The sequence below is a fragment of the Phoenix dactylifera genome, chromosome 9 (genome assembly GCF_009389715.1).
Source record: "Phoenix dactylifera cultivar Barhee BC4 chromosome 9, palm_55x_up_171113_PBpolish2nd_filt_p, whole genome shotgun sequence".
In the NCBI taxonomy this organism is placed as follows: domain Eukaryota; kingdom Viridiplantae; phylum Streptophyta; class Magnoliopsida; order Arecales; family Arecaceae; genus Phoenix; species Phoenix dactylifera.
The window spans coordinates 12634163-12706251 of record NC_052400.1 but is presented as its reverse complement, the minus strand read 5'-3'; the positions used below and the strand labels follow the sequence as shown (position 1 = coordinate 12706251).

At 41.4% G+C, this 72089-nt stretch overlaps 3 protein-coding genes across 4 annotated transcripts; 2 read left to right on the top strand and 1 right to left on the bottom strand.

The window, feature by feature from the left end:
- Nucleotides 1-17097: 17097 nt before the first annotated feature.
- LOC120103736 (transmembrane protein 184B-like) lies at nt 17098-27488 on the top strand. 2 transcript variants are annotated; one of them, XM_039130075.1, is made up of 7 exons: nt 17098-17246; nt 17382-17561; nt 19735-19808; nt 24997-25146; nt 25332-25617; nt 26524-26757; nt 26864-27488. In XM_039130075.1, the coding sequence occupies exons 2-7, from the start codon at nt 17415-17417 to the stop codon at nt 27209-27211; spliced, it is 1239 nt and encodes a 412-aa protein (XP_038986003.1). In that variant the 5' UTR covers nt 17098-17246; nt 17382-17414; the 3' UTR covers nt 27212-27488. The 2 variants fall into 2 exon arrangements, with proteins under 2 accessions (XP_038986003.1, XP_038986004.1); XM_039130076.1 differs by having other exon boundaries at nt 17098-17309.
- Nucleotides 27489-37232: 9744 nt separating this feature from the next.
- LOC120111898 (syntaxin-related protein KNOLLE-like) lies at nt 37233-46219 on the top strand. Its single transcript, XM_039130074.1, has 2 exons — nt 37233-37533; nt 39187-46219. The coding sequence occupies exon 2, from the start codon at nt 44977-44979 to the stop codon at nt 45910-45912; it is 936 nt and encodes a 311-aa protein (XP_038986002.1). The 5' UTR covers nt 37233-37533; nt 39187-44976; the 3' UTR covers nt 45913-46219.
- Nucleotides 46220-51089: 4870 nt separating this feature from the next.
- Nucleotides 51090-70505, bottom strand: LOC120111897 (GEM-like protein 1). The gene is made up of 4 exons (XM_039130073.1): nt 70082-70505; nt 69874-69975; nt 51968-52242; nt 51090-51587 (listed from the first exon to the last, which is right to left on the bottom strand). Exons 2-4 carry the CDS (start codon nt 69962-69964, stop codon nt 51411-51413), a joined length of 543 nt encoding a protein of 180 aa, XP_038986001.1. The 5' UTR covers nt 69965-69975; nt 70082-70505; the 3' UTR covers nt 51090-51410.
- Between the last annotated feature and the right edge of the window lie 1584 nt (nt 70506-72089).

Here is a 72089-nt window from a genome sequence, read left to right as displayed (position 1 = left end):
CATCTAACTACTCGAGCTCAAGATCTAACCTAGCTGCTAAGCCCAGAACAACTCTAATGAAGCTCATTTTCACAATTGGAGAGAAGATCCCATCAAAATTAGTCTTTTTCTTCCTAGTTGAAGACTTCCACTACTAAACGAGCTGTATTCCTCACTAACTTATCACCATCCTTCTTTAGCTTGAATATTCACTTGTTCTACAATTCTTTCCTAACTTTAGGAAGTTTAATCAACTCATAAGTGTGATTCTTCTGCAAGGAATTTATCTCATCCACATTGCTCTCATCCAACTATTTTTATCCTCATGAGATTGAACTTTCTGAAAACTTTCTGACTCCTTATCAATAAGCAAAACATACTTTGAACTGAGGTACCTTGTATGTGGCTTGTGCTCTCTAGTAGACCTCCTAACCTGAGGTTCTGCAATCTTTGGTGGAAGGGCAATCTTGGGTGGAGGGGGTTGCTCTCCCTACTCAACACTTTCAACTTCTAATAATCTTCTTCTTTTCCATATCCTATAACCTGCAACCAAACTTAGCATCTCCATAACCTAGAAATATACACGAAATAGTCTTGTCATTTTATCTTTGACCTTTGCTCCTTGGGTACAAGTGCGAATGCTTTACAAGCGAATACCTTCAAATGAGAGTGGGAGACCTTCTGTCCTATCTACACTCTATGAGGGATGTCAAAACTTAAAGGAATGGATGAAGACCTATTAATTAGATAGCAATCAATATGTACAACTTCACCTTAGAATGACTTTGGCAGTTTATCTATCCTTAGAATGCATCTAACTTCCATAGTAGTATGATTTATCCTCTCAGCCACACCATTGTACTGGAGGGTGCCAGGAACTATCTTCTTATGTCTAATGCCTTTTTATTACTAGTACTAGTCAAACTCTTTTGAAGAGTATTCATCTCCGTTATCAGTACAAAGATACTTCAAAGGTTTACCAAAATCTGCAACCCTTTCTTACTCATGTGTGCTAACCTCTTATGCCACAAGTTTAATGAGGTCTCATCCTCAACTACAAATAATCCATTTGTGCACTCCTTAACATGAGTCTTGTAAAGTGTACAGGAAGCACTTCTTTTTGCAACTACTAGCGAACCTTTAGTAAGTTTCTATTTTTCATCAACAAAATAATTCTCAAAGCCTACATGATCCATAGCAAGAGCAAAAATCAAATTAGGATGCAAATTAGAAACATATCTCACATCCTTCAAAGTCAGAGTGCACCTAACTTTAGGCTTTCTACACACATCACTAATTTGCATAATCTATGCAAGACCGCTATTACCCATACTCTCATAGCCAAAGTCTTCTGCTTTGTACGACGTGAAGAACTCCTTTGTGGGAGTGGAATGATGGAAAGCTGCAAAATCGACAACTGATTTAACATCGTGGTCAAAAATATGATTGCACTCTTCTCCTCCGAATGTGAGAACCACCACTTCTTCTACATACATATTCATTGTAATGCTTTATCATCTGGTTTCTTCTGACTCTTCTCTTATGTCTACTCTCGCTTCAAGAACCCATAGTTTCGTTTTAAATGCCCCTCTTTACCACAATGGTAGCATCTTTTACCTTCTTTTGGCTTTGACCTACCTTTGGATGTACCACAATCCTTAGATTTTTTGTTTTACTCCTACTCCTATTCTCTTTGACAAGAGCCTACGGTTTTGATTTTTTCATCTTCTCATTGAGCAATAGTGCAGATGTAACATCCTTCAACAAAGGGGTTTCCTTTCTATTAACATGGTTGTAACCAAATTATCGTGGGAACTAGATAACGAAGCCAAAAGAAGTAATGCTGTATCTTATTCTTTAATTTTCACATCTATATTCGCTAACTGCATGATCAGGCCATTAAACACATATAGATGCATAAAAAAGCTTATGTGCTTCTCCATCTAAAGTATATATAATTGCTTCTTTAAATATAGCTTATTTGCCATATTTTTCATCATGTACAAGCTCCCTAGCTTTTGCCAAATCTCCATTGCTGTCTACATCATTCACATTATTTAAAACTTTATCTGACAAATTAAGCTAGATAGCACCAACAGCCTTCTCGTCCATCTCTTCAAATTTCCCATCAAATTATTTTTCTGGCCTTTTCTTTTCACCCAATGATGCCTTGTGTACATCCTATTGCATTAGTGAATCTTTCATTCTCCTCTGCCAGAGAGAGAAACTATTTTTACCATTAAATTTCTCAATGTCAAATTTTATACTTACCACATTAACTGTAACAATAAAACCAACTCGGCTCTAATACATTTTAAAGGGCCCGGATTCATAAATATAAACGAATAAAAATTGCGCAAGAGAGCTGTTGGGGAAAAACCCCAAGTCATACCGCCACGGAGGCGCTCGGCCAAAAAGCGCCGATCGGAAAGGCGCTCGGCCAAAGAGTGCCGACCAAAGAGCACCAACTAGAGGGGTGCTCGGCTAGAGAGCGCCGATCTGAAAAGATGCTCGGCCCAAGAGTGCCGACCGGAGCGCCAAGAGGCGCTCGGACCAACCAACGACCAAGTAGGGATGCTCGGCTAGAAAGAGCCGATCAGAGGACGCCGACCAGAAAAGCGCTCGATTAGAAGGCGCTGACCAGAGAGGAAAGCGCGCGAAATAAAGGCGCTCGACCAAAGGGCGCCGACCAGGAGCATTAGAAGCGACCCCGCCATAGGGCGCCCCATTGGGCGACCAGCTCGGCTCGGCACTCCTGCCGAGCCGATTGCCTTGACCAGATGTTCAACTCCTACCTAACCCCCTGAGGGACTTGACAACTCCACTACAACCTGCCGCTATCTCCAAGCCGTCAAGGCATAAGATCTCCGCAGGTATTTGGCACGACCTGCCATTAATGCATGAGACTCCCTCGAGTCTCCGATGCGCTCAGTCATTTAATGAACACGGCTCAAGACGATCTCCGGATCACTGAACCATCAAAGCGTATGGCTCTCCCTGACCGCCGGTTCATTCGGTAATAAATGCGCTTACCATCTATGGACCCCGGGCCTACCACGGCCGGCGGTTCAAACCACTCCAACAGATCCGATCGACCGTGACAACTCCCTGGTTCCGGTTTGAGTCGGCCTTATTTTCCACTATGCCATTAATGGGCCAAATCGTGCCCAATTATTACAAAAGAGGACAAACTCCCTGTCACCTCCCGGGCAACATAAAATTCCTCTATAAAAGGGAGCCTGGGAGAAAAGAAAAGGGAGAGAAAAAGGACCGGAACACAAGTAAACAGCACAGACAATTAAGCCCAATATCCTCTTCATCTTCTTCACCCTCTGGCTTGCTCTCTCCACATATTTGCCCCCTCTGACTTAAGCATCGGAGGGCCGGCACCGGGGAGCCCGGCCACCGGCTTCTTTTTTGCAGGACGGGACAGGACAGGACGCACTCTCCTCTCCGCTCTCTCACACACCCCAGGAGGGCACAGGAGGACGCAGCCGGCCGGCGCACTGCCGTCCGCCCTCCCAGCGGCGGAGCTCCTCCTTCCCCAGCTTCGCGGCGGCCCCCGGGTCCAATTTCCAGCAACAGTTGGCGCTAGAGGAAGGGCCCGAGTTCGCTGCCATGAAGCTAAGAAGCAAAGGGGCTTCCAACGTCTCTCGACGTCCTCCACCCAGCCCTGAGCATTCCGTCCGAAACTCACCACCTCCGGCTGAGCTAGTTCATCAAGTTCGGCCGGAGCAGTTTGATGCCCTGGTGCAACAGGTGCAGGCCCTGGCTACCGCTGTCCAAAGCCTGCAGCCCAGGGGCATCCCGACGGCACCGCCGCCTCCGGCTCCAGTTCAACCGGAGCCCCCTACAAGCGGACTTCCCCTTCGAGGTCAGGACTCCCAAGTCCAGGCCTCCCTCTGGAGAGAGCACCCAGCCAGGGGCTACGGAGGCTGGCCACAGCCTTCAGAAGCTGAGTCGGTTCCAGGGCAACCTGCGCTCGAACGAACCGCTGCAGCGATCTTCCAGAATGACGAACTCGACAAGAAGGTCGAGAAGCTGGAGCGCCAAATCCAGGCACTCCACGGGAGAAAATTAGGACGTGACGACGACTTCGAGTTCACTACGAAGTCCCCCTTCTCCCCGGAGATCGAAGATGAACCGGTTCCGCTACGGTTCAAGATGCCCCAGGTGGAGCCCTATAACGGCAAGGCTGATCCCCTTGACCACCTGGAAAGCTACCGGATTTTAATGGCCCTACAAGGAGCCTCGGAGGCCATGATGTGCAAGGCTTTTCCGGCGACACTCCGAGGACCAGCCCGGCTGTGGTTTACCGGCTGAAGCCGAGTACTGTCTCCCTCCTTTGAGCAGCTCGGCAGACAGTTTGCCGGCAACTTTGCTGCCAGCCAGCCCCAGCGACGGACGTCCGACTCCCTCCTAGACATTAAGCAAAAGGAGGGAGAGTCCTTCAGGGAGTATTTGGACCGGTTCACCGCCGCAACATGGGAGGTCCGGGAGCTTGACCAGTCAATCGCAATGTCAGCACTGAAGACTGGATCCCGGTCTTACAGGTTCCTCTTCTCAATCGAGAAGAGTTTCCCCTCGGACCTCACCGAAATGTTCGCTCGGGCGCGAAGTACGCCAAGGCGGAAGAGGCCGTGGCAGTTAGGCGGGGCGGGACCGAGCAGAACCCCAAGAAGAGACGCCGCGAGGAGCGCGGCCAGCCCAGAAGTCCGTCTCCGCGACGAGTTAAGAATCCGCCCCACCCGAAGAGTCCACCCCGATTGAGGGGACCGCCACAGCAGAGGTCACCACTCCGCCTGAAGTTCCAACTGCGAGCCCATGCACCCGAGGAGAGGTATGAAAAATACACTCCCCTTAACGCTCCTCGGGCTGAAATCCTCATGGAGATTGAGAGCCGGGATTGCATCCGGCTCCCACCTCCGAAGCCAGACACCAGAATCCGGCGTGATCTCCGGAAGTATTTGCCGTTTCCACCGGGATCACGGCCATGATACCGAGGAGTGTTACCAGCTCCGAAATGAGATCGAAGCACTCATCCGCCGAGGGGTGCTCGATCGGTTTGTGCAAGGCTGGCGTGAAGGGAAGAAGCCCGCCGAAGGAGCAGCACAGCCTGAAGGTTCAAATGCCAACAGGCCCATCGCCGGCGTCATCAACACTATCCGAGGCGGGACCTCGGCTGGGGAGGCCTCAGGGGAAGAAGCCTCCTCGAAGCGCCCGCGCACCTCTGAAGCCGTCTCCTTCTCAGATGATGATCTAGAGGGAGTCGAAACTCCCCATGATGATGCCGTGGTCATTCTCCATGATCATAAACAAATTTGATGTAAAGTGCATCTTGGTCGATAATGGAAGGCTCGGCGAATGTTTTGTATTTTGGTGCTTATTATAAAATGGGGATGACAAAAGAGCAACTACGGAGGATGAATGCTCCGTTGATTGGATTCACTGGGATTCAGTCCCAGTAGAGGGCGAGATCGACCTTCTGGTCACAGCCGGGCTCGCCCCTGTGAAAGTACCATGGGTATGAGCTTCCTTGTAATTCGCCTGCCCTCGGTTTACAACGCCATCCTTGGAAGGCCAGGACTCAACGCCCTCCGAGCAGTGGTCTCGACTCACCACCTGCTGATGCGATTCCCCACCAGCCAGGGAATCGGTGAAGTTCGAGGGGACCAAATGGTGCAAGGCGATGCTACCTAGCGACCCACGAGGCAAGACGACCAGCCGAGGTACCTGCCCCAACAACTGACCAGCCCTCAACTGAAGTTATGGAGGCACGGGTCAACCCCCAGAAAGAGCGGGTAGAGCCTGGTGAGTTGTTAATTCAAGTTCCCTTACGAGAGAACTTTCCCGAGCTAACCGTGCAGGTCGGCTCTGGCCTTGGCGAACACGAGAGGAGTCGCCTCGTCAACTTCCTACGGGACAATATGGATGTCTTCGCATGGTCGCTGCAGACATGCCGGGGGATAGACCCGGAGATCATGGTCCACCGGCTCCAAGTGAAGCCAACCAGCAAGCCCGTGCGACAAAAGAAACGAGGCGCTGCCCCCTGAACGACAACGAGCAGCAGCCGAGGAGGTCGGCAAGCTCCTTGAAGCTGGCTTCATCCGGGAGATACCCTACCCGGAATGGCTCGCCAACGTGGTCCTCGTCAAGGAAAGCCAGCGGGAAGTGGCGTATGTGCGTGGACTACACCGACCTGAATAAAGCCTGCCCAAAGGACAGCTTTCCACTCTCCAGCATCGACCAGCTCGTGGACTCCACGTCGGGTCACGAGCTGCTGGCATTCATGGACGCCTTTTCCGGATACAACCAGATCCGCATGGCGCCAGAAGATGAGGAAAAGACAGCCTTCATCACCGACGGAGGAACTTACTGCTACAAAGTGATGCCGTTCGGTTTAAAAAATGCCGGGGCAACTTATCAAAGGGCTGGTCAGCCGAATCTTCAAAAGACCAAATAGGCCGAAACATGGAGGTCTACGTGGATGACATGCTGGAGAAAAGTAAGGTGGCGCAAGACCACATAGCCGACCTCAATGAAGCATTCTCCACACTCCGAAAGTACCAGATGAAGCTCAATCCAGCTAAATGTGCATTCGGGGTCACCTCCGGCAAATTCCTCGGCTTCATCATTACACAATGAGGAATTGAGGCCAATCCAGAGAAGATCCGAGCCCTCCAAGAGATGGCGCCTCCCAGGACGGTCAAGGAGGTACAACAGCTCACAGGCCGAGTCGCCGCCCTCGGGAGATTCATCTCCCGCTCGGCCGAGCGCTGCCTTCCATTCTTTGCAGCCTTCAAAAAGCCGAAGAACTTTTTGTGGTCGGACAAGTGCCAGCAATCTTTTGAGGAGCTCAAGCATCTACTGGCTTCCCCTCCCCTGCTCACAAAGCCTCAACAGGGAGAGCTTCTCTATCTATATCTAGCTGTCTCCCCTGTAGCGGTAAGCTCGGTCTTGGTCCGAGAGGAGGGTAAACTCCAAAAGCCAGTATATTACACCAGCCGGGTCTTGAGGGACGCCGAGACCCGATACTCCAAGCTGGAGAAGACTGTCTATGCTCTGGTCATCTCAGCTCGAAGGCTCTGACCCTACTTCCAAGCCCACACAGTGGCCGTACTGACCGATCAGCCGGTCAAGCAGATCTTGCAGAGATCAGACCGTGCGGGCCGAATCACTAAATGGGCCATCGAGCTCGGGGAATTCGACCTCGAGTACCGATCCAGACCGGCGATCAAAGCACAAGCGCTCGCAGACTTTATAGTCGAGTGCATCATACCGGACGAGGCCGAGCTCGAGCCTGAGCCACCAACGGAGCCAACCCCGAGTTTGACATGGACTCTGCATGTCGATGGCTCTTCAAACTCGGGGGGTAGTGGAGCGGGACTTATCCTCACCGGCCCGGAGGGGGTGGTCGCCGAGCAAGCCTTGCGCCTCGAGTTTCCCGCTTCCAATAATATGGCGGAGTACGAAGCGCTTGTCGCCGGGCTCAAGCTAACTAAAGAGCTAGGAGTGAAGGACTTAAAGGCCATCAGCGATTCTCAGCTCGTCGTCAACCAAATTATGGGCGACTTTGAAGCCAGAGACCCGACCATGCAGAAGTATCTTCAGAAGGTACGGGATCTCACCTCGATCCTGGATTCTTTTCACATTCAACATATTACCAGGTCGGAGAATCTCAGGGCCGACCAAGCTATCAAAGCTGGCGTCCTCTCGCATGAGCGAGCTTCCCAAAACGGTAGTACTGGAGTATCTCCAAAGGCCCAGTACAGACGAGCCTGAGCAGACCCTCTGCACTGAGTTCGAGCCAAGCTGGATGGATGAACTCACCAGCTACCTGCAAGACGAAGTCCTCCCCACCGATGAACGAGAGGCTCGCCGAATCAAGCGCTCCGCCACCCAATACATACTATATGAGGGAAGGCTCTATCGGAGATCTTTCACGTCTCCCCTCCTCAGATGCCTCCGCCCAACGGAGGCTGATTACGCCATGCGCGAAGTCCATGAAGGAATCTGTGGGAATCATCTGGGAGGGCGAGCATTGGCCCACAAAATTCTACGCCAAGGATACTATTGGCCGACACTCCAGAAGGATGCTATGGGCTTCGTCCAAAGATGTGACCGGTGCTAAAGGAACGCCAATGTTCAGCGCCGGCCCTCGGCTCCTTTGACTTCTATCAGCTCCCCTTGGCCTTTTGCCCAGTGGGGAATTGACATCCTCGGGCCATTTCCACTGGCCACCGGGCAAAGAAAGTTCCTGGTCGTCTCCATCGACTATTTCACAAAGTGGGTGGAAGCGGAGCCTCTCGCCCGGATCACCGAGCAGAAGATGCGGAATTTCGTCTGGAAGTCCATTATCTGCAGATTCGGGCTTTCCCGCATCCTTATCTCTGACAACGGTCGCCAATTCGACAACATCCACTTCAGGGAGTTCTGCTCCGAGCTTGGCATTGACCATCGCTTCACCTCGGTCGCGCACCCTCAGACGAACGGAGAAACCGAGGTAACTAACCGTACTATTTTGCAGGGTCTCAAAGCCAGGCTCGACAAATCCAAAGGACAATGGGTCGAAGACCTATACAATGTCCTGTGGGCTTACCGGACCACGTTCCGTGTCCCCACCGGCGAGACTCCTTTCAACCTGACATACGGGACGGAGGCTGTCATCCCACTGGAGATTGGGATTCCTTCTCCAAGAGTCGAGCATCACGACGCCAGCTCCAACTCTTTGCAGCTCAGAAGCAACCTTGGACCTAGTCGAGGAAACGAGGGAGGCCGCCCGAGTTCGTATGGCGAGGTTTATTTCTCCTCCCCTGACCACGGTTGGGATGCCCCGATATCTCGGGATGATAGAGTACCCACGTGGACTCTCTGAAGATGGTTCGTGAGTTCGTGATGCGCTCTCCACCGGCCAACGAGCTCGGCTCGTTCTCCTACCCTGACCACGGTTAGGATGCCCTGTCACAACGGGATGCCCCGATCCGTCGGGATGGCTCGAGACGTCGAGATACGGTCTTAAGTGACCGACGAGCTCAGCTCGTCCTCCATCGACTTCCACCGACGAGCTCGGCTCGTGCTCCATCAGCCAACGAGCTCGGCTCGTTCTCCTACCCTGACCACGGTCAGGATGCCCCGAGACATCGGGATGCCCCGATCCGTCGGGATGCCCTGAGACGTCAGGATGCCCCAATATATTGGGATGCCCTGCCACAACGGGATGCCCCGATCCGTCGGGATGGCTCGAGACGTCGAGATACGGTCTTAAGTGACCGACGAGCTCGGCTCGTCCTCCATCGACTTCCACCGACGAGCTCGGCTCGTGCTCCATCAGCCAATGAGCTCGGCTCGTTCTCCTACCCTGACCACGGTCAGGATGCCCCGATCCGTCGGGATGCCCCGATCCGTCGGGATGCCCCGGGCTATAGGGATGCTCGAGACGTCGAGATATGAGTTGCGGTCCTCTCTGACCAGACGAGCTCGGCTCGTTCTCCATCGACTTCCACCGACGAGCTTGGCTCGTGCTCCATCAGCCAACGAGCTCGGCTCGTTCTCCTACCCTGGCCACGGTCAGGATGCCCCGAGACGTCGGGATGCCCCGGTTATAGGGAAGCTCGAGACATCGAGATATGAGTTGCGGTCCTCTCTGACCAGACGAGCTCGGCTCGTTCTCCATCGACTTCCACCGACGAGCTCGGCTCGTGCTCCATCAGCCAACGAGCTCGGCTCGTTCTCCTACCCTGGCCACGGTCAGGATGCCCCGAGACGTCGGGATGCCCCGGTTATAGGGGAAGCTCGAGGCGTCGAGATATGAGTTGCAGTCCTCTCTGACCAGACGAGCTCGGCTCGTTCTCCATCGACTTCCACCGACGAGCTCGGCTCGTGCTCCATCAGCCAACGAGCTCGGCTCGTTCTCCTACCCTGGCCACGGTTAGGATGCCCCGAGACGTCGGGATGCCCCGGTTATAGGGAAGCTCGAGACGTCGAGATATGAGTTGCGATCCTCTCTGACCAGACGAGCTCGGCTCGTTTCTCCATCGACTTCAACCGACGAGCTCGGCTCGTGCTCCATCAGCCAACGAGCTCGGCTCGTTCTCCTACCCTGGCCACGGTCAGGATGCCCCGAGACGTCGGGATGCCCCGGTTATAGGGAAGCTCGAGACGTCGAGATATGAGTTGCGGTCCTCTCTGACCAGACAAGCTCGGCTCGTTCTCCATCGACTTCCACCGACGAGCTCGGCTCGTGCTCCATCAGCCAACGAGCTCGGCTCGTTCTCCTACCCCGACCTCGGTCGGGATGCCTCGAGACGTCGAGATGCCCCGATTTATCGGGATGCCTCGACGCGTTGGGATGCGGTCTTCATTGACCAAGACGAGCTCAGCTCGTTGTTCGCCGGCTTCAGCCAACGAGCTCGGCTCGCTCTCTATTCTTGGATCTCTGCCGACGTCCTCAAAGAACGGACCCCGAGCAGAGAAGCGTCTTCAGTCGCCTCGGCGCAAGGACGCACACGGTACAAGGTACCCATTTATTTAATATTTTACATTATCTTATCTATTCTTGGATCTCTGCCGACGTCCTCAAAGAACGGACCCCAAGCAGAGGAGCGTCTTCAGTCGCCTCGGCGCAAGGACGCACACGGTACAAGGTACCCATTTAATTAATGTTTCCACATTAATGTCTCTATATTGTCTATTCTATTCTTGGATTTCTCTGCCGACATCCCCAAAGAACGGAGTCCGAGCAGAGAAGCGTCTTCAGTCGCCTCGGCGCAAGGACGCACACGGTACAAGGTACCCATTTATTTAATGTTTTTACATTATCTTATCTACTCTTGGATCTCTGCCGACGTCCTCAAAGAACGGACCCCGAGCAGAGGAGCGTCTTCAGTCGCCTCGGCGCAAGGACGCACACGGTACAAGGTACCCATTTATTTAATGTTTTTACATTATCTTATCTATTCTTGGATCTCTGCCGACGTCCTCAAAGAACGGACCCCGAGCAGAGGAGCGTCTTCAGTCGCCTCGGCGCAAGGACGCACACGGTACAAGGTACCCATTTATTTAATGTTTCTACATTATCTTATCTGTTTTGGATTTCTCTGCCGACGTCCTCAAAGAGTGGACTCCGAGCAGAATGTTTTAGTCGCCTCGGCGTCAAACACTCACGATACCAACAAACTTGGTATAAACAGTCTGTTGAATCCCCGTCACGAGCTGACGAGCATTCGACCCATTCGTTGGGAAAGAATCCGGTTCGCCCCGACAACCCGAGGCTCGGATTCGAAGTTCACTACGCTAAAAAAGATCTGTCCTAGCGGCCGCCCCAGGGCTTGGTCGAATTCTGGACTAGGCTCGGAAAAATTCTCCGAACCCGAATCCCCTTGGTATAAGCATAAGCGTCGCTATACCACTGGTCGAAGGACCGAGCAATGGAGCTCGGCTAGCCAAACCTAAAACCAAACCCTGTGGCGGGTAAAGCTGAGGCCCTAGAGCCCATGTCCTCGGAACCTAAAATGGATCCGAGCAGAGAAACTTCGGACTACAACAGACGAGTTTCCAAAAAAGTATATTCATTTCAAAAAGCCCGTAGGCTGAGTACAAAAATTCGGGTTCGGCCCTTATAAGTATGGGGGACCATCCCAACTTTACAAAATAACAAAAATTACACTAAGGCTCGAGCTCGACCACTTCGGCTTCGGCAGTATCGGGAGCGGTAGGCTCAGCAGTCGGGGCTTCAGTAGCCTCGGCAGCAATGGGAGTAGCCTCAGGGGCGGCTTCAGGGGCGGCTTCGGTCGCCTCGGCTGGACCTCCCCGGTCGGCCCCCGGAGTTTCTGCCTCCGCCTCCGGCCTCTCGACCCCTGCTCCCGGTTGGAGCAGGTTTACGTCAAAATCCGGGAGGAGCCGCCGCAATTGATTGCGGAAATTCCGGAAGCCTTGGATTAGCCCGTTCACGCCCTCCTCTGCTAGGAGGTCGTGAAACTCCTCCGACTCGCGGAAGAGCCTTACCGCGTTCTGGGCTTGCTCCCGAGCCTCGAGCTCCCGAGCCTCGTGGTATGTGGCCTTCCGCTCGAGGGTTTTTATTTTCCGCTCGAGCTCCAAATGTCGGAGGCGGGCATTCCCCACCTCCTGCTCGCGGGAGGCCAACGCCAGCTCGGCTGTGGCCAAACGAGCCTCGGCGGCGCGCACTTCGGACCTTGTTAGTGTATGCGCGCCCTTCTCTTCATCGAGCTCGGCGGTCAGAGCTCGAATTCCTTCCTCGGATGCTCCAATTCTCTCTTGGAGCACCTGACGTTCGGCCTCGGAGGCCTAGTACCTCGCCTCGGCGGCCAGGTACCTCGCCTGGGCCTCCTCGTAACCGCGCTGGCACCTCCGGGCCCGCTCTCGGTAGTCTTGGACTATGTGCATCAGCATTTCCATCTCGTGCAAGTGCTGTAAAAGAGACGAAAAGAAAGACATAAGGCGCTGCGAGTAAAAATTTTTTACAAATTACACAGACGAAAATTTTACTTACCCGGACGGCGTTGCAGCGGGTAGCGTCCATGAAGGCATTGTAGCTCATGGACTGTATCATGGCCCGGTCGGCCGGGAGCAGCGCGACCCGGAATATTTCGCGCGCCACTCGAAGGTTTTCGAGGGCTGAATCGCCCTCGAATACCGACCAGGTGAGTGCAAGAGGCACTCGCTCCCCCGAGCCTGATGGGCCCGGAAGGCCAACATCGGCTGGCCTCGGCGGAGCCGACCCCGAGGCTCCCTGACTGCTCCCCGGCTCGGAGCTAGGGGGCTGGGGTCGGACAAGCGGCCGATCTGACTGCCGCACGACTGAGGCGGGGCGCGCAAGCGCGGGACCCGCGGAACTCCTCCCCTGGTCGGCAACTGAAGCATCCTGCCGACCAGGGATTTGTGCCAAGGGCACCGGGCATGGGAGCACCACCGAAGCTCCCCGGGAGCCCGAGCCCCTGGAATCCGCGCCCTCCCTCTGACCCGCATCGGAATGCGCGGGGCGAGAAGGACCCGCCTCGGCCACTGCTGTCGCCGGGGTCGCTGAGGTCGCCGAGACCTTCTGCTTCTTCCTCGGCTCGGCAGGCTCGCCCGAGAGCTCGGCTGCCCTCTTCTGGAAGCGAGCATAGAGGACTTCGCTTTTAGTCACCATCTTTGCGATATCTGCAAAGGCGAACAGGATTAGAACATTAGAACAGTAAGGAAATAAAAAGAGACACTGTAACTATCCTTACCATGGGGACGTGCCGAGCTCAAGCCCACGTTCACCAAAGCGTCCTCACATATGAGGCCTTTCAGTAAGATGCCGTCCCCGAGGCTGCGGATGGCGTCGAGGATCCCCTGCTCACGTAGAGAAAGTCTGGGGGATTTGTTGATGGACTTGAGCTGAGCCGGTCCCCACCTGGGGTCAAACCCCCAGGACTGTGCAGAACCAAGGAAGAAGAATTTCTCCTTCCAGCCATGAATGGATGAGGGGGCACCATGAAAAAGTGGCCGACCCGCCCGAAGGGCAATGTAGAGCCACTCACCGTCTCCCGGATTCGACTTAAAAATAAAAAGTCGCCGGAAAACGTTGACAGAGGTCGGAATCCCGTGCAGTAAGCACAGTGACAGGAAACCGATCACTGTCCTCCAGGCATTCGGAGCGAGCTGCGCCGGAACCAGCCGGCATACCATCAGCAACTCATTCACGAAGCCGTGAAGAGGAAATCGGAGACCGGCCCAGAGTGACTCTAGGTACACTCCAATCCGGCCTACCGGAGGATCGGTTACCCGATCCCCACGCCTGGCGGGTTCCAAACGGAACCCGTGAAGAGGGAAGAACCACTCTTCGGTCATTTCGACCTCCAGGACGCTCATGGTAGATACAACCTCACTGGGAAGAGAACCCATTGAGAGAGAGAGATTAAAAAGAAAAAGGGGGATCTGGGGAAGACGCCGGAGAAAAGAACTTCGGACTGTGAAAAGCTGGGGGAAGAAAAGCTAGAAGCAGAAGGCAATAGGAAGGGGACGGAGGGCCAGGGGAGAGTTTATATAAACCTCCCCAAGGGCCCCGATCGGCAAAAGAAAAGCCGCACCCCGTTGAGATGACCACACGTGTCGGTCCAAAAGACAGAACGACGCATTTAATTAGGGCTAACGCTTCGAACGCCGAAGCGCCCCATCGGATCGTGCGGCCCCATCATGAGCCCACGGCGCGAGGACGCCTCGCAAAAGGTGTCCCAATAATGAGGATTTTCGGGAAAGAAGAGACGCCGCCTATTAAAGGCATTTCGAAGCGTCCGATAATTCAAAATGCGCAATAAATTAAAATTTTCGGAATCCGTAACGGCCCAACTAAAGCTACTTCCCGCGCTCCAGCTGGTAGCCAACTGGAACTCGGAAGTCGGGGGGTAGTGTTGGGGGAAAAACCCCAAGTCATACCGCCACGGAGGCGCTCGGCCAAAAAGCGCCGACCGAAAAGGCGCTCGGCCAAAGAGTGCCGACCAAAGAGCACCAACCAGAGGGGTGCTCGGCTAGAGAGTGCCGATCTGAAAAGATGCTCGGCCCAAGAGTGCCGACCGGAGCGCCAAGAGGCGCTCGGACCAACCAACGACCAAGTAGGGATGCTCGGCTAGAAAGAGCCGACCAGAGGACGCCGACCAGAAAAGCGCTCGATTAGAAGGCGCTGACCAGAGAGGAAAGCGCGCGAAATAAAGGCGCTCGGCTAGAAGGCGCTCGACCAAAGGGCGCCGACCAGGAGCATTAGAAGCGACCCCACCACAGGGCGCCCCATTGGGCGACCAGCTCGGCTCGACACTCCTGCCGAGCCGATTGCCTTGACCAGATGTTCAACTCCTACCTAACCCCCTGAGGAACTTGACAACTCCACTACAACCTGCCGCTATCTCCAAGCCGTCAAGGCATAAGATCTCCGCAGGTATTTGGCACGACCTGCCATTAATGCATGAGACCCCCTCGAGTCTCCGATGCGCTCAGTCATTTAATGAACACGGCTCAAGACGATCTCCGGATCACTGAACCATCAAAGCGTATGGCTCTTCCTGACCGCCGGTTCATTCGGTAATAAATGCGCTCACCATCCATGGACCCCGGGCCTACCACGGCCGGCGGTTCAACCACTCCAACAGGTCCGATCGACCGTGACAACTCCCTGATTCCGGTCTGAGTCGGCCTTATTTTCCACTATGCCATTAATGGGCCAAATCGTGCCCAATTATTACAAAAGAGGACAAACTCCCTGTCACCTCCCAGGCAACATAAAATCCCTCTATAAAAGGGAGCCTGGGAGGAAAGAAAAGGGAGAGAAAAAGGACCGGAACACAAGTAAACAGCACAGACAATTAAGCCCAATATCCTCTTCATCTTCTTCACCCTCTGGCTTGCTCTCTCCACATATTTGCCCCCTCTGATTTAAGCATCGGAGGGCCGGCGCCGGGGAGCCCGGCCACCGGCTTCTTTTTTGCAGGACGGGACAGGACAGGACGCACTCTCCTCTCCGCTCTCTCACACACCCCAGGAGGGCACAGGAGGACGCAGCCGGCCGGCGCACCGCCGTCCGCCCTCCCCGCGGCGGAGCTCCTCCTTCCCCAGCTTCGCGGCGGCCCCCGGGTCCAATTTCCAGTAACAAGAGCAAATACCAATATTTACATGGAAAACCCTCTCCTCATTGTACTCAGTGCATTTAGATGCATTTCGCAGACCTAGACAATCTACATAAGTAGCAAAAACCTTCCCAACAAGGGGTGTGGTAGGTGGATCTGCCTCATTCCTAGCTGAAGTAATTTCAAGACTTGCACCTACTTCTTTTCACAAATATCTCTAATCAGGTGGTACTTTCATTCCACATGCTTTATCTTGTGATAAGACCTTGATTGTACACTTACAGCTTCATTATTATCACAATGGAGAACAATGTCCCATTCAATAGAGAGATTCCAAATTCAAGTACGAATTTTTGTTAGCCATATAGCTTTCTTTGATGCTTCACAAGCTACAACTTATTCTACCTTGGTTGTAAAGCTTATGATGCATTGTTGCTTCATGCTATGCTAACTTGTTTCTCCATTGTTGATGGTAATAATACACTGAAAAGTGGAGGCATGATTATTTGTAAGCCAGTATTTGCTTATCTCCTAATCTTCAAGTCACTACGACCATATACAAGCATATAATCCTTAGTACCTCTAAGATATTTCAGTATGTGCTCGACTGTTTTCTGATCTCTCTTCCCTAGGTTGCTGTCGAATCTAGATACCAGTCCAACAATGTAGCAAATGTGTAGTTGTGTATACATCATGTAGTAGATTAAACTACCTACAATCAAAGTATGGGGTGTTCCTTCCATTGGCTGGATCTCTTCACTAATATTGGGCCTCATATTATCAAAAAGATGAATGCCATATTTGAAGAGTAAGTATGTGGAGTTAGCCAAATCCATGCTAAATCTCATCATCAAAATATTATATATGTAAGAGGCCTAACCGAGTCTTATCGATCATTTTTGCTGATCTCATCGCAACTTAATGCCCAAAATAAGTTGGTCTCTTCTCAATCTTTCTTGGAGAACTATTAGAACAGCCATATTTGATTGCGAACATCATAGTCGTATTATGATTGTATTAGTCCTTAAAAGGAGAAAATGTTATTCATATATAGCACTTAAAAAACAATGTTAGGTTCCTCAACCTTCCAATATGTGCAAAACCTCATTTAGATTTTGTTCAAATCTGTATTCTTTGAACAACCGATCAAATTCTTTTATAATAGCTCTTAGAGGCTTGCTAATGGTCATAAATCAATCTAGTAAGCTTACATGCTACTCTGTGTTGCTGCGCGCTAAAGAGATGAATACCTAAGCCTGAAGCATGAATTTATATTTCTGCAGATGCTATTGGTATATGCATCAAGCATATTAACTTTGTATATCACCTGTGAAACTTAAAGGTATAACCACCCGAGACCTAAGTACGTATTTTTCGGGAAAAAAACAAAAAGAATCCTGTTTTTTTATTGCAAAACCAAAATTCTAATATCTTTTTATATAAAATTTTCAATGCGAACTGGGAAGAGGATTAAAAAAAAAAAAAAAAGCACTCCGGTCGAACAGGGAAAGCCGAGCGGTCATGCTAACTGAGGTCTTGGATTGGCCGACGCCGTTGTAGACCCGTCACCGGCTGGGCCGGGTTGAAGGTGTGCGCCGCCGAGAAGCAACCAACCTCCGACATCCTCCGATCCCCATCCCATCTTCCCCTCTCTTCTCTTCTCAGAAGGTCGGAAAGAAGCAGACGCCTCTCTCTCTCCAACTCTCTCTTTTCTCCCATCCGCAGTGCTAGGTTCTGTTCTGATTTTATTATCGGGTCGGGCATCGTAATCTTTCCTAACAAAATTCCACTCTCCATCTCCAGATCCATCCTCCTCCCGAGAGCGGTGGTGGTGAGATGATGGGTATATACTCCATCCTCATTGCCTTCCCGTGCGCGGCGGGCGCCATGGCTCTGGCGATGCGTCACATATATCGGCATCTCCTGAACTACACGGAGCCCATCTATCAGCGCTACATGGTCCGCATCATCTTCATGGTTCCGGTATGCACTTTTGCCCGCGTCCATTCCCTTTCATCGATATAATAAAATTCTTAGATTTTCTCTGGATTGGGTTGATCATCTTCATGCTTACTTAGAAGGAGATAAGAAGGCAAGAAACCATAGGAAACAAAAAATCTCTCTATTAGAGAAGCTAAATCGGTCCATTCTTTTATTAAAAAATGAACAGAATCGAGAACTTCCAGCTCTGATGAAGATTTATCTGAAAATGACCAAGTATTTCTTTCCAGCCACACCACCCAGCAGGTTATTACAGCTATTGTATCCCAACATAATTCCAGACCATCTTTTAATGGAATTCTTTCTCCAGCTGGTCCGGAAAGCAGTAATGTTATTTGGGAGGAGGAGCAAATTGAACTTACCATGATCAGGACTCCAAATGGTATTGGTGAAAGAAGCAGGGTGAAGACTTTTTTGTGGTAGAGGTAACTTCCAGAGGAAAGAAGCTACCAGGGAAATGGTGCCACCATGACTAACAATTGAGTAGGAGATCTTCACTGTGACAATGCCATTATTAGCCCAAAACTAGCAAACACTGTCCTGTGAAGGAGTAAGAAGAGTGTTCTGAAAGCCAATTGCTTCATTGATGATGCTGTTAATTGGGATGGAAGAATGTCAAGATAGTACATTTTAGTTTATTTATACTGAAAGCAATAGGTTGGGATTTATGTTGTTGGGTGCTAAACCTTTGCAACCAGAATATATACATTTCTTTCTATCTTGAAGGAAGGTTTTGGACCATGAAGAGAACAGGATGCCCCCAACCTGTAATGCCCAAAACTTGTAAAACTCTTTAAAAAGCCCTCCAGGCATGGAAATTTTTCCATAAAGAAGCATGATGATTGCTGTCATTCTCCCCCAGTGACTAATTTAATAAGCATATGATCGTTCTGAAGAAAAGTTTGCTTCTTTGGATGATGAATAGCTAATTGATGAAAGCTTCTTTGGATGTCATCTAGGCCAGCTTCTTTCTCATTGTTGTAAGGGCATGGAAGAAACTTGATTTAAAGCCTTTTTCGGATACTTGATCCAAGTTTTCTGCTTACCAAACGTTTCCTGCTGAGGCTGGGGACATGCTTGGAGGCTGTTTCAGATTATAGCTGGATACCATAAAACACTTCCTTTTTTGAATTCATACAGATCTACTAACTCTTCCTTGTTTCAAACTCTTGAGTTGTTCTGCAAAAGCACAAACACACTGAGCTATTCTGTTCAAATTCCATCTACTAAGAATCTTCTATGTAGTTTAAGTTTGTAAGCTGCTGTATGGCTTGGCTATTCCAACTTGTCATTTCCATTAATATGTTCTCTATTTTTGCTACTTCATCCAGAATTTATAATGTGAGGAGCATTCTTCATAGTTATTATTCGGAGTTTTGGTGCTAGACACTCATCACCTCATGTTTCATAGGTGATGTAGGCCTAAAATTGGCTTTTAGGTTTTGGGAAGAAGTGGAGCCAATATTAGTCCCATCATGTGTCCAGACTTGACCATCTTCTTCCCATTGTTATTAGAAGACCGGACAAATAGAGCTTCTATATATTGGCCTGCACCAGTATCTTTTCGAATTATCTAGAAGAGAGCATCTAAAAGCTATTTTTCCTTTCTTATTGAGCTCTAAAAAGATATGAATGAATTTTTCATATGGTAATTTATGTCATCTTAAGCTTGTCCTTTCTTTCTATCAGCATCGATCTTCTCACCACCCTGTTAGGTTTGATTAATACATTTTACGACAGTAATGAAGCATGTGATTACATGATTGATGCTTGGTGTATGTCACAATGGTATCCACTTTATTGACAAATCTTTTCTTGTGCATTCTTTTATAAAAAAATGAGGAAACAATTATGTTTTATTTGTAAAACATCTTCTAGTATAGTACAAAAGATTCTGTTCTGTTGTTTATATAGTTTTGTCACCATGCAACATCTATGGATATGAAAATAGTTGCATCGACCAAGGATTTTGCCTTCTGGTAGCAATGAATGAGGAAGGAGGTCTTGTTGACTTGTTAAATGGAACATAATCTAAATGGCTTGTTATTGAAGTATATGATTTGTACATGTCTGTTGTAATCGACATTTTTTGGGTTCATCATGCTGCCTGTGTGATCTTTTTTCCTGATCTCTATGTTATAATTTCCATTGGCAGGTCTATGCGCTGATGTCATTCCTGTCCCTCGTCTTTAATAAAAATTCCATTTATTTTGATTCAATCCGGGAAGTGTAAGTGTGTTGATTATTAACAATCATGCTATGCAATTTGCTACCAGCATATGAGTATATTAATTCATAAATTAGCCATCATTTTGTTCTATGTTCTTCTCATTTAGTTTACTTGTGACTAATATATTTTCGTGTGCATATTCTTGTCAAGGTTTGAAATACTAGTATTCACTACGTTTTTGGTTGTGGCTAGTGCATGATATCACACCAGCACTGGCTAATATGCTGTAAGATATACATGAAATGGAAAAGCAAATTTAGAAATAGAAACGGCAGGAAAATTGTGGGAAAGATATAAAAAACCTAATTTGAAGTTTTTTATTGTATTATCTATCACCCATCAAGTCTAGCATCATCAATTTGATTATTTTTTCATGCCTTTGTGCTTATACATGTGTGTTCTTTCAAAAGAAGAATCATTCTTTCTTGGGTTAAAGGAGTAAAGAATAGACATCCGCTTTTTCTAAAGAAGCTTCATCTCTTTTTTCTAATATATTAGAATGTGCTAATGCACTTTCCAAAATAAAAAGAAAATTGTTCTTTTATCAATAATTTGGATTGACATGAGATAGGGAGGGGGAGATTAGAATGAGAGCGATTATGTAATATTGAGAGGGAGAAAAATAGAGACACCACCTAGAGTAGCATATGCTTAAATTTGAATAGGACTCTTACTGGAGAATCATATATGCTTACAAATTTATCCATGAGCATGATGTATGTAATGTAAAGTTTTAGTGAATTTCAACTTAATTCTTTTTTAAATTATGTATATTATTGTTCTTTGGTAATAGAAGGAGAAGAGGAACTACTGAGATGGAAGTATATCTAACTTTTGAAGAGAATAGATAATACTCATACCAAAATAATATAGTCAATTGGTGCACTGTCATCAGGTAAACCAATCAAATGACCCAAATCAGCTATTCAGCTTTTAGCCTGTCCATATTGCTCCATAAGGCATATTATTAGTGTGAGAGCCCATGTGGGCATGTGTTTGGTCCCACATTGGTTATGCATTGAGAAGATCTTGGGTACTTATATAGGACAAAGGAACCCAAACAATACCTTCTAGCTTTTAGTGTGGGATCCTAAGTTGTTCCAAATGGTATCAAAGTGGACTTGGCCTATGGTCCATGTGAATCAGAGATATGATGGCATGGGCCATGTTGGGGGTAACAATGAGCCGATCATGGTGTTGCAATTGGAGTTGATGGGATTTGGACCTTTGGCTTGGCAAGGATGCTAGGACTTAAACAAGAGTATGTGAGAGCTCATGCGGGCATGTGTTTAGTCCCACATCTACTATATGCTGGGGAGATCTTGGATACTACTAAGGAACCCAAACAATACCTTCTTGTGAGCCTTTTTGGATGAGGTCTTGGGTTGTTCCAATTAACTGGTATAACTGGTCTATACATCAGTTTAGTCTCTACATGGCTAGTTTTCTCTAAACCAACTAGTTAACATGGAATTACTAAACTGATAATGGATGAATGTTGGCACAAGTTTGATAGTTCAAACTTGTATTGATTGGTTTTTGATAGGTTGAATTAACACCTAGTCCTTGGTTTGATTGCTCATTTATGCTTAGGTCTTGGCCAAGTTTTGTTTAATTATCCTAAACTGATATGGATGAATGTTGGCACAAGTTTGATAGTTCAAACTTGTATTGATTGGTTTTTGATAGGTTGAATTAACACCTGACCCTTGGTTTGATTTCTCAATTATGCTTAGGTTCTGGCCAAGTTTTGTTTAATTATTAATCCCTCGTGCATAGTTATCCCTTATTTTGCACACATATATGCCTGTTTTCTACACACTTGTGCCTTGATTGAAACCTAAATGGCCATCAAAAGCAAGGCCTGGGAAAAGAAGCTTGGCCAACGGGTCCTAAACATTAAATGGCAGACAAACCAAGGGACACAAGCTAATTTCCCATATTTGGTATCCTAATGCTTGACTTAATTTTATGTGCATGCATATGTATATTATATTTGTGGTTATGAGTACTTCTTATGCAATGTGGTACAGTGATCCCATTCTATTAGCTATTTTGCTGGTGTTCAAAGTTTTGTTTTTTGTTAAAATCTTTTTCCTTGCATGACTATATTGAAAGTCTTGTTATTAGAGTCTTTATATTTCTTAAGCCTAGGAACTCAAGGTTGTACCTTGGGAAATGGAGTACTTTTTCTGTCTCCTTTTTTTTTAAAAAGAAATTTTCTGAAAAGGCTTAGTTACTTATCGATTGAATCTCAAAGTTGGAATATTTGCCTAATCGACTAGCTTGTGTGGCCACAATAACATGGTTAGTCAATAAGGTGTCATTGCATAGGAAGATGCAAAAGTATGATTGGGAGATGTAGTGTTGCTAAGGTCAACAGCAATCAGTTGAATTTAAAGAGATCAGAACCATTGAAAACCTATACATGTGAGAAATATAGTAGGAGAGTTACATTAGGTTGGGGACGGAGATTGAGATGACATATAATATTATAGACTTAAATGAAATTAGTGATATATTTAGCAGCCAAACTAAATTAGGAGCTGGGACATGTAGAGATGTTTGTGCAAATGCATTGCAAATAAGAGTCTGATAGCCCACACAGATGGTTTGAAATGAAAAGTTAAAAGAGAACTTTGATTGCTAGCAATTACTCTTCCTATATGTTGGTCAAATCAAACTTGCAAAGAAAATTGAGATCAGATTTTAAGTCTTTATTTTTCTCCTCTTGTTAATCTTTTACTGTTGTAGTCCTCCATAACTGTTGGATTTGGGCATGCAATTCAGATCCAGTCTGAAGGTAGGTTTGACCTAATTTTAGGTCCCCATTTATCATTCAGAATTGGTCTAATAAGATCCCTAGAAGCAGCCAGGTTTGAAAGTCAGTCCTAGAGGAATCCTCTTCTAAATTCTCTTTGCTATTAGTTTTATTACAAATATTATGTTTTAATAATCTATAAAACAGCAGCCATTAGAATCCTGAAGTCAAGTTATTAAAACCTTGGGGAATCTTTTCATATAATCTCTAATCCTAAATTTTAAGTCCTATACTCTTATTTCCATACCCTAACTCTAAAATCCCTTAGAAGGCCTTTCTTCTTCTTCATCTTCCTAAGCTTTAAACCTCTTCAGGCTTAGTACTCTTTCCTGCTTAAGACCAGCTAAAACCAAATATACTTCACTCTCTGTTGGCCTACCGCCACTTGTATGCAGCCCATAGCCCTCAGGGGACTACTTTAGTTGATGAACGTGGATAAGGATGTACAATTAAGATCCATAATGAGTTTCCAGTGTAGTGAGATGAGCAGTTTAACAGAAAATGTGAGAAAAAGTTACTTGAAAAGAAACAGTTTCAAGGTGATTGGACACTGTTGATACCTACATAAGTATTTCAGACTTGTTGAATTGGGTAGGTTTGTTAAGTAGCTGATTCAGTGATATTTTATTTGGGACAGATGTTGAATGATCAAAGGATTATTTTATCACTAGATTATAATTGCTTTTGGCAAATATATAATACAAAATTTGCATTGGCCATTGTAGAGTGCAGTATTTGTGCCAAGAAGCCTGGAATGATTTCTCATAGCAAAATTATGCGATCAATGTTCTGAACAGAGGGTATGATATATATGAAACCAAGGCACTTGATATTCCATTTGTTTCTGTTATGAAGTTATTGGTGCATTATTGAAATTTACTTGATCATCGAGAAGCATACAAAAAGTTGATGCTTAAGCTTTATATCTTCCCTAGTTGACGTTACTTCTACTCTACAGGAGTTTAACTAGTTAATTGCATTTAAACATTCTCATTAGTATCTTCTATTTGATATCCAGAAATATCTTGAGCAAAAATAAAGGTATCATGTATTGTGCCTGTGCCAGCTAGAGTATATAAACTATGACCTACCATGCTGACAGCTGACACATTGTTACAGAAAGATGTGCAAGTCTGTTAAAAGATATGCTATTGGTGCATTAAGATGCATTACTTTCTTTGTTTTCTTTTCACTTTGGACCCACATAATGGCTTTATTCTAGTTCAGAGATGTTTTGAATAAATAAACATTCTGGTATTCTAGCATCATTAATTATTCTAGATACCTGTGCTAATTGCTATCAAACATTGCATACCCAGTTTCTAGTAATCAATCATGGAAGCTAACATCTCACAATTATGTTCTCATATCAACAGTATTAATATGCTTAAATTTCATTATGGAAAGCAAGGTTTGAAATATTGTGGTAGGGGGGCGTAGCAGTCAGGTACCGATACAGTACATACCATGGCATGCCCTCATACTTATTCATGGTTTGCTGGGCAGTACAACAGAGTATATACTGCCGTCCATGATATGGTTTTTTTTTCAAGCCTTCATGCAAAGTACAAGCAAACATATGACCGCTTAAAAATTTATATTGAAAAAGTAGTAGGGGTGAACATGTTAGAGGTGCATCGCACATGTTAGTTGCTAGTTTTAATAATTCTAGCTGCTTAAAATTCCATTATTTTAGAGATAAAAATTGAATTTTGATTTTTAGAAAGGAAAGAAAAGAATTGACTGGATTCTAGTTTCTGGCGCCCTGTGTTGCTCTTTTATCTAAACGAAGATCAAATCTAATCCCTCTTCTGAAAAGTAACAACATAAGGGATATTTATGCATGTACACATGCATTTGTATATAATCTATGTACATGTTTATCTAGTACTACAATATTTCAACTGAGTTTGTTCATACTTATATGTAGAGTATATATTATGAGCACTATTATGTCTCTCCTGAGACTGTCATCTCCTTGGATAATTCTGTAATTTTTTATTTTTCTTTTTCTATTTTGTTCTGATAAAATTATGTAGTCGATGTTGTAATGCTGTGACAGTCTACGGACATTTGTCTTTCTATGTGATTTTTCGGAGTTATCAAATTAATTGCCCTTGTTTCTTTCTCTGTTTATGAAATTATGCTGATGCTGCATCCTTTATGGTATTCATTAACCTGTTATTTTCCTTAGTGTTGTGCTCTGGTAGTACCAGTAGAATTATGTATAACCCATGTATGAAAAATGGAAGCATTCATCGTCTGCCTCTTTTTTGGTTCTGGGTAGTTGCTGGGATGCAAGGAGTTTTGTTATTGCTTTTAGAGTATTGTGCAGCAGCTGATTTTGGTATCTGTGGAACTGCCAGTTATGAAGCTTGGGTCATTTACAATTTTCTATCACTCTGCCTGGCATGGGTAGGAGGCCCTGGAGCTGTTGTTCTGAATTTAAGTGGCCAGGTTCTGAAGCCATCATGGTGCCTGATGACCTGCTGTTTCCCTGCTGTTCCCCTTGATGGGTATCTTCCTAGCCCATGTTTTGCTTTCCTTCATAAAACTTTGTTTGTTAAAAACTTCATATTTCATGCTAGAAACTATCCACTAATATCTTATATGCTCAAAGTTGCTGAACAATTGAGCAGGAACAAGCTTGATGTGTTCATTCTCAATTGTGTTGTACATATTTGATCTTCTTGTTGAACAGATATTTTATACGGAGGTGTAAGCAGGGTACTTTGCAGTTCGTGATCCTGAAGCCCATCTTAGTCTTAATCACCTTTGTATTCTACGCTAAAGGAAAATATGAAGATGGAAATTTCAGTACAGATAAAGCATATCTTTATATTACAGTCATCTACACTATCTCATATTCAGTGGCATTATATGCTCTTGCCTTGTTCTATGTGGCATGCAGAGATCTACTTCGACCATTTAATCCAGTCCCAAAGTTTATAATGATCAAATCCGTTGTTTTTCTCACATATTGGCAGGTATGTTTCTCCATTGACCAAATGTTTTTCTTGTTTATGTGGCTCTTTAGCTGTGGACTGCTTTCACTCAAGTGGTATAGATCAGAAAGTCATGTTGAATTCTAGGTGCCTTGCATGGCATATTGTCATAGACTAAGAGGGATGCTTATAATGGACACTGGAATGTGTTTATGTCGTGAGATATAAGAAAAGTGTAATGCATGATTGTATGATGATAAGGTGGAAAAGCTATTCTTTGTGTATGTTACACAGCTTTGTGTATTGGAATAGAGAGTAGCGTCTGGTAAATTTAAAGAGGGAATAAGTATTATCATTCTATAAATTTTAGTTTCTTTTGGTTGTGATTGATGGTTATGGCTGATTAAGAAATGGCATGTAACTTGAAAATATCAAGAACTAAGTGTTAATTTTTAGCATAGGACTTCATTTGTTTGGAAGATTCTGAATTTTAATTAACCCATCTTTTCACTGGTATTCCTATTGAACTTGAAGCACCAGTTTCTTCTACAATATTGCCCCTAAAATCTATGGTTCCGGAATCTGATGATAGTGCATTTCAGATTGGATTCATAAGCACTTTTCAGTTACCTTTTGTGGAGGTTGAATGATGTTACATCTTCTTATTAGAAGAGCAGTGGTGTTGGGTGATTAGTGGAAACCTGCTGCTTATAGAAAACTTGAAGGACAAGATTTTATTACCATTATGCTGTCGATAAATTTGCTTTATATCCCAACTTATGCATATCATTTATTACCATGGGTGGGACTCTGGATGCATCGTCAGTCAACTTGTGGCACTGGCCTCAAAAAACTTGCATATTGGGCTGTGCATAAGTACTAATAAGCTCCTTTGCAAATGCAAACTTATCTTTTCTTAACAAAATTGGCCCTATCATTTCCTTGCAGGGTGTCTTGGTCTTTCTTGCTGCCAAGTCGGGCTTCATAAAAAGTGCAGAAGAAGCTGCTGATTTCCAAAATTTCATCTTATGCATTGAGATGCTTATTGCAGCTGTTGGTCACTTATATGCCTTTCCTTACAAAGAGTATGCAGGTGCTGATATCGGTGCAGCTGGTGGTTTGTTGGGAAGCCTTGGTCATGCCTTGAAGTTCAGTGATGTCTACCATGATACGGTTCACCAGGTGAGTTCGAAAATTATCTTAAGCAAATCAGTCAAGATCCACTTTGACATGTATTTTGTTGAAGTGGTTCTATATGGAGTTTGATGTGTATTATTTTTCCCTACAGTTTGCTCCTACGTACCATGATTATGTGCTTTATAGTAATAATGAATGGGATGAGGAAGCGAGGCCGTACCAAACGCGCACATTTGGACTGGAAATGGAAGCTTTGCCTGGGAACAACCAAATGGTTGGGAGAAAGATTGATGATATAGAGCAGTCTATTGTCTCTTCATCTGGCTCCAGTAGTCCAAAGATATCGAGCACACAGGACCCCACAAATCCAGAAGCAATTAAATCTTCATCGCTCAATGAAAGTACTTCAGCTACACAGTCGATTAATTTCTCAATGCTATTGGACAGAGATCTGTCAAACCCTGCTGAAGTTGCTTCTGCTGACGAGTCAAATAAATGATCTTGAATGAACGTGAACATCTAATGACAGAATATCCAGATGGCCATTTTCATGATCATGCCTAGAAATACACTTTTTCAGTTGGCTAGGAGCGTGCCAAGTCAATTTTATGCTGACATATGTATATCTTGATTTTTGCTAGTTCAATAGGCTTATAGATAAAGAGAATGCCTGGCTCTGGTTGCTTTACATAGTTTGTAAATATTAACAACTGTTGTTGTATTTGTGATTTATGTATGCCCATCATTTCCTTGATCTTAGTTTCTAATGTTGGTCATCTGTGCAACTTAAAAAGTATTTTGTTTGTGATCTAATGTTACTTCAAAATCTCACATCGTTTCCATTCTTTAGTGTGATAGCATCAGTATAGGCTCTTACTTTCGGCTTAGCCTTCGCAATGGGATGGCAGAAATGTACTGGAGTTGTTTCTTATATTTCTACTCTCTCTGCAGATATAATTGTCACTCTCCTACAAATTCCATGCGATATATAGTTATTCAAGCATTTGTTGTTCTTCAGAAACAGTCGCTCAGATTAAAATTGCAGCATTTTGTTGGAAGCTTTGGTGGATGTCTGTGCCTTAATAAAGACGGTGTGCATTTCACATGGAAGTATGATTTTGAGTTCTTTTTAACTTTGGTAGTTCGACTCGTGAATCATGCCCCTTTGATAATTCAAATTACACAGCTGAACCGACCAAAAATAAACATGTGTCCCTTTGAATCAAAACATGTGTCCCTTGACTCAAAACATGTGTCCCCTTGTGTTAGTTGCCTACGTGCCCTTACATATACATTCAACCAAAAAGCTACAGAGCTATCAGATACCTATTCTACCATTAAACACTAAGGTCTGCATGCGTGAGGCTATGGTCGTGCATCTCTCTCTCGATGCAACCCGTCCGTTCCACTAGCATGCTTGCAAATGTGCTCTCTCATCATTTCATTTGCAACTGAGCCATAGTTCATGTCCTATTCAACAAATTAGTAACTCTGCAAAGTAGCTGCATCACATTAAACTCTCTAAATTCTCTAAATAGTTATATCTCATTAAACTCGATAATCTCTATGATGCATAGCCATTCCAACTTGTTGGGATTAGCTTTATGGATTTTGATTCGCCAAAGTATTCTTGTCTACGGTGAGCTTTAAAGGCTCATGAATTTTTATTCGTTAGGTATTTGTTAGTCAAGGTCGTCTGATATGTTATTTCAAGTGTATTACCTTCTTTCCCTTTGCAACCTTCAATAAAAATTAAAAATATGTTTTTTTTTGGAGCTTTCAAATCATCAGAGGGCTCTCATCGAAATTCTACCGGTGAGACTTTGTACAGGTCCACCAGCGCGCATGAAGCGACGTCCTTCTTCCATCCCGACCGATAGCTCCCCCGACTCCTCGGCATGGTCCCGCTCGGGCCGAATTTGAACCACAACAAGTATGAAGCTTCATTTTGCTTCTTCGTAGGTTTTAAAGAACTGTTGTCTCTTTTCTAATGTTGGCTTCACAGTTGAATTGTTTTCTTAATAATTCATTAGCAACTTGGAATTCCTCTAACTCAATAACATTTACCTCGAATTTCAAGATGGGGGGCTCATAGCTTTCTACATAGGTAGCATAAGAAATATTTGTGGATTTTATGTGACCCTTTTCGTTATCTATAATCAGTACTAATGAAGTCGAAAATATTCTGTCCAAAGTAATTCTTCTACTGGACGAGAAGTATATTTCTATGTCACTATCCGGTATCTCAATTATTTTTTCGGCCTTAGTTTTCTAAGCCTTCTTTGGGTTTACTGCTTGAGTTAGCATCCATTTTTCCAGAAGAATAATTTCTTCCCACGTAAACTGTTTTGGCGTGATCTAATTATTTTTAGGATTAGTGATGAAAAGCATCCTTAGCCCTGTAGGAGTGGCTCTCCTAGATCCAAAACAAATAGTTGACAAGGCTTTGTAGTAGACTCTATAGGTTACAACCATGTTTTCCATTCCTGGCTTCATTTCATTACCTGATGTTTGCACGTTCAATGTTAAGCAATCTAATATGTTAGGATCAGTTAATGAAACTGAGAAGTCAGGAAAGGTGTCCAAGAATGCAGGCCCATCGCTTAGGCTGGCTTCTATTAGACCGAGTAGAGAGTCAGGAAACATTAAATTTCTAAAGTCTCTAACGCATCTTAGAATGGTTGCATTAAGACCTTTTCTAGTTAAAGGCCATATTGCTACCTGTACCAAGCTTATATAGAGGTAGTTGTATTTTGACTGAAATCGGGCCCCGCTTAGATCCTTTGTTAGCAATATATCTCCTAACTAAATAAATAAATCTATAAATTCAATTAATAAAAATCTTAAAAGAAATAATATAAATGCATATCATTCGGCATCCAAATAATTCTATTTTAATACAAAATAAATCTATTCTAGCACAAAATAAATCTATGCATTTAATAAGTTTATATCATAGAATTTCAAATCCTACCAATCTACTAATATTAAATTAAAAATAAAGGTAGAAGAAAGTAGCCTGATTGAAAGCAGGTCGAAGCGCGTAGACGCTGTCCCAAAGAAGTATTTGCCCCCACGTACGGGTCACCCGGCAATCCTTCTCGGAGATACGACGACCCTACAACCTCTTCTTCGGCACGTCTCGGAAGAAGTCAAAGCGAACCCGATCGGACTTGCAGATCCAGCAAAGAACGGAATGAAAAGAACTAAATAAACTGAATAAAAATGTAAAAATAAAATTTGGAAGTGGCTAAGAGGGAGAAGAATTTTTTCAGAATTTTTCCACTATTTTTCTGAAATTTTTCGTGCTTCCAAAGAGATGAAATCAAGGGGTTTAAATAGGGGTTTTTACAGGGGCCGTTTGGTCATTTGCGGACGCGTTTTCAAACGCGTCCGTTTTCAAATGCGTAACGCCCGCTGGGCGTTACCTTTTCTCAAACGCGCACGCGGCCCGAGATTTTGGCCGCGTGCGCATTTAAGTTTTTTTTTTTCAACAATCCCCCACAAAAAAAAAATTTAAATAATTTTAAAATCAAAATAAAATGCTGGATATCTTATATTATGTAATAGGTGTAGGTACCTTTCGGTTTGAACCTTCACTTAGTGACAATTGATTACATCTGTGGAGCCAAGGTGGTCTTAACCTTGAACCTCGGTCCATGGCTCAGATTAAATCAACAACACACATAATATAGCCCGATCTGGGTTCTAAGCGGGTTGCGCTGTTATGGCCATGCGCAGATATCTATCATGTGCTTTTTAGGGAATCGCCCATTTCCCATAATCGCGGCCTCACGACTGCACATATAGGTGAGTCCTAATAAGGAAGCTAGCAAGGAAGCTCCTGCCTCTTGGGTCTCGGACTCATTAAGAGTTATACAAACGAACTCATCCTACCGCTTGCTTTTATGAGCACTAGCGCCATAGGGATGAGGAAAACATGAAATAGTGCTCCTCTTAGTCACACTCCGGTTTGTTTCTACCCATTGAACCTTTTAAGGTTGGGTTCCCACCGTGGTGATCTATCTTTATGGGCTAAGCCCCATCCCCTCGACGACTCTAGAACTACTGTTCTAGACAAGCCTTTAGTAAGCTGATCAGCCAAGTTATTTTCTGATTTAACAAAATTTAAGGCAACAACATTATTTTTTAATTTATATCTTAATGATTTATGACGCACTTTTAAGTGCCTGTTCATTTTTACATTGGCATTTTCTTGGTTGCACTTATCTATTGCAGATTTACAGTCACAATGTAAGGAGACAGGTGGTAAAGGTGACTCATCTACAGGAAGGTCTATTAGTAGATCTCTGAGCCACTCAGCCTCAGTACTAGTAGTGTCTAAAGCTATCAGTTCAGACTCCATGGTACTCCTAGATATTAAGGTTTGTTTGGTGGATTTCCAAGACACAGCAGCACCTCCTAGGAGAAAGACGTATCCTGTGGTGGATTTAACATCTAAGGTATCGCTGATCCAGTTGGCATCACTATAGCCTTCTAGAACAGCAGGAAACCCACTAAAGTGCAAACTATAGGACTTGGTACCCTTAAGATACCTAAGAATTCTCTCTAATGCTGTCCAGTGATCTCTATTTGGATTAATAGTATATCTACTAAGTCTATTTACAGCATATGCTATGTCTGGCCTGGTGTAGTTTGTTAGGAATCCTAGTGAGCCTATGATTTGAGCATATAGGCTTTGAAGGACAGGAGTTCCTAAGTTCTTCTTAAGATGAGTAGAGGGATCAAATGGAGTAGAGACAGGCTGACAATCGGAATAATTAAATTTATTAAGTATCTTGTCAACATAATGACTTTGGGATAACTCAATACTTTTTGCACTTCTAATTATTTTGGTATTTAAAATTAAGTCAGCTTGTCCCAAGTCTTTCATATCAAACTTATGAGTTAAGAATTGTTTTACTTCATCAATTATCTGAAGATCTGTCCCAAAGATCAGTATATCATCTACATAGAGGCACAAGATCACAAATTTGTGTCCAACTCTCTTGTGGTATACACATTCGTCTGTACTATTGATTTCAAATCCAAATGTCAGTATGGTTTCATCAAATTTCAAGTGCCATTGCTTGGGTGCTTGTTTAAGACCATAAAGAGATCTGACTAGTCTGCAAACTTTATTTTCTTGGCCTGGAATTTTAAATCCCTCTGGCTGGTCCATATAAATTTCTTCATTTAAGTCTCCATTTAGAAAAGCTGTCTTAACATCTATCTGATGAATCACTAATTTATGAATGGAGGCTAATGCTATAAGGACTCTAATAGTAGTAATCCTAGCTACAGGTGCATAAACATCAAAGAAATCTACCCCAGGTCTCTGAGTAAAGCCCTTGGCAACTAATCTAGCCTTAAATTTATCTACAGAGCCATCAGGCCTAAGTTTCTTCTTAAAGATCCATTTGCACCCTATAGTTTTACAACCAGGAGGAAGATCAGTCAATTCCCAAGTATGATTTTGGATAATTGGCTGCATCTCATTATCCACAGCTTCTCTCCAAAAAGGTGAATCCAAGGATTTCATTGCGTCCTCAAAGGTAGTTGGAGAGTCCTCTATAAGAAAAGTATAGAAGTCATCTCCAAATGTTTTCTCTACCCTGGATCTCTTACTCCTTCTAGGATCTGCTTCTACTTCTACTTCACTTGTCCTTATTTTACTAGAGCTACTAGCTATACCACTATCTACTCTAGTCTTAAGTGGAAAGGTGCCTTCAAAATATGTTGCATCTCTGGCTTCTATGATGGTGTTGTTACTAATATCACTTTCTTCTGAATTTATCACTAGAAATCTATTGGCATTACTATTGGCTGCATAACCTATGAATATGGCATCCACTGTTTTAGGCCCTATTTTCTTTCTCTTAAAATCAGGTATTTTAACTTTTGCCGAGCACCCCCACACTTTCAAATAGCTAAGATTAGGTTTTCTATGTTTCCAAACTTCATATGGTGTTAGATCATTATTTTTAGAGGGAATCCTATTAAGGATATAACAGGCTGAAACAAGAGCTTCCCCCCACAAATTTTCTGGCACTCCTGAGCTTATAAGCATGGAGTTCACCATATCCATTAAAGTCCTATTCTTCCTTTCTGCTACTCCATTTGATTGGGGAGAATAGGGTGCAGTCACTTCATGAATGATTCCATGATCTTCACAAAATTGAGTTATATCATTGGATGTATATTCACCTCCCCGATCTGATCTCAGAATTTTAATTTTCTTTTCTTGTTGGTTCTCAGCTTCGATCTTAAATATTTTAAATTTGCTGAGCACCTCATCCTTGGTTTTAATTAGATAGATATAACAGAATTTGGATAGATCATCTATGAAGGTCACAAAATATTTGTTACCTCCTCTAGAAGTTCTACCAGAGTCACAAACATCACTATGGATCAACTCTAATAGATCTGAATCCCTATTAACGGATTTAAAAGGCTTCCTAGGGAGTTTAGCTTCTACACAAATTTGACATTTCTCATGGTTCTTAAGATCACTTTTTGGTATTAGATTTAGGTTCATAAGTTGCTTAATTGAATTATAATTTACATGACCTAATCTACCATGCCAAATAGAAGGGGGTTCTATATTCATAATCAAATGATTTTCATTTATTAAAGGAGCTATTACATTCAACTTGAACAATCCTTCACTAAGGAATCCTTTTCCAATAAACATTACACCATGAGAAATTACAACCTTATTGGACTCAAAAACAAGACGAAAGCCTTGCTGGACAAGCAAGGAACCACTAATGAGATTTCTCCTAACAACTGGAACATGTTGGACGCCGTGCAGGGACAGGACTTTTCCAGATGTAAGCTTTAAGTCCACACGTCCTACTCCTAACACACGTGCCTCCGAGCTGTTTGCCATGATCACAGCTCCTCCACTTGAGATCTGGTAAGAAGAAAACCAGGAACGATCCGAACAAATATGAATACCAGCTCCGGTATCAATCCACCAATCTAGTGCTTGTAAAGTCATGTTAACTTCAGGAGTGAAGGAAACAGACCTGAAAGCTGTCTCAGAGGAGCCAGCGCCGGAAGTCACCATGTTGACTTGAGCACTGGATGTGTGTGGACCCTTCTTCTTAGATTGAAGAGGTGCAGTCTTCTTATAGAAGCACTGTGGAGACAAATGGTTGGTCCGACCACACACATAACAGAAACGAGCACCACCTTCCTCTTTCTTCTTCTTCTGCTCCTGGGATTGAATAGGCTTCCCATTGTAGTGGTGGTTAGGGTTTCTAGGGTTGTAGGGTTTCTTCTTGAAATTCTTACGGAAGGGTCGGTTCTGATTTTTCTTAGGAGGAGCTTCTACATTATATGCATTATTTTTAGATCCAGTAGAGGTATTATTTCTGAGCCTATGCTGCTCTTCAATCCTAATGGAGTTTAAGACTTGGGTTAGGGTGAGAATTCCTTGGGTATGGCTTAGGGTCTTAGCAAAATCAGACCAGGAAGTAGGTAGTTTATCTATCAAACAGGCTACCTGGAATGATTCATCCAAATTGGTTCCATTAGCCCTAAGCTGGTGGATCAGGGTTTCAAATTCATGAATTTGGTCATTCATAGGCTTTGAGTCCACCATCCTAAACTTATTGAAATCGGAGGCTTTGAACCTCTTTACCCCAGCATCATCAAGACCATATTTGCTATCTAGGGTGTCCCAGAGTTCTTTGGCACTCTTGGCTGTGTAATAGATATCATACAGCCTCTCAGAAAGAGCACCTAGAATTCTATGGATACAATGATAATCTATCTCATCAGGTGTCCTAGAGGGTGTGCTAGTGGAGGCAGAATGTTCAGTGTTGGAAGAGGTAGTTGGGTTGGACCCGTTATCAACTTCGATCGTACTTTCACCTATGGCTGAGATTAACCCTAATGTGGTGAGCCAGAACCGCATTTGGTTCTGCCACCTCCTAAAGTTATGGCCATCAAATTTTTCAGGTTTGGCACTAAGATGGTCACTAGTGTTTGAGGCCATAGGATCAGGGTTACAGAATAGTGACAGAAACCTGATTGAAATCAAAAAATCTATGTCAAAAGATTGCAGTAATATTTATATTGAACTTTGGATGTCTAATTGATATATCCAAAAAACTAATAGCCAGATCAGCTCCAGATCGGTGGTGGAGCACTAGGCTCACTTAAGTACCAGCCTTTCTTAGGCACGTATGCCTTTTTGACAAGCTTTTCTTAGACACTATTAGTTAGTGGATATAATCACTAGAAATCACACAAATTCAATATTTAAAATAACCTAAATGCAAATTTAAATTAGATATTGTGGATTAACTAATTTCAAAATTTTTCGTTTGAATTTTCCGAATTAGCAATGATTGATTACTAATTTAGTAGTAGCAAATTAATTATTTTAATTGAGATCTAAAATATCAATTTAATGAATTATATGTTAGATTTGAATTATTGCCTTATTGAAATAATTGATTACTAATTTTATGGCAAATCAATTATTGTAATTAAGATCTAAAATGTCAATTCAGCGAATTAAAATATTTATTCCTTTATTAGAATAATTTATTGAGATCTAATAAGTCAATTCAATAGATTAACTATTATGTATCAACCAATTTCCGAATTTCCCGTTTGAATGGGATCTGGAAATTACTCCTTGAGAAGTCCAAATGTAGGTATAATAAACCTCTTGGAGGTTAACCAAATTATTAACTCTTTAGAATAATTTATTATTGATGATGTGCTAGCAAAAACAATTATTGCAATTAAAATCTAATATGCCACAATTGCAATAAAGAATTTAATTAATTATATATTACTAACAAAAATAAATACTTCTTTGGATTGTTAGCAATATATCTCCTAACTAAATAAATAAATCTATAAATTCAATTAATAAAAATCTTAAAGGAAATAATATAAATGCATATCATTCGGCATCCAAATAATTCTATTTTAATACAAAATAAATCTATTCTAGCACAAAATAAATCTATGCATTTAATAAGTTTATATCATAGAATTTCAAATCCTACCAATCTACTAATATTAAATTAAAAATAAAGGTAGAAGAAAGTAGCCTGATTGAAAGCAGGTCGAAGCGCGTAGACGCTGTCCCAAAGAAGTATTTGCCCCCACGTACGGGTCACCCGGCAATCCTTCTCGGAGATACGACGACCCTACAACCTCTTCTTCGGCACGTCTCGGAAGAAGTCAAAGCGAACCCGATCGGACTTGCAGATCCAGCAAAGAACGGAATGAAAAGAACTAAATAAACTGAATAAAAATGTAAAAATAAAATTTGGAAGTGGCTAAGAGGGAGAAGAATTTTTTCAGAATTTTTCCACTATTTTTCTGAAATTTTTCGTGCTTCCAAAGAGATGAAATCAAGGAGTTTAAATAGGGATTTTTACAGGGGCCGTTTGGTCATTTGCGGACGCGTTTTCAAACGCGTCCGTTTTCAAATGCGTAACGCCCGCTGGGCGTTACCTTTTCTCAAACGCGCACGCGGCCCGAGATTTTGGCCGCATGCGCATTTAAGTTTTTTTTTTTTTTTTCAACATCCTTTGATCCCAAAAGTTGGATTGTCTTCTAGGTTGAATCTCTGAATGAGATTTTTCTATAGTCTTAATATAATAGTTGGCTCTATACAATAAGATACCTTGATAATATATTTCTTTAACATGTATTTTTGGTATTTTCTAATTTTCTATACTCTTTTCTAGAGCTTGAAAGCATATAGACCGAGAATTTTTGATAGATATTGCTCTAGTAAATACGAGTTTCTCTTGGTCGTCAATCCTAATGTTGCTCTTAGTGAGGGACTTAATGAATCTAAACATGATTTCGATTTGGTCTCAGATCATCTGGACAGTGCTCAATCACAGTCTCAAAAAGCCCTTAACACGCCCCCTCAGCTCAAATAGGTACAACACGGGACTCATTACTGCTCTACATGCCTTAGTAAACCTAGCCTTCCTCTTCACCACAAAGCTAGATAATACTACTTCCCCCAACAAAAAGCACCATGTGGCTTTAATATCAATTTACGCAAGCAGCGAGGTATATACTAGGTGCACTTTAGGCAAGCTGCGAGGTATATACTATGCCCGCACCAAGGATATACCAAGTGGCACAAACCTAGGACATAACTAGCAACTACGAACTAAGGTATCTATAAGCAGGTTAATATTGAGTAAACAAAACGAACATTATAATTAAACAAGGAGCAATTAATTACCTTAGATGGTCTGACTATGCGTTATAGTTCATTCTGGATTAACTGATATCCGAGCGTAATCCTATTAAGAATAGTTAGCCGTGCTATAGTACTGCTACAGTGTTTGCTACAGTTTTACTACAGTACTGCTGCAGTGTTTTGCTACAATATTTTATATCAGATCTGCATTCGACCCTAGTTTAAAAGAAAGATAACAAACTTAGGAATAAAGAAAATGTACTCCAGATACTTATCATTAAGATAAAGAGGATGCTTACGAAAGTTTCATAGACTTTTTATGCACACCAGTAGGGAGGATCACCCAAAACATAAACTTCACTCTAAACACACTCTTAGCTAATTACAATGGATTTACAGAGAGGGATAGTTCGGGAGTGAAAGAAAATGAGAATATCGAAAGAGAGGGAAAGTGGATATGAGAGAGACAGGGAGTGGATCAGAATGGATGGATGAGAGGGGATATGGGTGGAAAGGTGAGTGGAGATGGAAGTAGAAGTGGAAGTGTGGGAGAGAGTTGAGGAGAGAGAGTGGAGGTTGCAAGTGTGTGGATGCCCTGCGGATAAGCCTTCTATCCCATTTTGTAGGTGAGGAGCTCCTCCAAGTTTAAGCCTCGTTTGAGTTCGAGACTCAATTCTTTCCGAATTATGTTGGGTACTTCGGTCAGTTGCCTTGGAGAAAATCTTTACTATTGATGTCACTTCAAGTTTTTACTGTAGGCACCGGGGGCGAATTTTGCCGGTAGATGTCCTGTCGGATTTTTGCCGCAGACAACTTTGTCCCAACTTTTTATTACGGACATCCTAGAGGAAATCTAGATGTTACTTCATTTTTTTACTGAAGTCATCTGAAACCACTATTCTTGAACATCTCGTTGCAGTGGGTTTTTCTCCTGATTTCTTGGCTGGAATCCTTTTCTGTCTGATGACATTTTTTTTCTTTTTTCTTAACTTCGGAGATGGCCAATATACTCAGAGTTGATGTGGAGTAGAGAGGCGGTCTTCGATATCATTATCCACTTGGGCGAGGCATTCCCTGATGCTTTCTTGAACCAGTAGTTCATACTGGACTTCTTCTAGGTAGTTGTGGATGTTTAAAAGGGGTTCCCTTGAACTTTCTTCAACCTGAACATCTACCTCTAATTCGGTGGTTACCCGAATCCTGCCGTTCGACCAACATTTCTGATGCTCCAATTCCTTTGCTTTATAGTACAGTTCAACATAAGAAGAGATTTTGCATTTCTTAAGGTCAAATGCATCTAAGCGGTCCTTTTCCTCTGTTATAGATCCTTTGGGCATATCTTCGCCATGGCCAAGTCATCTGATATGGACGCATCACCTCTGCTATTTCTCGTTCTTCTATTCCACTATAGATTTCTACCTTTAAAAAATCTTCATCTCCTTTTACTTCATATAGCAGAGTAGCCACCACTGCGGAAAATATTTGAAGGGTGGCAAAGCAGTCTAGCGAAATCAACCTAATAAGCCCTTTGTTCATGGCTCTGATCTGGTTCTCATTGGTGAAGGTGTTTAAAGAGTGTATAGCTAGCTTGGGAAATTTGAGGTCGTTTATTAGGAACATTTTTAGTTCCATGAACAATCTGTTGATCTTATGAGGTTGTGTTGCCAGATCGTGCATAACTTCTAGGAGTTCTTTGGTTAGAACATTTTGAGCCTTTTCCTAACAAGTCTAGCCTTTTGAATTTGACCATTGAGGGTGTCCCTGTTAGGTTACAAAGACCATAGAGTGTAATTAGTTCCGGATTTCCTTCAGATGATTGTTCGCCTGACACTTTAATCTGTTCCTTAATAGTTCTTAGTGTTTTCTCTTTTTCTGCTAAATGGTGAACTAGGCTTGTCATAGCCCCCCTAATATCTTTTTTTTGTTTAAGATATGATTTTCCTAGATTCCATTTCTATGGAATAAGTTTCAGAAGAAACCCCTGGGTTAAAAATGGGAGATATTAGCTGGGTTTCAGCTCAGTGCATTTTCTTCTCAGTCTCCCTTTGGGGTAGTTTTCCCAATGATTGTCATTTTGGAATTGGAATGGTATGCACCTTCTTGTGTTCCATTTCCCTACAAAAATTCATGGGAGACGAAGTCAGGAAGGGAGTTTGTTACCCCTTTTATATATTCGATGTTAATCAAAGCATTAGCGTATTGCTTGCCATCAGGCAAAGATTTGTTAAGATACTAGATTTTTAATAATTTTTTGTAAAACATCTTTTGCTGCATTACAGGTGATGCATAGGAGAATGCATTGGTTTAACAAATCTCCCTAAAGTTTTGTAATGACTTTGAAGCTGGCAAGTATTTTTGTTTAATTGTCGAATACTTCTTATGCGTATCATTCCAAGTGCGAGAGGTAAATCTTACCAACTGCGCCTTGTTATCCCTTCTTTTGTTCAGTGAACATCCATATTCATGGTCAGATGCATTTGTTTCAATGATTTTAAATACATCTTAATGAAGTTTTAGATAGGAAAGGTATTTTAACTTTTCTTTTATTTGTCTTATTGATTTTGCATGTTACTCCATCCATGCAGCTGGATTTTTCTTCAATCGATCTGTTAAAATTTATTTATCCTTTGCAAGAGATTCATAAAACTCGAAAATATAATTAAGGCATCCTAAGAATCTTTGCAACTATTTTTTATCATTAATTTCATTAGGATGTTTATCTGTAAATTATGTAACTCTATTTATGAGAGCGATTTGATCATACATAATCTAAAATCCTAAAAACTGTGTTTCTGCTTGAAATAGTTTTATGTTTCCTGTAGAAACAGCTAATCCATTTCTTATTATTACTTTACAAAATATATTGAGGTGTTTCTAGTGTTGGTCTATATTTTTTGAAAATAATTAGTATATCATCAATATATACTATGACAAAACTAGTATATGGAAGAAATATTTCAGTCGTGATCTTTTGAAATTTCGGAGGGTACATTCTTTAATCTGAAAAGCATTACGTTCTATTTGTAATATCCAAAAGGGATGGTAAACACCGTTTTGTAACGGTCGTCTTCTTTTATTTGGATTTGCCAGGATAACAATTTCATATCAAACTTAGAGTATATTCGAGATCCTTGGATCCTCTTATGAGATCTTGCTTGTTAGGAATTGGATATCTCATCCATTGTAATACTTTGTTTTGAGGCATGTAGTTGATTACTAGCCTAGGGACTCCTCTTTCCTTTTCAGCCGCATTTTCGTTATAGAATGCAGCACAGCTCCAAGGAGAGGAGCTTTTTCTAATTTGTTTTTTCTCAAGTAAAAATTCGCTTTCATCTTTGCATATTTCTAAAAGTCTTTGATTCATTTGTATAGGCCTAGCCCTAGTCAAAATTTTTTGTTCATCAAACTCAGGAACAGAAGGTAAGCTTATTTGATATTTTTTTCGGTACCAAAATATTGAGTGTAGCTCAGCACAAATGCTCTCTTTAAATTGATTTTTCAAAGCCCTCTTGGAACTTAGGATTGGATAGGGCTTTATCTATCCTAGTATTTTGTATTTCATATGATAGCTCATTAACAAACCTTTCTTTGTATTCAATCACTTCTTTTAGCTTATTGAGAAAAGATGCTTCAAGTTTGGAACAAAATTTGAATATTTGCCATTTACCATCAATTTGGGTTGTAATACCCTCTTCTATCACTGTAAAGGGGATTTCTAGAATAACTCCTTGTCATAGATTTTTAACTAATAAGAATGTTGTCTTAATATAGGTTTTTCTTATATAGACATGAATATCTGGGATTTTTTTAAAACTTACCCTAAGTTCTCCACCATTGCCTGTATAAACTTTATGGGTTGATTTTTTAAAGTACCTGGAAGGGATTAATCTTCCTCTAATGCAGTTTACATTAGCTCCTGAGTCTACTAGAGTTCTGTGTTTGAATTAAATTTCTTTAATTTTATACTGGATTTCACAATACCATTTGGGTTTCATGAATCTTTCTATAGAGCATGTAAACTCTAAAAGTTCTTCTTGTACTAAGTGGTTCTTGTCTGATTCTACGATCTGCTCTAGTTCTTCATCCATCCTTTCCTCGGATTTTCTTATTTTCAAAAGTTCTAACTTTTCCTTTAATAATTGTATTTTTTTATTAGGTTTTTTCCCTTAATAAGTTGTCAGGACTCGTTTTCTTATTACTCTACTTGGACTTCCTTAGTCTTTTGAAGACTTCATCAAGAGAATTGAAATCATGCCTTTTTTTCAAAAATTTGGAGGGATTTTACCTCCTGACCCTTTGTCATGGTAAAGAACTTGGTGAGCTGATTCCTTCACTCCTCTAGGTCTTTTAGAGAATCGATCATATTTATAATAAACTATTCTTCATTAGTCAATACCATTACATCAGCATCACTGGATTGACCTTTCGCTGTAATATTCATCATGGCATGAACAACTTTTGATTTCATCTTCCTCTTCAATGTCTAGGTTTAGATTACTAATGAGGTCTTCTAATTTTTCTTTTATTTCATCGAGGTTGTTACCTTTGGCAATCTCTTAAATTTTCTTCTTGATTTCTCTTTTATTGCATCTGTTTGCGTTATGTCCTCTTCGCTTGCATTTGTAGTAGGTTGGAGTTTTCGGTGGAGGTGGTGTCCATTTCTTTCCTCCTTTTCCATATACTTTGTCAATCTTTCTTTTGGGATTTTTCGGAGCTTTTTTATCATAATACTTCTTCTTATATTCTTTTGATTTTTTGTTTCTTTTGATATGGTTTGTCTTGTTGGAATCCAAATTGATAGCAAAAATCACCTAGCTCTTTCTTCCCATCATCTTCTATTTTTTCAATTGATCCTGAATTTTTAGGTAATTACACAGTTCAACCCCAACTCTCTAAATTTTTTGGGCTACTTTGCCCATGTCTAACTGGCTATAAAATATTCTTCCTTCACCCTCATTTCTTAAATGAGTCTTAACCATTTTTCCAAATAAGAGTCGAAGAACCAAGATGAATTTCTCTTTCCAAAAGTGAAAGAGTACATTTAGGATTAATGTCTGATGGTTGATTTGTCAAAAAAAATGCTGTCAGGGTCTCTCTTTACAGAGTTCAGGATTTCTTGCGACTGTTGTCCCAAAAAGCCCGCAACTACCATCTGAGCCGCAACCTTTTCTGAATTTCCATGGACTTTTATAAGCATTAGAATACATAATCATCTGATGACATATGGTGAATATTTGGTATTTTGTAAATACATCAAGATTCTATTCGACCAGGCTTCTTCTGTCAAACTGAACTGCAACTTCATTGTCGGGTGTTTCCTCGAACTGCAAGTCTGCATGTGTGGGTCTAGGATAATAATTTTAATCTTAGAGGCTTAAACTATTTGTTCATAGGCTGAGATTTTATTTACCTCATCATCCTTTATGGGTTTTCTTGGTGATTTGTCTTCTCTTTCTTCTGAAGGAGTATCCTCTTCTGAGTTTTTTTCTTCAGAATTTTCTTTAGATAGATGATTTATTGTGTCTTTAATTTTAAGAGAAGACTCCTCATTGATAATTCATGAATTAATTTCTCCAAAAAGGACAGTCCTAGTTTTACTCCTGAGTCCGACTCATGAGATGTAAACATAGGGGCAACATTTTTTAATGAAGATGTTTTACTATTTTTTTGGGGTGGCTTAACTTGTTTTAGTTGAGGAATCTTTTTACCATCAGGGACAGTATGTACTATCATATCTGTCTCTTCTTTCTTTTCCAGAAGGATTGTTTCAATTTTCTTCATTTGCTTTTCTATTGATCTAAGAGCTATATTTGTGAAGTTTTGTTACTCCACTATTTGTTCCAAATGATCGATCTTGGTGGTTTCGTTAAGTCCTTTAGTGCATACTTTTAATGGACTAGCTCGTACTCCTCCTACTTATATGGTTTTGAAGGGCGGATTTACAAACTCCACTTCAACCCCTCTAGCTATCTTCCATGTGTTTGAAAGATATTTGATAACTGCTACCTGTATGTCTGCGGAACAGCTCAAGCCCTTACAAAATATTCATTTTCATACCAATCAAAAAAGAGAATGTTCCTTTCTTCTACCCTCATTTGATGTGGTATATTTCTCTGATGAAGCTTTATTTTGCTTCATCGTTGGTTCTAAAGAGCCATAGTCTCTTTTCTCTATTGGCTTTAGAGTTGAAGTCTTTTCTTAATAATTCTTTATCAATTTGGAATTCCTCTAACTCAATAACATTTACCTAAAATTCCGAGATGGATTTTATGTAATTTTTTAGATCTATACTTTTATATCAACTTTGTCTTCTGTCACTCTACCTAATTTTTCTCAGATAGAGAGCTTGATCAAAATTTTATTCGTAAATAAAACTTTCGATTTGACCAACCCATTTCAGGACCTAAACGATGGAATTTCATCTCAGATTCAACCCCCTAGGGTGTTAACCTAAAGTTATAGATCTCGAAAGGTTATTTCATTTCAAAAAAAAAAAAAAAAAATCTCAATTGAGCGTCGTATGACCAACTTATGGCCTCTAGAAGTTTCTCTTCTAATTCGGCTTCCTGTTGTGGTAGATCTTGCTCCTGAATCATATCCAGTCCTGTTCATCGTAGTTAAAGTAATCTATATCAAGTTTAAGGATCCTTCTGAAGATAAGAAGATGGATAATAAATTAATATACACTCTCTCTAATTGAACTCTCTTGGGTTTGCTCAACCATACACCACTGAAAGAGCTGTTTCACCCTTCTCATTTCTCAAAGGACAATTGTTAAGCCCTTCACTCCAAGCTTTCCTGAGCCCCAAGGTCTCATTTTTTTGATAATATTAGTTCTATTGTAGTGAGCGGAAAACTAGCTCCTGTGTCTCTCTAGAAAACAATCGGAAGCACCGTCCTCATTCTGTACGGAGATCGAAAGATGTGTTGATTGCGAACTATCATATAAACCTAGTCAGAATTAAAGACCGCGCAACTTGTATAAAGATGAGATGAGACATGAGTGGCTGTTCCAAGGAAATTTGTTAATAGGAGATGGCTGTGAGTTGTCTTTGAGTCCACTGTTTGTTTTCTGCTCCAAAAATACATCTAAACGTAAGAACAAATCTGCTGCTTTATTCTACCAGAAAGTGAATAAAATAAAATTCATGCTATTAGTTTTAATATTAGTATGTTTTAGTATAATCTTGAAAAAGGAAAAGTCATCATTAATTTTATTAAATAATGTCTATAACAGAACCATGTGTCTGCACATAGATTAATTAAGGAGAAATTCTAGCGCAAGAAATGAATTCCAGCTCCTGTTGCCTCACATTTTTATTTCCTTGAGAGGCCGCCTAAATTAGAGAATACTCTCAGCTACAGTTATTCCCTTCCAATACAAGGCCAACATTTAGGAATTTATTCGTACTCCAAATAAACCCAACTCAAACCGTCGACCAGTGCCATCAGGTGAGCTAAGTTCTTCTAGAACGCAGAAGGAATGGGGGAAATTTGGAAGAAAAAGGGACGAGGCAAAGAATCGCCAATACCTTCAGCTCCCAGTAATGACTTGCCTGCCTCCAAAGGATGATGCTCCTGGGAACGGAGAGATGCACGATCCAAGCTTCGCAGAAGGTGGTGAGTACAAAAGCCGGAGTCACTCCTATGGGGAGCCTTAAATCAAAAACAAGGAGCCCCAAGCTTTCTCAACGTGGGGTCCAGCAGAAAGCTGCAAAACGCTCCTCATTTAACTTTTTCACTTAAAGCTGGTTTATTTATTCGTAGAAAAATAGCCGTCGGGTTGTTTGAGCGAGCCGCGCCCTCGAAAATATGGCCGTTGGAGCTCCGTAACGGCTAATTTTTGCTCTTCGCTTGGCCCTCTTTTTTTTTTTTTGACCGACCGTTGGAGACTCGAGCAACAGCAACTTTTTTCCACGGAGGTCCCCTTTCCTTTTAAATTCTCCACCCCGGTTTGCCGTCATCACTCATTACCATACCTCTCTCTCTCTCTCTTTCTGAGTTCAATCCCCTACCTTCCTGCTGCTTCTCTGGCCAAAGAGAAAGAGAGGTTATTATAATTCAAAAAGATGAACGACCTGATGACCAAATCCTTCCTCAGTTATGTGGACCTCAAGAAAGAGGCTCTCAAAGACCTGGAATCCGGGGCAGAGGAGGATGGCATCGAGATGACAGCAGCTGCGGCGGATGAGAACCTCCGTCGCTTCTTCGAGGAGGCCGGGCTGGTGAGGGAAGAGATGGGCTCGATCCGGGACCTCCTGGCGCGGCTCCAGGACGCCAACGAGGAGAGCAAGTCCCTCCACAAGCCGGAGGCTCTCCGCTGCCTCCGGGACCGCATCAACGCCGACATCGTCCAGGTGCTCAAGAAGGCCCGGGCCATCCGTGCCCGGCTGGAGGCCATGGACCGGTCGAATGCAGCCAACCGGAGGCTCTCCGGGTGCCGGGAGGGCACCCCGGTCGACCGGACGAGGACGTCCGTGACCAACGGGCTGAGGAAGAAGCTCAAGGAGCTGATGATGGACTTCCAGGGGCTGAGGCAGAGGATCATGGCGGAGTACAACGAGACGGTGGAGCGCCGCTACTTCACCGTGACGGGGGAGGTCCCCGACGAGGACATGATCGAGAAGATCATATCCAACGGGGAGAGCGAGGAGCTGCTGAAGAAGGCCATCATGGAGCACGGGAGGGGGAAGGTGCTGGCCACCCTGCACGAGATCCAGGACCGGCACGACGCGGCCAAGGAGATGGAGCGAAGCCTGCTGGAGCTCCACCAGGTGTTCCTGGACATGGCGGTCTTGGTGGAGGCCCAGGGCGAGCAGATGGACAGCATCGAGCACCACGTCACCAGCGCGTCCCACTACGTCAAGGATGGGACCAAGGAGCTCCGCTGCGCCAAGGAGTACCAGAGGAGCAGCCGCAAGTGGTTGTGCATCGGGGTGCTCCTGCTGCTGATCCTTATTCTGGTCATCGTCATCCCCATCGCCACCAGCTTCAGTAAATCCTAGACTGCGGATCAGTGTTCTCCTCCTTGTGCATTCCAGCTTCTTTCGAGGGTTGGAGTTCTGCTCAAGCTCCTCACAGAGTCCGAAAACTGCTGCCGATAGGCGTGCAACTCGGTGGTTAGATTTCCTCCGTGGATTGCTTCTTTTTTCCTCTTCCCTCTGCTGCATTCTTCTCCGGGTTCTTCTTCTATTTTATTTACATGTCAGGATCTATCCATGTGTGATCATAAATTTTCTCTTTGATTTCGAATACTTACGGGAAATGGTTCTTTGTTTCATGCCAGTGAATCTTATCAAAAACATACCTGCATATTATTTGGGTTGCTCCCTCCAGTGATTAAAAAAAGGAAAGGTTCGTAGATAGGCATGCCCTTGCTTTGCTGGTATTGGATGAATAAGTGGCAAAAGCCAATAGCCAATAGGTTATTGTAAATTTTGTGTTCAAGCATTCTATTTGCTTGAGTGGTCTAAACCTGTTTGTTTAAAAGAGGAGAGCAGAAATGGCTAACAAGAGCCCTGTAAAGAAGCATGCTTTTTAGGCCTCATAGCAATGAAAAATGGAACTTACGGCAGCTTCATCTTGGCAGGTATTAGTCATCCTAACATCGTCAGCAACGTCCTCTGAGAAAATAAAAAGAGAGAAAATCACCAGCAACTTCCCGAGTGATGACATGATGATAGGTGATAATAGCATCAAACCTATTGGTATAAAATTAAGAAAAAATTTACAATTTTACTCACTCTACTTTAGTCTCATTCACACATCCTCCAGTTTAAAAATTTTTAATTGAATTAAGTAGCATATGGATCTACCTATAACCTGTGTCTACCACTTAATGCCATTAATGTACCAGCCCAAATGGCGAAATTAACATAGGTGGGGTTGAATCTTTACCATTGCTGCAGTTTGTTGTTGTCAAAGTTGGAGTAGGTTTTGTTGGATTTTAGGACCTGTGATGTTTGCTCTAATGTTACCATTCACTTTGCCGTGTGCTTGATGGATTGTTCATGATGCATGAGGGTTTGTGTCGATCGGTTTGCTTTTTTAATTAGTACCAATCATGTTTCTTTTGAGGCTGACATTCACTTCAAATGCCATGTGCTTGATGAACAGTTCATGTTTCTTATGATGCTTCTGCTATAGCTGACATATGATTGAGTGCTATGTGTTTGAATGTTTTTAAAACTGCTAAACTGACCACCCATTTTCCACCGACTCCTCAACAAAAAAGCATAGTGCCAACCAAAATCATACAACAAGGCCCAGTTGATATTGCAGTTGGAGGACCAAAACGTATTCCTTGGTGGGCTACAAGCTCTTTTAAATGATTTTAAGGTGTTTGATAAAAATTAAAAAACATTCTATCCTCTCAAAAAGCTGAAATTAGGGAAAAGTTTTAATCTATAGCTTTGGGACAAAAGTTCTGCTTGAGAAAACACTGGAAGTTGTTTTTGTTCTAATAAAAGTTCTATTAAGTTATGCAATGAAAAAAATACCCATGCTACTTCATATTATAATATAATATAACAAAACCTAATATAATATGATATGCTATATAATATGATAATATAATATAATATAATATAATATAATATAACATAATATAATATAGGATTTTTTGGTGTAAAATACTCTCCGAAATATTGAATTTTGTGTGAATATCCTTCCAAAATTGATATTTGCATGTATACCTTCGTAAAACACATATTTTGTTATTCTACCCCTTTTTTATCCTTGTTTTTGCATATGTGCTTGCGCCATCTAACGTTGTTAAAAAATTAATGGTTTCAAATTAAAATGACTAAAATATCCTTAATGGATAGATGTGCAAAAAAAAATATTTATAAGCCGATCGTAATGGAGGACAAAAAAATAATTTCAAAATTTTATTTTATTTTTAATTAAAATAAATTTGGTTTTTATTAACGATGTTAGAAGAACCATTATATTAGGAGCATTTATGTAAAAATAGTGTTTATGAGGGTACAGAAATAAATATAAATTTTAAAAGAGTATTCATGCAAATTTAAATTTTTAGAAAAATATTTATGCAAAAAATCTTATAATATAATATAATATAATATAATATATATATTATAGTATAATAATATATTATTATAATATAGTATAAAATCTATACTATATTATAATATAGTATAATAAAATTATTGTTTCCACCATATCTTGACATCCGAGGATACATGTGTGCACAACCACATGGTAGTGCATAGATAACGTAAAAATGAAGGAGTTCTTAAACTAAAAAGGTTTCAAACTAAAAGGACTCTCGAACTAAATACCTAAACAAGGTACTCAAAAGCGAAAGCTCAGGCATTATTGAGTTTTTCTTGAGAAGCAGACCAAGTAGTTGAGGAACAGTCTCAGGTGTATATGACACCTTACAAGCCAAGGAGAGCATCAGCTAGTGCAGGATAAAGAGCCGGTAAAAGATAGACCGAGTGGAAGGTTGCTTGGGGATGCCTTTCGACGAGAAGCATGTTGGTCAGGAGGGGCATCAGGATATCATTGTACTATGTTAGGTGTCCCAATATTGAGGAGACTATCAACCATGTCCTACTAGAGTGCCCGCGGGCAGCACGGATATGGTGGAGGGCCTCCTTTTCTTTACCTCAGACTGTGGCTCCGCCGACAAGTTTCTCCATTAGCTAAGGGAGGCCATGCGGAACCCGAAGAGGCTGGTATGGGGGATCACTAGCGCTTACTTGGCGTACCATATATGGCTGGACAGAAATGCCTGGGTCTTTGAGGATGACCGGGCACCCCTGAGGGTTGTGGTGGAGAGATCCGAAGCCATGACTCGAGACTGACTGCAGCGGGAGGGTGACGCTTGGTTGGACTGACGGCCATCGGAGCGGAGCTAAGGGCAGCATGGGAAAGCATTACATATGCGAGATGGGTGTTAAAGGCAGAGTGCATCCTGCTTGAGGGGGATTCAGCTATCGTGATTGATTGGATTCGTCTGGTGGAGCCGAGGAGGGGTGACAACCCTCTGTTGAGTGACATTTGGAGGATGGCAGGCGACTACAAGGCCTTTCAAGCTATACATGTATACCATGAAGCGAACAAGGCTACGGATTGGGTCGCCTCCTTTGTTGCATAGCATTCTGGTGAGGTCCTTTGGACACACCAGAGGTCTCCCCTATTTCATTTTGTCATTTATTGTATCTTGATTCTGCTGGTTGTACTCAAGTTAGAGTAGTATAAGCAGCCGTTGTAACCACAAAAGAAAAAAAAGATAGACTGAGTGAAGGCCAACCATGTTGAGTTTGAGGCTAATCAGATATAATGATCTATAGGATTACCCTATTGGCCTAGCAAGATGATTGTTATACAATTTGGGACATTGATGGTTATCAGGATATAAAGAGTGGAAGAATAGTTGGACCTAGTCATTGAAACTATCAAGGAAAGTGAAGACTGGATATGGATAGATGTTCACACTAGATATAGATAATTATGAGACCGTTTAAAATGTATTGTACAAATAGTGGAGTGTAATTCTCAGAAAAAGATCTTGATCAATTAAACACTATCATTTATCTTTATCTTTATCTTTACTTTGTTCTTACATTCATCTTTAATTTTCTTCCTTTATTTACCTTGCTTTATCCTAATTTACATGTAATTGCTAGTGTAGATGGGGGCCAACGATGTTGAGTTTGAGGCTAATCAGATATAATGATCTATAGGATTACCCTATTGGCCTAGTAAGATAATTGTTATACAATTTGGTACATTGATGGTTATCAGAGTGGAAGAATATTTGGACCTAGTCATTGAAACTATCATGGAAAGTGAAGATTATATGTGGATAGATGTTCACACTAGATATAGATAATTACGAGACCGTTTAAAATCTATTGTACAAATAGTGGAATGTAATTCTCAGAAAAGGATCTTGATCAATTAAACACTATCATTTATCTTTATCTTTATTTTTACTTTATTCTTACATTCATCTTTAATTTTCTTCTTTTATTTACCTTGCTTTATCCTAATTTACACGTAGTTGCTAGTGTAGACTTTAGCCCCATCTATGACCTACATACTATCATTTATCTTTATCTTTATCTTTACTTTGTTCTTACATTCATCTTTAATTTTCTTCCTTTATTTACCTTGCCTAATTTACACGTAGTTGCTAGACTCTAGCCCCATCTATGACCTACATACTATCATTTATCTTTATCTTTATCTTTACTTTGTTCTTACATTCATCTTTAATTTTCTTCCTTTATTTACCTTGCCTAATTTACACGTAGTTGCTAGTGTAGACTCTAGCCCCATCTATGACCTACATACTATCATTTATCTTTATCTTTATCTTTACTTTGTTCTTACATTCATCTTTAATTTTCTTCCTTTATTTACCTTGTTTTACCCTAATTTACACGTAGTTGCTAGTGTAGACTGTGGCCCCATCTATGACCTATATACTCCTCTATCAAGTAGGTAGTATCGCGGTGATGAAAGTTCTTGAAACTCAAGCCATCAAGATCCACACTACCAACTCTTTTATTCTAACCTTTTTTTATAGTTTCTGACACCGATGGTGTGCTCGTGCACTTGCATGATCTCGCCAAAACCCCACGCACCATCCCCCACCCTTTTCTTTGTGGACAATCCAACAGGCAACATATCTATTTTGGCATGCCCGGTGGAACTGTACGGGTAGCTATTATAATGCCATTCATGTTATTGGGCTAATGCGCCCCTCAATGGAAGTATTGGCCTATCTACATTGAAGATGAAACCCTCATGTCAGAATCTGCTGATGAGGCTTTACCTGGCACCATACAACACCAGCAGAGCATCCGAACCAACCGAATCTCAGGTTAATTTTTTCTGCTGTTCCGTTGTACTCAACCAACTCCCTTACAGATCTAGAGCTTGGCTTACATTGGACAATAATTATGACCATGACATATCGTTTACTTAGTTAAGCTGAAAGATGGACGGCTTTTGCTGGCAGTCATACAGAGGCTCAAAGTTGCCTCCTCCATAGATGACGGTGATTCCTTGGGTGAAATAATGTCATTAGAGGAGATAATGGAAATTAAATTTTCAATCTAGCAGTGATTGATAGCAAATATCTTCATACACATCACCTAAACCTACAACAGGACACAGATCAAGCTATCTGTTTCTGAAACCAAGATTTTGCAAGCTTGTTAACACAAAATTTCTTATCATTTTATGTGCAGCATGTCATTCTCCAAAACAGTGATATTGTGGGGAATCATGCTTCATATCATTTTATGTGCAGCATGTCATTCCCCAAAGCAGTGATATTGTGGGAAATCATATGCTTTTATACATCCATGGAGGTCTCAAACTGTCTATGCATATAACACACTGTAAATATGTTCTTACAACATGATGCATTCAAACCAAATTCCATCAGTCCTCCCCGTGAACTGCCAGCATTCTGATCAGATGTTGAAGGATGGTAACTTTAGCAATGTATATTAGAGCCAAATCAATCGGAATGCTGTAGAGCTTCCCTGAGATTCTTCAAGGCTTTATCATATGATACAAAGCCCATGAACCAGAATTCATGGTTGTCCATGGTAATGATCTGGATGTATTTCTCTGCAGGGTTCCCAACATTAGCTGAAGAATTAACTGATCTCAGCTGCTCCAGTCCCACAACAACCTGTATATGTGGATGTATTGTTAGGACTTAAGAATATCGCAATAGCTGAAGAGAAAAGGTTGAAGGTGAAGCTATACGCAATGGACAGCAAGGAGAGCAATGAATTTGTTTAAAAAATGGAGACTTCAACCTACAAATAGTAGAACAAAAATAACAGATGTACCTTGTGAAAAGACAACCAAATGCTGGTCCTATTCATTTCTTATTCATTGCCATTTCTACTTTTCAATTTCTAAAAGAGGAGAATTCGAAGTACCAAAGCTACTGCAGCAGTAAAAATGTAATTCTTTCCAATAATTCAAAGCAATTATCCATGTAGAATGTGTCATATAAATGTTCTATGCTACAATTTGTGAAGGGCCAAGAGACAAAAGATGAACCTGGTAATAAATCCACTCCTGCTGAACTTCGGAGACATTGTGGCAGAGAGGTTTATCACTACAAAAAGCAAGCCTTCTTGTGGATATATAAAGAGTTCCTATCGCCGGGCCTGATGAAGTAGAGAGATAACAAGCATATGCATTTTTCAGTTGTTCTCCTGGAAGAATACCAAATGTCTGCTGAAAAACCTTGCCACGTCCACCTTCTGCAAGCACTTTTGTTCCTTGTGCAAGCCTAGCCATGGCTGCGTTGGTAACACTAGGACCAGTTTTAACTGTTTAACAAGAGGACACAGGCATATTAGCTAACCTTTTTTGGGAGGGAAGTAAGATATTAACTATCATTTCATACTTCTATTTAATGTCAAAGTGTGCTAAAATGGAAGTTTATCCATTTCCAAGATATAAATACTCAACACAAAAGGTCATTGAATTTACAAAATCACAGAATTAGAAACCAAAACATGCAGAGATATTATAAGTCAAAAGCTCCCAAAATTCACAGATGCAATATTAGTCTTTCAAAAATCAAACATCTCTGCTAGATGGATTTTCAAACCAATAACAAATGCAATTTTTATTGGCTTATGACAAAATCAAGGACATAAACCTATACTACAACTAAGAAAAGAATTCCAAAATGTGGAAATAGAACTTCCATCTTCAACAAATTGGTTCACTATTTTACCTCAATATAGAAATTTCATATGAATCAGAAAACTAGATAAATAGATGGAAACATTTTAACAGATCTAGGCCACACAAGACATATTTCCCAAATAAGAAGCACGAATACATCAAGCAAAGCATTTCATCAACAACAGCAACATTTCATTGTCCAAGAAGAAAATTGTTTTTCATTTATTTTTCTTTTGTCACGATACAATAGATATACTTACTTTATTGATTCAGAAAAGACTCCGTAGTGGTTAGTGTACATAAAATACCAAGACAGGCAGTGAGGCATAATCATAAATAACTGCAACCATGTTTTAATGAAACATGTATTAATGTGACTAAATCAAAGTCAGTCAACAGGAAAGAACACAAGTAATATGTTAGTTAATTGTGAAAATTCATCAACTGCTGGAAATTGAAGTGGTTGGTCTTCCAAATAGACCTGTAGGTTAAAGGTCAATATTCCTTCTTTGATCTTCAACATTAGAAACTAATGACTGAAGATCTTCACAATGCTATTTTCAATCAATTGATGTTCAGCCTTGAGATCTTCAACAATCAAGCCATCATTCATTAAGTCTATCATGATCAAGTAAACTGGTACCTAGTACAAATTATGGACCCTTCCTCAAGCACATCCAGATCAAATCATCCAATTATTTAAACTATAAATGTTGTCATCTAAAAATGATGCCTTGTGACAGCACACAAAAGCCTAAATTACAGAAAGTAATTGAACCAATGCTTCTCCACAGGGATCCTGCTTCCATTGTATGAATTCAGCGAAGATGCTCCTTGATGATAACCATATATATTGCATAAATCTATGCTTTAAATTATATTAAAGAGAAAGGAAGGAAGAGTTAAAATATGGACATCCTGCTAATCTTTGTTTTTTCCAATTACAAAATACCATATGCCTACATATAATAAGCCATAATGATTGAATCCTTGAGCAATCAAAAGTTATTCACATCATCTATTATAAGCTTATTTGGCTCTTAAATTAATCTTATGACTAAATATAATTTATATAGCTTATTCCACCAGGAAACTTTAAGTTCAACAAGGTATCTTTAAGTATCCAAAATCATATATTGTAGAGCTAAAATGCATACACACACATACAAACATAAAATTATGGTGCTCACATTATAATTTGCTTTGCAAATGAAAGGTCGATCTAGTATAAGATCTCAAACCAAAAACTTTTCATGAAATCCAATCACACCAAAAAAAACCTTTTCTCTCCAATCTTCTAAAGTTTTTTTTCTTAAAGTACAAGTTTCTAGCATTCTAGCAATCGAAGTCATCCTTGCTGGTAACAAACCACGGTTGAAAATATTGAGCAGTTCAGCGCATATCTAGGCCTCCTCGATACAAGGAGTCTCGATTCAATATAGAGAGGCTTGGTTCAAGCAAAAACCATTAACCACTACCAAGCTGCCAAAACGAAGGGTCGATCAGTAGTTCAGGGATGGAATGCGGCTGCTTTGCTCCAAACTGATCTTGGGCTGCTCCTAAACTATGGATCAGTAGTTGAGAGATGGAATGCAGCTTGTTTGTTCAAGACTGATCGTGGACTGCTCCTAAACTAAGCGATACACCAAGATAACGCTCATGAAGTGGTATAACGGGTGATTTTTCCCTTGTTTTCAACCATTGGAAGGTGGAGACAAGAGGAAGTTGAGAGAAGCTCCTATAGGAATTTTTCATATTGGATAGGCCAATTTAAATATTTTTAAGCTCAAATTCTAGATAGATAATTTTATAGCATATATATATATATTTTTAAAAAAATTCATCAATAAGCTGATCATTAGTTTGTGACTAATTGGCAAAATTAGAAAAAAACTAAACTGAAATTATATTTATTTGATCATCATTCCCTAAACCTGACTATTAATTAGCAAATTCTAGGACCAATTCTGATAGATATGTTTAGATGTAGAGTTATAAGTCATGTGATGTTATGTGATATATATATATATATATATATATATATATATATATATATATATATATATATATATATATATATATATATATATATATATATTTAAGACATCAGCACACACAAGGCCTTAATTAAAGCAATTATTTGATACTCCACCTTATTTCTTAAAAAACATATAGTTAGATAGAAAAATATGATAAAAACCCAAAATCAGACTTTGGAGGCTAAAACAAGCTGTACTAAGGATGTTTGATGCATATCTATGCATACCCATCTATACCCTTTGTCCCTACAATCCTCTATAGGATGCATGCCTTATCCAACCATGATTAAGAAGGTATCGATTCTTGGTATTTCAAACCTTGTACCAGGCCTGCTCATGCTGCTTCGGCGGCGCTTTTTCGCCTTCTCTTCGCTCTGGACAGGAGCGCTAATGGACACGGGGAGGGAGCAGGCGAAGCGTGTCGTTCGTAATGGAAAGAAAGAGACCACGACTTCGCCTCTTTGTTGGAAGAAATAAGTCTTTTCATTTTTCTCTTCTTTAAGTCTTCCCAATTCCCAATTATCTTGATACCTATTGCACAAAAGAGATTTTTTATCCCAAAGAGGTCTACGAATAATTCTGGAAAAACGTCAACGGCTCCTAGAGGCAATGAATGACGATGTCTTGCGCTAGTCTGAATCCTACATTTTAAACAAAAGACTTTTATGATTAGATTATTGAGATAACTAATTTTTCCTATCACAATTTAAGAAGGATAGGAATGAGATGAGTTAAACTAACTTGCCCTACTAAACAGTAAAAGAAATTAAACCTCCACTCCTTTGAAATGAGATGTATCAATTTTGAGTCATCATAAGATATCCTTCAAGAACTCCATCTAGTTTTTGTACATAGTCGGTACTAGGCCTGGATAAAGTAGGAGGGTTATAGTAGCTTGATGGTGAGGATGATAGTGTTATTTTGATGATTAACAAGCAATTATCTAGAGTATGCTATAAGTTAAATTGATACTTCATTTATAAGTTCATTACTCTCAGTATATTTGGTTAATTGAAAATAGATACATGACTTTGTTCATTTGAATGAATCTAACCTTGAGAATGCAGCAAAGTGTGGATTGAGTCGACCTAAAGGTTGATTGGGTCGACCCCGGCACATCAAGAAATCATTTGGCACACTCCTGCAAAAATGGCACAAATGAACAGTGAGTTGGGTCGACCCAAGGTAAGCATGAGTCGACCCAACCTTGAAGAACCTCAAAAACACAACTGAAGAATGCTCTCTGAATTTACTGAGAGGGTCGACCCAAACAGTGGTTGAGTCGACCCAAGCTTGAGTCGACCCAAACCCTGAGAGGGTCGACCCAAAGGCAAGACAGAAAGACAGACAGAAATTGGTTCTCTGGAATTACTGAGAGGGTCGACCCAAGAAGAAGTTGAGTCGACCCAAGTGGACTTTGAGTCGACCCAAAGAATGGTTGGGTCGACCCATGGGAAGGAAGGCTGAAATTGAAGTTTCTGTGGTTTCTGAGAGGGTCGACCCAAGGAATGTTTGAGTCGACCCAAGGCAAAGTTGGGTCGACCCAAGGACAGGTTGAGCCGACCCAAACACGGGCTGAACAGTAACGGCTAGTTCTGCAACTGTACTTTTTGTCCTTCCCAAGGTGAGTAACGGCTAGTTTTTCAAATCTAACCATTGGGACTTGTCCTAAGAAGGTGGGAAGCTATTTAAAGGGGCACTATTCATCAGAGAGAACAACTTTTGAATGGAATATCAAAGAGTACCCAAGAATACAAAAGTGCCCTAATCTTCTTCATCAAGAGCTTCATTCAAGAATCAAAGAAAGGGATTGAGCAGATTCAAAGAGGCATCAAGAGCTCCATCCCCCTTAAAGAGTGAAGCATCCTTGACAAAGAAGAGCAAAGCGACTTCAAAGCGATAAATACTTTCTAACTCTTCCTTGTAGCTTATATTGTTTCATATGCTCATTTAGGAGTTTGAATCTTTCCTTTTGTTTATTAAACACTTTGTAAAGGTTCGTTGGTGAGCCCGCAAAACCAACAAAGGTTTTTGGTGAATCCGGAAAACCAAAGTGTAAAGGTTAGTTGGTGAGCCCGCAAAACCAACAAAGGTTTTTGGTGAACCCGGAAAACCAAAGTATATAGGTTCGTTGGTGAGCCCGTAAAACCAACAAAGGTTTTTGGATTGTGAGCCCGGAAAACAATCCAACTGTAATCCGCGAGATTATAGTGAATTCCCAAGGGGACGCTTGGGGAGTGGACGTAGGTGCTAAGGAGAGCACCGAACCACTATATATTGTTGTGTTTGTGTTGTGCTTGTGTTTTCATTTACTCTTGCATCATCTTCTACTCTTGCGTTAGTTTAACTCACTCAAATAGCTTAAGAAAGCATCCACCGCACTTAATTAAGAAAACGTTTAAAGCATCAAAATTTAGAAGAAACCAATTCACCCCCCCTCTTGGCTTGTCACCTTGGGCAACAAGTGGTATCAGAGCGAGGTGCTCTAATAGTGCTCATTGATCTAACAATCAAGAGTTAAAGATCATGACAACCCAAGTGGGATGTGCAATGAGTGAGGGGCAATCTACAAATAGACCACCTCTATTTAATGGCACAAACTACACATATTGGAAAGCTAGAATGAGGATATTCATTCAAGCTTCGGACTATGAACTGTGGCAAATCATCACTAGAGGACCTCACATACCCACACTTAACATAGATGGCACTATCATACCCAAACCAGAAATGGATTGGAATGAAAGTGATAGAAGATTAGCACAGTTAAATGCAAAAGCTGTAAATACACTTTACTGCTCTTTAGATGTAAATGAATTTAATAGAATATCCACTTGCACCACCGCCAAAGAAATTTGGGATAGACTTGAGGTCACACATGAAGGGACCAATCAAGTTAAGGAGTCCAAGATAAACATATTAGTACACAAGTATGAACTGTTTAAAATGAAATCTACTGAGTCCATAACTGATATGTTTACTCGTTTTACTGATATTATAAATGGGCTTAAAAGTTTAGGAAAGTCTTATTCTAACTCTGATTTGGTGCGTAAAATTCTCAGGTCTCTACCAAGGAATTGGGAGGCCAAGGTAACCGCTATTCAAGAGGCAAAGGACCTCAACACACTGCAGTTAGAGGAGCTCCTAGGATCTCTCATGACCCATGAGTTGACAATGAGGCAAAATTCAGAAGATGAGGTCAAGAGAAGAAAACCCATTGCCCTAAAGACTACCACCCCTAGACAACAAACTGAATCGGAAGATTCAGATGATGATGAAGATATTGATGAAGAAGGGATGGCAGTGCTTGGGAGAAAATTCAGAAGATTCATGAGAGGTAAGAATAAGTTCCATAAAAAGAAACCCTTTCTTAAAGGTAACTCAAGCAAAGAAAAGGTTAAGGATAAGGAAAAAGAAAAGGAGACTCCCATTTGCTATGAGTGTAACAAACCCGGGCATTATAAGATAGATTGCCCAGATTTGAAGAGGATGGCAAGAAAGTTGAAAAAGAAGAATTTTATGGCCGATTGGAGTGAAAGTGAGGAATCAAGTTCGGAGGACGAAGATCATCAAGACACGGCCCAAATATGTCATATGGCCAATGACGATGAGGTAGATTCTGAACTTGACTGTGATTTTACTGTTGATGAATTGCATGATGCATTCTTAGAACTCATGGAAGAACATAAGAAAGTAATTAATAAAAATAAAGCTCTAAAAGAAGAAAATCAATCTCTCATTAAAGATAAGATAAAACTGTCTCATAACTATGAAACATTAAGTAGGAAACTTGAAAATGAAACTAAAAATCTAATTGCTGAAAATGTCAAGCTAAAAGAAGATGCTGAAAAATATAAATCTTTGGTAGATAGATTTACTCTTAGTTCTACCAAATTAAACTTGATTCTTGATAGCCAAAAAGCTGTATATGATAAGGCCGGTTTAGGGTATAGAACAAATAGGAAACAAAAACTCTTAAAGAATATTTTTGTAAAAGCTAAAAGGGAAAATATTACTTGTTATTGTTGTAATAAGATAGGACATAGAGCATATGAATGTAATTTTAGAAAGTCTAGTCAAAACAGATCAAGTAATAATCAAAAGATAAAATTCAAGAAAGTTTGGGTTCCAAAAGGAACATGGAGTACTAACCCTAAAGGACCCAACTTAGCTTGGGTACCTAAAGGTTCTTCTTGATCTTGATTGCAGGTGTGTCTTGCAGCTGATAAAATGGAAAAACGATGGTATCTAGATAGTGGCTGTTCAAGACACATGACCGGTGACGAAGATCAATTTGTCACCTTGGAACCAAAGAAAGGTGGAGTAGTGACCTATGGAGACAATGGTAAAGGGTATATCATTGGAAAGGGTAATATTTTCATTGCTCCATCTATTTTTATAGAAAATGTTTTATTAGTTAAGGGTTTGAAACATAACCTTCTTAGCATAAGTCAATTTTGTGATAAAGGATTTAAAGTTACATTTGAAGCATCTGTATGCATAATCACAAATCCTAAAGATAATAGCATTGTACTTGTAGGACAAAGGCAAAGAAATATTTACTTAGTAGATCTTCATGAGTTAGGCAAGAAAAATGGTTTATGCTTAATTACTAATGAAGAAAAGAAAATTGAAACTAGTTGGCTTTGGCATCGAAGATTAGGACATGCTAGTATGGAATTAATATCAAAACTAGTTAAGAAGGAATTAATAAAGGATGTGCCAAAATTGATTTTTGAAAAGGACAAAATATGTGGACCATGTTCATTGGGAAAACAAACTAAGTCATCTTTCAAATCGAAAAACGTAGTATCAACAACTAGACCATTTGAACTCATACACATGGATCTATTTGGACCTACTAGAACTACAAGTCTAGGAGGAAAGAAATATGGACTAGTTATTGTTGATGATTTTTCAAGGTATACATGGGTTTCATTTTTGGCACATAAGAATGAAGCATTTTCAGAATTTTTGAAACTATATAATAAAATCATAAATGAAAAGAAACTCACCTTAGTAGCCATTCGAAGTGATCATGGTACTGAATTTGAAAATCAACACTTCGAGGAATTTTGCACTAAAAATGGAATATCACATCAATTTTCAGCACCTAGAACGCCTCAACAAAATGGGGTTGTTGAAAGGAAAAATAGGACATTGGCAGAAATGGCACGCACAATGTTGTGCGAGTCAAATCTTCCAAAGTACTTTTGGGCTGAAGCTATAAACACCTCTTGCCATATTCTAAATCGAGTTTTAATACGACCTATAACTAAGAAAACTCCTTATGAACTTTGGAAGAATAAGAAACCAACTGCAAAATATTTTAAAGTGTTTGGATGTAGATGTTTTATCTTAAATAATGGCAAGGAGGACTTAAGTAAATTTGATGCCAAGTCAGATGAAGGTATCTTCTTAGGATACTCCACATCTAGCAAGGCATACAGAGTATTCAACAAAAGAACCTTAGTAGTAGAAGAGTCAGTCAATATTATATTTGATGAGTCTGATAGTGAGTCTGCTAGGAAAGAAAATACTATTGATGATGATACAGGAATTATCGACTTTGAAAAGTTGAAAATTGATGACGTGCCAAATCAAGATAAGGGAGATGATTGCGTGCCACCACAACCCCAAGACGTGCCAAAAGAATGGAGGTATGCACATGGACATCCTAAAGATTTAATCATTGGTGATCCATCTCAAGGGGTAAGAACTCGATCATCTCTTAGAAATTTAAATGATTATCTTGCTTTCGTTTCACAATTAGAACCTAAAACTTATGAAGAGGCTGAAAAAGATACTAACTGGATAAATGCCATGCAAGAGGAATTAAATCAATTTAAAAGAAGTAATGTATGGACATTAACTGAAAGACCAAAGCATAATTCAGTAATTGGAACAAAATGGGTATTTAGAAATAAATTAGATGAAAATGGATTAGTTATAAGGAATAAGGCTAGACTTGTAGCTAAGGGATACAATCAAGAAGAAGGAATAGATTTTGATGAGACATTTGCTCCTGTAGCTAGATTAGAGGCTATTAGATTGCTTCTGGCATTTGCATGTTTCATGGATTTTAAATTATATCAAATGGATGTGAAGAGTGCATTCTTAAATGGTATTATTGAGGAGGAAGTATATGTAGAACAACCTCCAGGATTTGAAAATCATGAATTGCCAAATCATGTGTTTAAACTACATAAGGCATTATATGGATTAAAGCAAGCACCTAGGGCTTGGTATGATCGACTGAGTAAATTTCTGCTTGAAAATAATTTTTGTAGAAGAAATGTATGTATTGAGCATATATGCACGGAAAAACAATTGGCCGACATATTTACCAAACCATTGAGTGAAGATAGATTCTGTATGCTCAGGAGGGAATTAGGCATATGTGATCCTTTTTATTAAAGAAATATAAAAGGGAGATAGTAGTCTCATGATACATTCCTCTAATTTCAAAAATCCCATGAAACATGAGTCAAATTTGTTATCTATAGATTTCTTACTCATGTATCATTGTTCCATAAAGAGTTTATAAGGATTGGAAGCAAGGAAAACTTTTTAGAAGCAAAAAGGAAGAGAAAAGAAAATTACTGCACTTGGGTCGACCCAACCCAGAACATGGGTCGACCCAACGTTGAGTCGACCCAAGAAAATCTTGAGTCGACCCAACGTCGGGACCCCACTGTTATAAGGGGGCCCGAGAGCATTTCTAGGGCACTATTTGGCCTTTGTCTTCTTCCGAAAAATCTACTCCCCACTCTCCAATCTCCACTAAACTCCTCCAAACAGTAGATTTCCTAAAGATCTTGGAGAAATGGGACCCAAACGAGCCGTGGCCAAGAGATTCGGAAGAGTGACTCGGATCCAACGGGAGGAAAGGCAACCTACCGAGCCATCTCCCGTGTCTCCACGACGTGAGGCACGTGCGGAGGCCCCTCCTCCTCCTTCCCCCTCAGTGATCCTTGCAAGATTTGCGGGGAGGCCGGTTACTACCGGGAGAAGGATCCATTCGGAGTTTTTCAATCAAGAAGGGTTTCGGATTTGGGAATGGATCCAAAGACAAGGTTGGGAGTATCTTTGCTCCCTAGATGTGGTAATCTACCCCGGTTTGGTACAAGAGTTCTATGCCTTCCTCAAGACTGGTTTGGGAGGGCTTGTTTCAGAAGTTCGAGGGGTTCGAATCCGAGTATCCGAGGAGAGCTTGAGTGAGCTACTTCATCTACCCTGCATAGGAGCCACTCCGGAAAGGCCAGAAAACAAAATGAGAGCTCTACAATTGATCATGGAAAATGAGAACTTCGATTTCTCCACGAAGGTAATAGCTAGTTCTCTTTCCGCTGAAATGAGATTACTGCTCAATATGATCAATAGGATTTTGTTTCCAAAGACCGGGAGATTCGATCTCATCACTGAGCGAGATCTAGCAGTGATGGAGTGTATGATTCGAGGGACTCCCCTAAATCTTCCGGCTATGATATTGAGACAGATGAGGAAGGTAATGTGCAGCAACAGGGTATCACTACCTTATGGTATGATACTCACTTTGATATTTAGACAGCACGGTTTACCTCTCGAGGAGGAGGCATCCAAGAGTCTGCATCACACTGACACGTACACTGCACGGACACTTATACGCATGGGATATGAGAAAGTGAACGGGCAGTGGATTCACACAGGTGCAGGCATTCAGGGTGAGGCACCAGAGGGAGATGCACCAGAGGATGAGGATGAGGAGCCTATGGATCATCCTACTGTACCCTCAGAGGCTGGACCATCGTCATCCGCTCCTCCGACAGATACGGATGACTTCTGGAGCAGGATGACAGAGCTCATGACAGCTCAGGCGATGACTATTACTGACGGGCTCACGAACCGATTGGACGCCCGGTTGGATGTCATGTCTGCTGAGATCAGTGATCTAAGGCAGCAGATAGGAGCACTCCGGAGAGAGAGAGACACATGGACCATCTGTGCCACAGGCTGCTGAGTCAGAAATATCGGCACAGAGTCATCCCGCTCGTCGTGCTCCACGCCAGACACAGTCTCACCAGGCTCGACCTCCCCTCGCCACGTATGCTAGGAGGATGAGGACTAGATCCCAGCCATTAGATTCCCCCTAGGCTGATCTTAGCGTCTATGTTTAGAGCCTAGGCTAGATATCTAGTTCTCACATGTATCTTGCTTTTCTCCTAAGTATCTTGTTTTTATCTTATGTATCTTTAAATCTTGATTAAGGAACATTGTATCTGTCTTTGTTTTTGACATGAATGTATGAAAATGTTCCTATTTTGATCAATGAAGTTTGAAGCTTATTATTTATTGCATCTTTTCCCATATATATATTTTTGATGATAACAAAAAGGGGGAGAAGAAAAGAAAGAGTATTTAAGAAAAGAAAGAGTATTTAAGAAAAGAAAGAGTATTAAGAAAAGAAAGAGTATTCAATTTAAGTAAAGAAAGAGTATTTTATTTAACAAGTAAAGAAAGAGTATTAATTTTGGGAGAAGTAAAGAAATATAACAAAAAGGGGAGAAATAAAGATAAAAGTTATGTAAAGAAAAGAGAAATAAATGGGCAAACAAATTGAAAATCATATAAAAAAGCTTATACATCTAAGGGGGAGCAATTTGTAACAATGAAATTGACTAAATCAAAAATTTCCATCAAAGTTCAGAATTTGGCACATATAAATTCAGAATTTGGCACGCACCTCTCGCACCCCGATACATAACCTGAAACTCAGAGTTTATCTCCAATTTTTGAAGTTTCATTGCTAATGAATTATAAATGAAAGGGGGAGCAATTCAAAAAGTCAAATTGGCAACATTTGAATGATATAGGGGGAGATTTCACAAGTATATATGAAAAGCTGAAATTCAGCAATTTAATCCCTTTTATAAACTGACTTTAAAGACAAGTATCAATAGACTTATACTCTTTATTTTGTAATCATCAAAAAGGGGGAGATTGAGGATGATAGTGTTATTTTGATGATTAACAAGCAATTATCTAGAGTATGCTATAAGTTAAATTGATACTTCATTTATAAGTTCATTACTCTCAGTATATTTGGTTAATTGAAAATAGATACATGACCTTGTTCATTTGAATGAATCTAACCTTGAGAATGCAGCAAAGTGTGGATTGAGTCGACCCAAAGGTTGATTGGGTCGACCCCGGCACATCAAGAAATCATTTGGCACACTCCTGCAAAAATGGCACAAATGAACAGTGAGTTGGGTCGACCCAAGGTAAGCATGAGTCGACCCAACCTTGAAGAACCTCAAAAACACAACTGAAGAATGCTCTCTGGATTTACTGAGAGGGTCGACCCAAACAGTGGTTGAGTCGACCCAAGCTTGAGTCGACCCAAACCCTGAGAGGGTCGACCCAAAGGCAAGACAGAAAGACAGACAGAAATTGGTTCTCTGGAATTACTGAGAGGGTCGACCCAAGAAGAAGTTGAGTCGACCCAAGTGGACTTTGAGTCGACCCAAAGAATGGTTGGGTCGACCCATGGGAAGGAAGGCTGAAATTGAAGTTTCTGTGGTTTCTGAGAGGGTCGACCCAAGGAATGTTTGAGTCGACCCAAGGCAAAGTTGGGTCGACCCAAGGACAGGTTGAGCCGACCCAAACACGGGCTGAACAGTAACGGCTAGTTCTGCAACTGTACTTTTTGTCCTTCCCAAGGTGAGTAACGGCTAGTTTTTCAAATCTAACCATTGGGACTTGTCCTAAGAAGGTGGGAAGCTATTTAAAGGGGCACTATTCATCAGAGAGAACAACTTTTGAGTGGAATATCAAAGAGTACCCAAGAATACAAAAGTGCCCTAATCTTCTTCATCAAGAGCTTCATTCAAGAATCAAAGAAAGGGATTGAGCAGATTCAAAGAGGCATCAAGAGCTCCATCCCCCTTAAAGAGTGAAGCATCCTTGACAAAGAAGAGCAAAGCGACTTCAAAGCGATAAATACTTTCTAACTCTTCCTTGTAGCTTATATTGTTTCATATGCTCATTTAGGAGTTTGAATCTTTCCTTTTGTTTATTAAACACTTTGTAAAGGTTCGTTGGTGAGCCCGCAAAACCAACAAAGGTTTTTGGTGAACCCGGAAAACCAAAGTGTAAAGGTTAGTTGGTGAGCCCGCAAAACCAACAAAGATTTTTGGTGAACCCGGAAAACCAAAGTGTATAGGTTCGTTGGTGAGCCCGTAAAACCAACAAAGGTTTTTGGATTGTGAGCCCGGAAAACAATCCAACTGTAATCCGCGAGATTATAGTGAATTCCCAAGGGGACGCTTGGGGAGTGGACGTAGGTGCTAAGGAGAGCACCGAACCACTATATATTGTTGTGTTTGTGTTGTGCTTGTGTTTTCATTTACTCTTGCATCATCTTCTACTCTTGCGTTAGTTTAACTCACTCAAATAGCTTAAGAAAGCATCCACCGCACTTAATTAAGAAAACGTTTAAAGCATCAAAATTTAGAAGAAACCAATTCACCCCCCCCCCCCTCTTGGCTTGTCACCTTGGGCAACAGATGGCTAGCATAAAATAATAGTCACAACATATAAACATGAATCTATATAAGAAAATCATTAAGAGTGTTCCCTACTAGCGATGCACTACATCGGACTTCAGTGGAAAGTGTGCAGAGGTTAACTAGGATGTTCCTCAGGAGCAACATACTACATCGACACCCAAATATGGTGGGAAGTAGGCAAGGATTCTCACACTTTAATGGATACGTCTGGGTAACGAAGTAGTAGAAATTATTGTAGACAAGAGTTTAAATTAGTGATAAGAGAGTAGTAGATAGAATAACCTTGATACAATTAGAGTTAGGAGAGGAGGCTATTAGTATTTTGGTGCATATGCTCCTCATGTAAGTTGGATGATGCTACAAAACAATGCTTTTGGGAGGATATGGATGGACTACGTCAAGAAAATTCTAGTGAAGAAAAGATATTTATCGGAGGAGATTTTAATGCGCACGTAAAAAAAATAATATAAATTTTGAAAGTGTTCATGAAGGTTATGGTTTCGAAGATAAAAGCAAGGAAGCAAATATTATTTTGAGGTTCATGATGATAGATGACCTAGTATTAGCTAATACTTTCTTTAAAAACAAGGATTCTCACTTTATAACTTTTTAAAGTGAGCTTAATACTAGTCATAGATTTCTTCTTTACTCAAAAGACAAATCAAATTTTTATAAAGATTGTAAAGTTATACTAGATGAAAGCTTAACTATCCAACATAGATTGGTGGTTTTGAATGTGCATATTAGGAAATGAAAGAATAGGACTAAAGAAAATAGAAATTCAAGTATAGCTCATTAGGCATATATCATCCTGAATTAGTGCCTAGTAAGAAATTCAAGTATCCCTTTTGCACTAATATAGATGAGCTTACTAGGCATATATTCAGGACGATATTCATTAGGCCCTGTTTGAGGGAGCTGTTAGCAGTAGAGCTTTTAGAAGTGGAGCTGTTAGAAGTAGAGCTTTCTGAAGTAGAGCTTTTATAAAAAGTTGTTTGCTGTTTGGTAACTATATTTTTAAAATGCTGTGGCACTTTAACATGTATTTAGTAAACAAACTAAGAAAGTACTTTTGTATGACAAAATTACCATAAAGGATATTGCATAGTATTATACAACAGAGCATAATAAAATATAATATATATTAATACATAAATATATGATATAGTATAATATTACTGTAATGTAATATAATATTACTGTAATGTAATATAATATTACTATAATATAGTAATAATATTATATACTATAGCATAATAATTTAATATAATATTAAATTATTTAACATAACATATCAATGTATTATGATATAATGTAACATAATATTATATTTATAGTATAATACAATAATAAAATACAAAATATTATAATTATTAGCGTACATTAATTTTTCATAATATAACATAATATTAAATTATTTAACATAATATATTAATGTATTATGATATAATGTAATATAATATTATATTTATAATATAATACAATAATAGAAAACAAGAATACCTTTTCTTGCACGAAAGAGAGTCTGATCCATAGCTAGGGTTCTTTGTAAGGGCTTTAGCAGATTTTTAGGTTTATAAAAGGACAAAGTATGTAATTGTTATATTTTATTATAGATATTTTAGTCAAAAAATTGCTTTCCGACAAAGCTCAAAATAGCTTTTTCGGAAAGCTCCAAAATGGAGCTTCTTATAAAAAATTGTTTTTAGCTTTCTGAAAAAGCTAAAACAGATTTTCAAAATTTTTACTAAGCATCCTTTTTCATCCAAAACTACTTTTGGAGGGCCAGAAAGTACTTTTTGACCCTCGAAAAGCTCTTCCAAACGGGCCTTAATGTATACTATTTGCAATGATATAGTCATAGTGGATAAAACTAAGGTTGGAGTGGAACATAAATTGAAATTATAGAGTGCGCTAGAATCTAAAGGTTTCAAGTTAAGTAGGACCAAGACAGAATATATGGAGTAGTTTTAATAGAATTAGAAATAGATATGAAGATGAAATTAAAATTGAGGATCCTAAAATTCTAAAGAGTAATAATTTTCAGTATTTAGAATCATTATTTATAAGAAAAGGGAGATTGAAGAGAATATTATCCATAGAATTATACCAAAATGGATAAAATGGAGGATATAGCTGGAATAGTGATTATAGGATACCTGCCAAGTTGTAAAGAAAATTTTTAGGAGAGGCATACAACCAGCTATACTTTGTTGTACAAAATGTTAGGCAGTTAGAAAACAATATATATATAAGATGACTATAGCTGAAATGAGAATATTGAGATAGATATATAATAATACAAGAAAATATAGAGTAAAAAATGAAGTAAAAGGTAGAGGTAAAACTAATTGTGGACAAATTGAGAGAATGATGATTTAGAGGCTAGAAGGAGGATGCACCAGTATGAAGGAGTAATTTGATACATGTAGAAGAAAAGAAAGGTAGGGGTAAACTGAAAATCACATGGGATAAAGTAGTATCGTTGTATCTTTTAGAAAGTTTAGCCCCCAAACAAAGTGGAATAGAGGTAAAGGACTCATGTAGCCAACCCCAACTAGTTTGGGACTAAGACTTAGTTGAGTTGGGCTGAGTTATAAGATACTCTTCCAAACAAGCTAAAACAATTAGCTGATAGTGGAACATCAATCAACTTATGGTAATGAGTTCCTTTTTCATTCACTCAAGAGTGAAAATAGATAGTCAAGTCTCATATAAAGTGCAATCAAAGATCTCATTGCGTCTGAAGTATGGCAACCTCAACCAAAATCTTGTAAATGAAATCTATATGCTCCATATTTGAGGCACTAAGTATGGTGATAATCATGTGATTATACCATCAAATATTTCATTCTTCATCATCAACTTGTTGTGTTTGAATATCTATCAGATGAACTATGTTGGAGTATTGATAGATCATCATACAACATATAGACAACTACAAAATTTGATTATGAATGTCCTTCAAATGTTGGAGAGTGCAACAAATGTTCATCCAAAAATTCCTCGTGCAGGTTGACTGTCATAACCCCCTCATTTCATCTTCAAAGCTTAGAACTTAATGACTCTGTCAAGACAATCTTGAATCATGGGAATTTTAATTGACATGTATTTATTTAACCTTGAGATGTTCAACTACTAAATCATCACTTGTCAAGTACGTTGCAATCAAAACATCAAGTGGGACTAGGCACAAACAAATCTATCTTCCTCCAAATTTAAACCACATCTATCTACTCATTCAAGCAGCTAACCATCATCTAGTAATGTTCCTGCCTTGTTTGACAATTTTCACTAGTCCATGAGCTAAAAAAAAGAGCCTTTTGCAACAAGATTATAAAAACGGCTGGGATTGGGGGTGTCCCATTCTGCAAAAAAACCAAGAAGGCCCCATATCATGGTATTTAAACCTTGCTTTGCAAGAAAGAAAGTTAGTAATTTCATAAAAACTTAGCATAAATCCTTGATAACTAGACATATATAAATTTTATAGCCATAGTTTTTGAACATAAATGTGAAAAGAAGGAAAAAGAAGGGAAAGTCAAAGCCTAATGCATCCAAGATCATGGAGGCAAATCCTCATGCCCAAAATAGCATAAACTTATCTAAGAAGTCCACTATCCATGAGAAGAAATATAAAAATGAAAATATAATTGAATAAATTAAGTAATATTCTCCAGTTTAATTACATATGGCTTTAGCTAGACATATGAGCCATAATGACCAAAGCCCAACAAAATGTAGACTTTTAACTATATTACTGCTTATAAGAACTCTTTATCTCATGACTCAGAGGAAGTATATTTGCATCCCTAATCCTACCAACAAATTTTAAGGTCATAATTACTTTGAAATAAACATGTTTGGTGCCTCAAAGACTTCTAGAAGATGCATATCATCAAGGAATCACAGAACCATATATTACAAAATCAAAATGAAAGCATGGATCTCTAGTTTTGGTACTCAAAAAAGTAGTAAGTACGGTGGAATCTGAAAATGTTATATTTAATTAGTATAAAATTGTGCACCTATGTCCCATCTGAAACCAAATCACACTAAAAGTAACCTTTTTCTTCCATTTTCTAGGTTACTCTCCATCAAGTTTCAGTTCTTTTAATTATGATCCAAGTTACTTTTTGTGGTTTAGATTCTAGCACTCTGCATCCCAAAGACCCCCATCACCCGATAATTGAGATCCTCAATCTTTCCTATGAGAGTCAAGCATCATGGTAATGTGATTTGCTAGGTTAACTCATTCTACTTAAAACACAAGCACAATGAAGCTCCAACTCTTCCAAGACAAGAAATTCATCCATATTAAGTCATCATAAAATGCATCGTTCCTTCTCCATCCAGAACAAAAATGCTCAAGATAAAGCCAGTGACCCCCGATTTTCTACAGGGTTTGCAGAAACCAGCACGCTCCGAATTTATTTATTTTGCATCATCAAACGTTTGATCCCATGAGATTCCACAGGGCAAAAAGAAATACTCAACGCCTACGACGATTTCATCTAAAGCAGGCAGTTGGATGAATATGTTGGACCGGGTTCGTACGGTTAATTCGATACAGGTAGCCTATCGGGTCCCGACAGGAGGGAAGAGAGGGCCTAGGGATTCAAATCAAAACTATAAATTTGAATTTCTGCAGGAGAGGGTAAGTCGACGGGAAACATACGGTGGTGCCAGACGTTTCCGGCGGCGTCCCCTGCTTTCCTGCTGTGGTCTTCCAGCTTCTTGCCGCACCGGTTGAGCATTCTGAGGATCATCTCCGTCGGACCTGCCACGACACAGGAAACGATCAACAACCTCAACAACTAAATCAATCCATCAATCAGTCAATCAATGATGAGAGACGATGGCTTAGTAGTGCTCGGCCAACGCACACTTGCCGGTGGATCCGGGGCAGGGGACACATGCACATAAGGGTTGCCACCGTTGCCCCCACCACCACCAACGTGGGCGGATGAGGCGGACGGAGGGACGGAGTTGTTCATGTAGCGGGCGGAGGCGGTGGCTTGGGGGGAGGAGGAGGAGGAGGAGGAGGGGATGTAATCGACGGAGACCCAGGTGGCAGCCTGCTGGTTGGCCGGGTGGGCCTGGGTGCCGCCGGCGTGCCCATCGCCCAAGCACCCCACCGACCCTCCTGCTTGCCTTCCATCTCTCTTCTCCCCTTTCCCGCTATCTTCTTTCTTTCCGCGAGCGAGCCTTTGGGGGACCGGGGGAAAAGCTCCTTAGCTTTTATACGAATCCATTACTCTTCGATTGGATTCCGCAGGAAGCAGGACAATGGCGAGGGGGAGCGCCTGGATCCAGGAAACCCGCAGGGTATGTTGATGCCGCGAGAGTCCGGCGCTGGACGCGTTGTTTCACCGCAACCGCGGGGATTCGCGGCTTTTTATGAGCGTGCGGCGGTCTCCAGCACGCGGCCCCTCGCACGGGGTCGACATGCGGTCCGGCTCGAAGGTGAGGGAGAACCGGGTGATGACGTGGAAGCGCGCACGCCGAGGTGGCATGCTGGCACCCGAGGCGGAGGCGAGTCGAACGCCAACCAGGGTGCGAGCACGCCGCATGCAGGGAGCGTGGACGGTGCCGCTGGCCACACGAAGCGGATCAGAAACGGCTCCCTGGGACGTCAAACAGCAGAGATCTTCCACATATTCTTGCCACCTAAGAATGACCCGCTTGGTCCGACCTGTTCAAACGCGAATCTGGATCGTAGTGGGTACAGCCGATCCAAAGACACCAGCCACGTCGGAGGACACGATAAAAAGGTGCGGATCGCTTCCTCCTTCTGCGAAGGCGTGGGAGGACGGAATACCCTTCCTCTCTCTTTCTCTCTCTTTCCGCAACGGTTTACGATTCCTTCTTGGAGGCGGCAAGCCAGAAACAACAGGACGCGGCCGCGGACGAGACAGAGTCGGAGAAGGAGATTGACTTGGTGGTTAATAAGAGAGAGAGAGGGAGGGAGGGAGGCAGCGGCCGTGACCACGAAAGCATCTTCCGATCCCTTCCCCGCCGGCCTCCACCTCTTTCTTGTTCTTCTCCCCGTAGTTTGTGCGACATCACGTCGTCCCAATATCAAGCAGGGCATTGTGATCGATCGTCCTATCTCGGGCCAGATCGAGAGTTTTCCTTCTTTACGGGGCATTCTGCATCTTGATACCAGCGAACGAAGATGACGGCGCTGCAGCTACGGGGTGCCAGCGTCTCCGTGGAAGTAGGAGGAGAGAATCGAAGGGGCTCTTCTTCTTGCTTGCACCGCTCCGGGCGGTAACAAACAATAAGTCCTCCTCCGTCTCTTTTCCGAGGAGGCCGCCTCCACGGGCGTCGGAGCGCCCAAGCCTCCGTCCTGGCAATGGCCGTGGCCGCCCAAGCTCCACCGCATTCCGATGAGCTTCCCCCTCTGTCGCCGGCCTGCTTGGATCCTCTGTTACAGGCCACCATTCACGCGATCATGCAGCAGTCGACAAGAAGAAGAGGACAAGATGGGAGGAAAAGGAGCCCGTCACCCCCGAAAAGCTGGAGCAGTGGATGAGGGATTCCATCGGAGAAGGTTGGATAGCAGCAGGATTCTATCTTTTTCTTTGCCTCTTTTCTATAAATAGAAAATATAAAATATATGGATCTCAAACTTCGGCAATTGCAGTGCTGCATTCTGAATCCCTAATTTCGTCTTCCTCCGATTCCTGTTGCTGCAGATCGTGAAAAAACATCGAGGAAGCCCCGTTCCTGGTGCAGATCTTCTCGGGCGGCGGCTGCGGGCGCGGGGCGAGAGGGCGCCCTGAGGGTGGAGCGCGAGGCGGCGTCACCGGAGAGCTGGCCGCGCATGAGCAAGCGGTGGGATGAGGAGAGGCGCAAGCCCGACGGGGTCATCCTGGTGGAAAAGCTTCA

Coding starts and splice junctions, on each gene's coding strand:
- LOC120111897 (XM_039130073.1), bottom strand. CDS start 69,964: ATGATCCTCAGAATGCTCAACCGGTGCGGCAAGAAGCTGGAAGACCAC. Junction 52,243..69,873: donor CGGAAACGTCTGGCACCACC/GTATGTTTCCCG, acceptor CTTGTTAAACAG/TTAAAACTGGTCCTAGTGTT. Junction 51,588..51,967: donor AGGAGTGGATTTATTACCAG/GTTCATCTTTTG, acceptor CCACATATACAG/GTTGTTGTGGGACTGGAGCA.
- LOC120111898 (XM_039130074.1), top strand. CDS start 44,977: ATGAACGACCTGATGACCAAATCCTTCCTCAGTTATGTGGACCTCAAG.
- LOC120103736 (XM_039130075.1), top strand. CDS start 17,415: ATGATGGGTATATACTCCATCCTCATTGCCTTCCCGTGCGCGGCGGGC. Junction 25,147..25,331: donor CCTGCTGTTCCCCTTGATGG/GTATCTTCCTAG, acceptor CTTGTTGAACAG/ATATTTTATACGGAGGTGTA. Junction 26,758..26,863: donor ACCATGATACGGTTCACCAG/GTGAGTTCGAAA, acceptor TTTTCCCTACAG/TTTGCTCCTACGTACCATGA.